The 72,089-nt window shown below is 38.3% G+C and overlaps 1 protein-coding gene and 1 non-coding gene across 3 annotated transcripts; one reads left to right on the top strand and one right to left on the bottom strand.

Annotated features, from left to right (window-relative positions):
* Positions 1-17,971: 17,971 nt before the first annotated feature.
* Positions 17,972-18,078, bottom strand: LOC118349508. Its single transcript, XR_004802465.1, has one exon. It is a non-coding gene; the product is annotated as a small nucleolar RNA R71 (small nucleolar RNA).
* An 18,312-nt stretch (positions 18,079-36,390) lies between these two features.
* On the top strand, positions 36,391-65,006 carry LOC108990751 (protein MICRORCHIDIA 7-like). Of its 2 annotated transcripts, XR_001996045.2 has the most exons (21): positions 36,409-36,816; positions 43,901-43,975; positions 44,169-44,203; positions 44,287-44,365; positions 44,552-44,644; positions 44,736-44,820; positions 45,137-45,212; positions 45,566-45,697; positions 46,430-46,528; positions 46,654-46,755; positions 47,642-47,803; positions 47,889-47,984; positions 49,289-49,340; positions 49,412-49,523; positions 49,607-49,680; positions 49,810-50,231; positions 63,371-63,465; positions 63,570-63,657; positions 63,993-64,115; positions 64,211-64,402; positions 64,853-65,006. XR_001996045.2 is itself a non-coding variant. In XM_018964819.2 (20 exons), the coding sequence occupies exons 1-20, from the start codon at positions 36,444-36,446 to the stop codon at positions 64,277-64,279; spliced, it is 2,442 nt and encodes an 813-aa protein (XP_018820364.2). In that variant the 5' UTR covers positions 36,391-36,443; the 3' UTR covers positions 64,280-64,638. The 2 variants fall into 2 exon arrangements, 1 of the variants encoding a protein (XP_018820364.2); XM_018964819.2 differs by lacking the exon at positions 64,853-65,006 and having other exon boundaries at positions 36,391-36,816; positions 64,211-64,638.
* The last annotated feature ends 7,083 nt before the right edge of the window (positions 65,007-72,089 follow it).

The following is a 72,089-nucleotide window of genomic DNA, read 5'->3' as shown; positions in this document are numbered from 1 at the left end:
ATAGCCTCAACAGATAAAAATTAATGAGAATATTAGTAATTGCATAATTTTAACAATTATTATGTTATATTTATCATGTTAGCAATGATCCTTTAAAATAATGAGATAAAATGATTTACCGTGGTTATGAGATGCTCATGTTTTTGCAATTATAGCAAACAAATTTTTCGTTGTAGTCATATTCGATTGCTTTATTATTTGCATGGGACATATAGACTATATAGTGGAACTTCAAGGTAAATGAGATGTTGCCGATCTGGGCTGTGGGATGCTTCCGGCGTTCCTATAGATTGATTGCGTGCATCAGTGGCTCACTGTGTCTTAAATTTCAAATGCGGGTGGTCCTGTGAGTTCTTTCTTTTATATAAAAACTCTACTCTCTCCTGAATCCTGCGTATTTTATTTATTTATTTACCTACACAAGTAAATTTTTTAATTATCACTATCCTACTTCCTGCTCAAAAAAACTTATCGCTATCACTCGAAAATCAGAGAATTCGATAAAAAAAATGAATTGTTGTTGGTTTTTTGTCCCTCCCTCTCTCTACAATATTTGCGTGCTGAAAATTTGGAAATAACATTTCATTATTTCACAGACTTTAATTGAATATTTTAATATGTCTAATTTATTTTGGGTATTTAATGTATTATTTGGTATGATTTTTTTATTTTTTGCAATAATAATTGTTTAAAGTAGGTGGGATTATGCAATAAGTTAAATTTATTATTTAAAAATAAAAATATATATTTATAAATAATTTGGAAATACTTTCCCTCAGCTTGTTAGGATGTTATTTAAGTTAATTGTTTCGTTACTTGGTGAGATTTTGTACTTCTATTGTATGAAATTATAAATCATCGAATACAATTACAAGATATCTATATTACATTTTTTCTTTTCTATTTTCTTTTATTTTCTTTTTTAAAAAAATGCAAAATCACAATGATTTCTAATATGTGTTGAAATGAATTAAGTGTAGGAAATAATTAATGTGGACATGCATCATTTAGGTTAATTTGGAGTAGATATTTCTTCTGTTTTAAAAAATAAAAAATAAAAAATGAAGATGATTCCAAAAGCTCTAAGAGCATTCGCATTGGCTTCCTCAAAACCATCTTCAAAATTTGATGAAAAAGACATTTTTCATTAAATCCAAAACCTCCATAGTCATAACCTCACATTGGATTAGTCTAAATAATAATATAATATTATTTTTTAATAATAATATTTTTAATTTATTTTTTCATATTTTGTAATTATACTAAGCATATATTAATTAATAATTTAATTTGATACTTAAATTATTATTTCTCAAGTAATTTTTTTCCTCAACCTAATTAATCTTGATTAATACTTAAATCGTGATGACATTAATTGAAAGTTGGAGGAAGTGAATTTGTAATAAAATAATGGGATTAGACCAAGAACAGTGTGTCTTCAAATATGGAGATAAAAGTAAATGCACTGTAACTCAAAGTTGGAGTTTTGATTGTTTACCAAATCCAATGCAATGTTTTTAATAACAAGCCATTCAAAATTTGAAGATTCCTCTATTTTGAAGAGACCGATGCCAATGCTCTAAGCCTTGGACTCACCATTCTATAAAATGGGGAACCAAAAAATAAATCCAATAAAGTAATGGATGGGATGTAGTTAAGCACTCATCTATAATATATATTTTTTTAAAAATATAAATAGATTCATTTAAATGTAACTTTTTTTTTTATATATTTGATTCTTATTTTGCATTTTGTTATAGAAAGTATTTATCATTGTAAATATTTTAAATTAATTTCTCTTTTATTGTTAATTTTTTATTAAAAAATATAATATTTAAATAATACAAAAAATAAATAAAATAATATATAATATATTGTAAAAATTAATATATAAAATAAAAAAGTAATAATATATTTTAAAAAATAGAAAAAAAATCCATGAAAGATATTAATTTGATTATTTTATTTATAAACATATAAGGCATCCATCATGTCCAAAGTGTACAAAGTAAATAAAGTAGGTTGTTGGCATTGGGAGAAGAGAAATTAAAGTAGAGAAAATATCTCTTTACTTTTTATATTTGTCATGGATATAATATATATTCACAATAAATAATATCATGTGATATATCTTAATTTTATTCCCTTATCCTTTTAAATCGAGTAATGTCAGGAAATTATTGTCTTAACTATTATTATTACAATTATTATTGGTCTGTAAATTATTAAAGCAGATCAAGATATAATTAAATAAAAAATTACTTTCTTTATTTATCTTTATTCGATCCAATACTCCGAAATTCACTTCAAAATTAAAGAAAAGTTTTTGGGTAATGGGTCCAGGAGGCGTTTAGTAAGCAAACGTAAATATATTTATCAAGACTTAGTCGACATTTGTCGACTGCTTTAAAATAACCCACCGAAGTCACAAGCATGCATCCCTTTTTTCTCTTCTCCCAATGCTGCAACCGATCAACCTACCTCATTTATTGAAGGATGTCTTAAGCATTGGTATTCGACTTATTAAATAGTTTAATTTTTAAAATTTATGTTTAAAATTATTGTATTAAATTTATTAAATATTAAAATTTTAAATTTTAAACTATAGTGTATTTCAATTCATCGTTAAATTTAAAAATTTATTATTCACACTTTATAACTATTATTTTATTTACTTAAATTATTATTTTTTAATTTTGAACTACAATATATTTAACTTGGAAAACAAAATTTAAGTATAAAATTAAATTATTAATTAAAATATAATTAATATAATTGTAAATTATGAAAAATATTATAATTTAAAAATAATATTATATTATTATTTTGATGAATTCAATAGTTAATCCAACGTGGAGTTATGAATAAAAAGGTTTTAAATTTATAAAAAATATATACTTTCCATTAAATTTTAAAGATAAAAATAATGAATCCTATGTTATGGATGTTTATCTATTTGCAAATAGAATAAAATAATTAGAGTTTATCAAGATGTCGGTTTTTTTTTAATATAAAATCATTGTACTTTAAAATAAGAGTAATTCTACATATAACTGTGAAGTACGTAAACGCCACGTAATCTCTTTGAAAAAGTGTGGAATCTACTATTAAAAAATTAAATTTTTTCATGTGAATCTATATTTTATTCACTTTTTTTCAAAGCGATTACGCGACGGTTGCACAAATCACGATTGCAAATATATATTTTTTTTAAATAATTATTAACAAAACCAATTTCCATAAAAAGTCTTGTTCAGTATCTCTTCCAGGCTAGGCCCTATTTAGAGGCTCTTTTGTTAATTAAAAATACATAGGGAAAATTTTTCTCCACTCTGCAGTACTTGGCAGCAGCAACCGGGTAAAAGCAGTTTTGCACTCTCTTCCTGAGAGGCAATTGAGAGTGATGCATTTTGGTTGGTCCCTTCTAGTCTAGAGAGATATAGCGAACTTTGTGTTTATAATTCATGGGGAACCAAGAAACCAATGGACATAGTTGTTGATCTGAGTTACAGAGACCGAGAATCCCAAAACGATGCCTCGAGTGATCTCGATTTTGGTCTAGCCGCGGTGCCTCCTTGTACTCTTCCTGGTCCTCTTTATTTTCTTCTTCTTCGTGTACTCGAGCCCCAAAAATGTACCTATTTTTCTTCTCTCTCTGTCAATGTGCACGGATCCGACTGTGGGATTGGAATCGTGCAATGCCCTGTCCCAAGGGTCTGAAAAGTTAACTCATGTTACTTGATAATCAACTCCAACACTGTTAATATACTTCCAAAAGCTTTAAATTAAAACGTAAACATTTCAAATTTAATTAACTACAGAAACTCATATATCAAATCCTCAATACAGTAACCCAAAAAAATATCAACTTCTCTATATGTCATTTGAACTCACATTTCAACAATATAATTAACAAAAATCACCAATACCCATTGTAAAATTTCGGTTCTTAATCCATTATCCTTAAGTCATCTCACCCAATGCATCATAGTCTTGATCCTCAGCCGAAAAATCCAAAATCATCTGAAAATATTGTGAAGATAAATGGGGTGAGTTATCAACAACTTAGTAAGTAGATGACATATGCTAGTGTGCGAATATGAGCATTTACAAAGTACAATATGCATAACAAAATATTTTACAGAGTTATTATGCAGAACAAAACACGTTTTTAAAAGTAACAGAGCGATGATTTTAAGATAAGTAAAACCCAAAGTACTTTGGCATAATATAACCTGAGCATCATCATCACATCAAAACAGAGCATCTCATAGAGCAGAGCAGATATATAATCAGATACAAAATCAGTACACCATGCCAAAGGTTTTCAGATGCCATATCAAAATAAAACAGAGTACCAAAATATAGTCAGATCATTCTCACGTACTGAAAACAAACGTCAGAGTATCTTTCTAAATCAATGCACAATTTTTTAAATTCTCAATATCGCTCTTTTTCAAATTTCAGAGACAACATGACAAAATTTAATTCATGTCTACACAATACATGTAAGAAAATATTTTTCATTTTTCGTACAGGTTTCATGATTAGTGAAATAAGCGACCGATGTTGGTTTTTCCCAAGTTCTCCTTTCATCACAAAATATGCAAAGTTTTCATAAAGTCAACCTCATTCTCAATAATTCGTGTAAAGCCTAGTATAAGAATCCCGATTACTTGGACTTCTTATTGGGTAACATAATTATATAAAAAATCTATCAAAGTAGACAAAGCAAAAATACCATTTAATTAAAATAGACTTAATTAGTCTCTCTTTAAAGAGTTCAAAATAAAAGTCTTGCACTATATTGTACTTCTAAAAATATATAAAAATACTAATAATAAAAATACTAATACCATATTACAAATCTTTATTATTATCATTATAAAAATCATGTATTTTCTAAAGTAAAAATTAAACCAAGACCATTTATTAAAAACATAACCCATTTAAACAAAACCAAAAAAAAAAACCTCTCATTCGAAAACATAAATCTGGTAACTACACTAAGGGTAAACTGGTAAGTACCCAACCATTAGGTTAAAACTTTCCATATATAATATATATATATTATGTACGTATATGTAACTTATAAGTATAAACCAGACAAACAAACACACGGGATTACCATGTATGCGGTGAGAGGAGCTTACCCAAGGGAAACCGAGGCACTCGTGGAGGGGTAAGGCGTGACAGGGCTGGCTGGAGGGACCGAGGTAGTGCGATAGAAGAGCAGGAGTGCGGCGGAGACTCCGTCGAGCCAGGCTGAGCACGAGCAAAAGAGAGGGAGTGGTGAGCGAGAGAGAGGGCGGAAAGAAGGAGCAAGTAAACCGAGAGAGATGCTCATCGTGAGGGGTTGCTACGAGCTGAGGTGACCTGTGGGTGTCCGGTGTCCTTTTCCATGCAAGTGGTGACAACTTAGAGCGGCTGGCGAGGTACGGTTGTCTGGAGGTAAGAGCTTTCTATTTTGAGCTACAAAACAGGGGAGTAACGTGCTGAGTTTTCGTGAGATGGGGGTGGCGGCGTACTGGGTTGTGGGTTGGTTGAGCAGATGTTTACGAGGAGGTGCACTGGTGTAGTGACAATACGGACGACGAAGGGCTAGGCTTTGGATTGTGTGAAGTCAAAGAGGAGGTGTGACCGGGTTGCCGTTGGTTGGGTGGACGCTGGTGGCAGCGACTGTTGGTGCGTGCATGCAATGGTTGGGTATGACTAGGGTGGTGAACGTGGGAGGCTTGCATGGTGGTGGTGGTGTGTACGAGGTAGTGGCTCGCTGGTCCATCTGTGGAAGCCACAAGTTGGCGTGATGGTGGCCGTGCGGGATGGTTGGCAATGCCGCAACAGTGAGTGATGGCCCCGGGCTATGGTGTCTGCATGGAGGTTTGTAGTGAACGAGAGAGGTTCTAAGAGATAGAACTGAGAGTATGTGAGACACAGATAGATAGAGTTTGTTGGGAGAGAACTTAAAAGGCGGAAAATAATTATAGAGGCGTGGGGAGGTGGTACACGAGGTGGAGAGGGATTCGGAGGTGTGAAAAAAAAAGAAAAGAGAAAACTGAACAGAAAGAGATAAGAGGAGTAATCGTTGGGTCAAGAAAAATAAAAATAAAAAATTGAAAGGGAGAAGCCTACCCAAAACGGTGTCGGTTTTTCATGAAGGTTAGGCTTCCATCTGGTTTGGGCTTGGGTTTCACGATGGAACCGGTGTTACAAATCGAGTCTTGAGCTGTTTCTAGTTGCGAAATTGTCTTATGGTTGGATAGTTAAGATGCTTTTGATGGGTTTTATGTTTGCTTTTGTGGAGGACGGCGACGACTATGGATAAATGGAAAAGAGAGGGTTGCGGCAAATTGAGAAAGAAACTGAGGGAAGGTTGTCGGTTGAGAGAGAGAGATGAGAGAAATGATAGAGAGATGTTTGCTGGTTTAAAAGTAAAAGGAAACTGCAAAAACATAATAACATATACAAAGCAGGGGTAAAATGGAGAAAAAAAGTGCTAGACGAAAACACTGTTCCTCTTGGATTCGCACTTTATATATAAGTAGATATATATATATTTTTTAAATATATAAAAAAATATTTTAAAAAAGAAAAACAAAATTTAATAACATCAATAAGAATCTCCACATAACTAACACACAATATTAATGAAATGATGTAAGTCATTCTTGAGCAATAAAACCGATTGAAAAAACCACAATATAATATAATAAAACATTCCAAGGAAATTACATAAAAGCCATGTATCGGTTGAATAAAATTTTGTACATAACCACAAATTTAGTACAAAATAATCATCCATTTCTTAATTTTTTCTGTTCAACTATAAAAAAAAAATGATTTTTCTGTTCAAACTTAGGACTTAATTTTTAGTTTTTCTACCATTTTTATAGAATACAATGATAAAAAGGGGGGGGGGGGGTATATAAGTTTAGCTCTATGGTATTTTTGTAGAAATAAATAATAATAATTAGACAGACCTAACTAAAAAATAAATACAATTTTAAATCGATTAGAATTGGTTTAAATTTGACTGAAATTGATTAAAATTGATATGAATTAACCAATTAAAGTGGATCGGTGAACAATTCAAAATAATCATTAAAATCAATTCGATTTTAAATCGATTCAATGAATCAGTCTAAACTCGAACTATCTTTTCGAATCTACGTTAATACATTTATAATATATATTTATGGTTGTCCAAGTAAATGTTTGATAAATACTAAGTTGCACATTTCATATCTATCTCTTTCGTTCACTCTTAAGATTCTATAAAAAAGCCTCTGAGATATCAATTTTTTTTCTCTAAATCTCACGCCTCGGTTTAAAATGTTGCTGAACCTTCTGCTGTTTTGGTGTCTCTCTGTCACTCTATCTCTATTTTTAGTTTCTTCGAAGGGTGAGGCTAGGGGTTTTAGTACATCCAATAAAATTTTGACACGTTTATATTTTAAGGGGAGAATAATAGCATATTACACAAACAAGTAAATTCCATACAAAATTACAAACGCACCTCCCATTGCTCTCTCTCCTTCACCCCACTCTCTTTCTCCCCTCTCTTTGCTTGGTTGTTCTCTCTCTCTGTTTATTCTCTCTCATCGCAATACCGAAACTCTCTAAATGATTATTGGAAGTTTTTGAACTTGAAAATGTTGTTGGAATGCAAAGATTGAAATGTATATCTATATACCTATCCATTGGATAGTAGCAGTTGTTAGGTTACTGTTCTGGGAGTGGATATAACCAGATAGTTGCATGGAAATGGTAACTGGAAATACAAATAAGAAATAACAGAAGGAATGAGAAGTGTTTGTAAAAAGTACTCAATGAGTCACAAGCTTGTATTAATAATAGGGTTCTTCGAGGGAAGCCCTAAACCTCCATACATTCAGACTTTTCAATAAACTTTTCATATTTCTTCACTCAATGTCCTCTTTTCCTCATATCCTCGCAGGGATAATAGACTAGACAAATAACCAAACAACATGTGTAAAGTAAAATAACAGACTCTATGAAAATAGACTACTACAAGGACTCAAACAACAAGTAAATACGGATCCCAAAACGCTGCATTGCATGCCCACACATCCTCCAGCAAACGACATCACATCACGATGGGATCATAACAATCTCCTTCCCTTAAAGAACCTTGTCCTCAAGGTTTAGAGTATTGATAGTTTCTAGATGAGCTTGCATTTGGAGCATCATGTACTGTAAATACCTTGGTCTCGAGTGTTGAGAAGCCAAAAGTGAATCTGGCATCCAATATTTCTACAGTTTCTTTTCCCTTTCCTCTATCAAAGGGCCACAAGATTTGTTTCTTTATCCAATGGTATTCCCAAAGTTTTAGCAATTCCATACCACCCCAGAACATCCCTAAGTGGCAATATCTTAAACAATTGAGGTGCAATATTCCCCCTTCATCCAATTAAACACCACTATTTGAAAGCGACTCCTGCCACTCAACAACTATACGGTCACTTTCAAAATCGGTTACATTCTCTATGGCCTTGCAATAAGGGTTGTCAGAAAAATACGTATTTTCCTTCAGAAGCTAATCTGAAGTATGACCATCAACACTCAAATCGATTATGGACTCATTTCTCACAACACATTTATGATAATGAATGAGCACAAGAAGCACAAGTAGGCGACTGTAACACCCCGCTTAATTAAACGGGATTATCTAAACGGAAGTGATATGTGGCTTGATTTGTGAAGCTTGAAGGTTTTGGTCGCCAGCAGGGATGAATTATCCCACGGGGTAGATGCGGTGTGCACTGAAAATGAACAGGCATGGTGGTCACAAAGGCCACATGACCCTCTTCTCGCCTACCAAATAAAAAGACTCCCGATCGGGATGAAAGACTCCTCTCGCCTACCGAGTGGAAAGACTCCCGACCAGGATGAAAGACTTTTCTCGCCTATTGGGTGGAAACACTCCCAACCAGGATGAAAAACTCCTCTTGCCTTTTCTAGTTGTTGCTCGCGATGTCATTTAGGTTGGACTTTAAGGTTGGAGACTAGTTGCCCAAGTCATCTTGCCCAGAAGGTAAAAATATATATTGCCGCCAAGTCTTCTAGCCGAGAACCTTGTCCCCAAGTCTTCACGCCTAGGTCTTCGCCCTCTAGTCGCAAATCTCCTCGCCTACCAAGAGGTAAGCCTTCTCGCCTTTGGGTAAGAGAAATCTCCTTGTTGTGACGGGAAGAAATCATAGTGGTTTCAGGCCACTATTCCCCTGCTCCAAAGGATGCAAACTGTAGAAGGCAATATGAGATTTCAGCAGGACACCTCCATCCCATCACCTTATTTTGGGCTGCACCTTCATGCTGGTTCAATGGGATTAGACAAAACAATAATCAAAATCTGCCAAAGGAAAAACCAGTTGAACTCGTCAGCCCCCTCGGGTGGTTTTGATGATTTTTCTTCCCTCTCCTCTATCCCACGACTTGGCCAGCCCCCATAAGAGTAATGTAGCAACCATAGGAGTGAAATAATGGTAGTTTAGGGCACTTTTTTGACCTACACAAGATGACACAGGCGATGAAGTGCAAATCTGGAAATTTCATATTCACACACTATCTTCCATCATTTCCCTTGACCAAAGCCAACGTCCCATTCCCTTAACCACCTATAAAAGGCCCCCTCACCCTCTCTTTTCCTTAACACCTCAGCTTCAAGCTTCCTCTTGAGCCTTGAAGAGCACTTCCCCCTCTTAAAAATCACAAGAGTAAAACAGGGTGAGTTCTTGAGTGTTCTTGTGTAAGGTCGTCTAGAGTGCTTGGAAGACCACAAAATTTGTAAGTTTTCTTTATTTTGATCTTAGTTAGTATTTCAAGTTTGTTTCCATGTGTTGGTATGAAATTTGGATAAGTTTTGGGAAGGTTTTCATGCTTAAATCAAAACCGGGTCAATTAAAGGATGGTTTGGATAATTAAATGATTTTAAGTGGAAATTTAACTATGACATGTTTTAAGCATGATTTGATATGATTTATTATTGTCTTATTATAATTATGGAAGGTTTAAATAATGGTAGAAGCATGCCACGGTAGGTTTTGAATCTATCTTGTTTTGATCATCTAGTATGAATCGGTTTTGAATGAAGTAGAGATTAAGGATATCTTAACCATGAATAAGTGTTGGGATGAACTCTATTATCCAACAATTAGTGTTTACTATGTCATAAAAGGTGTTAGTGAATATTTGTGATTAAAGAAAATCTCATATGCATGTAACCATAGGGACCAATAGTTAAAAATACACTTAGGCATCAACTAAAGTACATGCCAGGGGTTGGGACCATTTGGGCAAGTTCTACTTTGATTTTTAAAATCAAAAGGCATAGATGGTTTAGAATGCCAAAACTATGAAGTCTATGAATTTTTATTAAATTTGGAGTTTGTTTGCAATTAGTGAAAATTTAGGGTTTTAATGGCAATTTTTTAGGGTCTAACCCGTCTAGAGGTATTTTTGTAAATAATCATTTTTTAAGCCTTTTATTTTGGACCTCACCCATAGAAGTATTAATTCTAACTTAATACGCACTTTATTTAGTAGTTACGACATTATTTTCAATTACTTCGGAAGTTTGTAAGTTGGTCTCTAACTTACACATTGACAGATTATTTATGATTTATTGATAAATGCTTCATTCATGTTTCAATTATCACTTTGAGCATAAAATATCATGTTATATGATACATTGAGTGTATATTTACATGACATGTTATATTTCTATGATTTTAACATATTGCATCTATAAATGTCATTTCACATAAACAGTTTGCTATATATGCACATGTCATAGAACACATTTTTCTAACTTAGCATAAAAATAATTTTTGTCACGCCTCAAAGGCTAGGATGGAGAATTATCTTAATGGAGCTTCTCTGTCCACTCTGGAGTGAATAAAAATGGAGTGGTGACACCTTGGTTGACAAAGAACAGTCAACGGGCTTCGAATGGGTTCTTTTTAAAGAATGCCGGAGTGAAGTAATATGTTATGACACCTAAGTCTATGCTATGTTGGTATTTTGAACTTGATGATTTCTAATGAAACTGATATGTTTTAGTTATTCTGGCATAAGTTTTGTCTTCACCCTTATATTCGCTACGATAATTGCATGCTGCTAGTCGCATACTAGGACACATTGTATATTAACTGTCACGAATGGGGGTATGTAACCTTGTGTTGCATGTCCCGATGCTCTATGTCTTCGTTCCATCCCAAGCAGAGGTTGGGGGCATCATAGGGTGGTATCAGAGCAATTACTTCTTTGGGTAAGCCAACATGTCCTTAGAAATTTTATGCCAGAATATTGGTTTGAATCATTAGTTTTGCATAGGCTTGAATCCTGGTGGAACTTGGTCTAATATGCATGCATGGCAGGAGTTGGGAGGATTAAGCCAAGATGACACGTGGAAGGCAAGAAAGGAATGTTGAAGGTTCTAACACCTGCAGAGAACAGGATCATTGCGTCAATGGAGGAAGCGATTTGGCAGACGCAATTCTCTAGATGACGGAGACTATGAGGCAGCAGTAGGAAGTAATCCTGAGGCAGATCCAACCACACCCACAGGTTGAGAACCGAGGGTGTTCCTACGAGAAGTCCTGATTTATAGATACCTCAATTTATTGGAAACTGAGGGACCCATGAAAGCCAATAAGTAGCTATTGGATCTCGACAGGACCTTTAAGATCAACAGCTGTATTGAGGAACAAAAAGTACAATACGTGGGGCAACTGCTTAATGGAGAAGCCGAAATTTAGTGGGACACCAAGAGGCAGCTTTTGATTAGAGAATTGAGAAATATCACCATTTTGACCTGGGATAGGTTCAATGAGGAATTTGACAATCGATTCTTCCCATAGTCAATGAAGACTCAGAAGGCCCAAGAATTTGCCACATTGGTACAAGGCAATCTCACCGTTGAGCATTACGCTGCAAAGTTTATGGAGCTAGAGAGGTTTGCTCCACATCTGATTGCCATTGAAAGGATGCATGCTCAGAAATCCTAAGGAGGATTGCAACCCAGGATTCGTAGCTATGTAGCTGGGTTTCACATCAACAATTTCCAGAAGTTGGTTAACGTGGCTGCAATATCTGAAGCAGAGCAACGAAGTGTGGCAGCCCAGTTTAACCTGGATCGAAAACGGCTCATTCCTTCCCCTTCGGAGGGAATAATGCCAAAAGAAGGATAATTCAATGAGCCAACAAGTGCAAAGGAATTATGACAACTCCACCTGCTACCTGCAAAAAGTGTGGAAAGAATTATGGTGGAGAATGTCGAATGGGTTTAGGAGTATGTTTTCGATGCGGTCAGTCGGGACATATGATCCGGTAGTGCCATTAGAATGCACAAGGTGGAAAGAATGCTCATAGCAATCGGCCCAATAAGAGGCCACCTATTCAAGCTCGTGTGTACGCCATCACCCATGGTGAAATCAACGAGGAGGTAACCAAAGAGGAAGAGACGGAAGTCATTACTGGTATTTTTCCTTAAAATACCCCTTTCTTTTTAGAAAATCAATTTTTACAGCAGTTGCTTAGTACTCAGTAGTTGATTACACCTTAGGTAAAATCACGTTATACGAACATACGGCTTGTGCTTTATTCGACTCTAGCGCTGCAAGGTCCTTTGTATCTGCAGCATTTGCACGCACATGTAACCTGCTGACTCAGACCTTATCTCAAGCTATAGTAGTGTCAATTCCTGAAGGAAACATGATCACCTATACCCGTATATTGAAAAACTGCCCTTTAACCCTGAAGGAAAAATTGATGGAAGTTGACTTAATCATCTTCGACCAACTAGAGTTCGACGTTATACTAGGAATGGACTGGCTATCCAAACACAGTGCTAGGATAGACTGTCGGGGCAAGGGAATTATCTTTGATTCACCCTTAGGTGGCCAAATATGTCATACGGGAGGGACTGTGAAGGCTACTCCCTCTCTAATTTCTGCTTTGCAGACAGGAAAGTGCATCGTTAATGGCGCCACAACCTACTTAGCATTATAATGGAGAATTATGGCAGTAATAAGGAGATTCAAGGGATGCCAATAGTTGAGGAGTATCCCGAGGTTTTCATGGACCATTTACCGGGATTACCCCTGATAGAGAAATAGAGTTCATTATAGAGTTAGAGCCCGCTGCAATGCCTATCCATAAAGCCCCTTATTGTATGGCCATTTTAGAACTAAAAGAACTAAAGGAGAAATAGAAGAGCTACTGGAGAAGGGCTTTATTTGACCTTGTAACGACCCGTTCTCGGAGGTCCGGAGAGGTAGCTCCTATCACTTAAGAATATCTCCAATAATCAATAATAAATAAACAGAAACTCCACAAAATACTTAACTTATTTGTTCGATCCAAACATACGTGTCCCTCCACAGAAATACTAAACAAAAACCTCAAGAAAATAAAATAACATCTCCACAAAGACTCAAATGATTCATAATTTAACATACCAAAATAACCGTTAGAGATGAAACTACTAAATATGATCCTCCAAAATACTTGTACCTTTAGCACTCATTCATCTATGATCATCAGACTTTTCCAATATTTTTTACTCTTGATCTCCAGTTGAACCATAAAAATATCTAAAAAATGTTCTGGAGATAAGGGGTGAGTTATCAACAGCTCAGTAAGCAAAGAACATATGCTAGTATGTAAACATGAGCATTTTCACAGAGTTTAGCATACAGAAATAAAACATTTCAGTTTCAGTATGCAAATCTCAAAAATACATATTATCATAAAATCAGAGCGATATTTCAAACATTTCATATTTAGAAAATAACTTTTTACATTCAAAGACTCCTTTGGCATAACATGACTAACATATTCATCTTACCATATCATGTTAGAGTATCATATCAGAACAGAAGCCATGTTTAACCCCCATGGTAGGGTTGTGCATTTTGCGGAAAGCCAAGCAGAACATAAATCACCATGTTATCAAAACGATTGCACTCAGAGCAGAGACCACTATTATATCCCGTGGTAGGGCTAGAGGTTACTATTATATCTCGTGACAGGGCCAGAGGTCACTATTGTATCTCGTGATGAATTATCCCATCGGGTAGATGCGGTGTGCATTGAAAATGAATGGGCGTGGTGGTCACAAAGACCACACGGCCATCTTCTCACCTACATAGTGGAAATACTCTTGATCGGGATGAAAGACTCATCTCGCCTACCGATTGGAAAGACTTTCGACCAGGATGAAAGACTCTTCTCGCCTACCGAGTGGAAAGACTCCCGACCAAGATGAAAACTCTTCTTGCCTTTTCAAGTTGTTGCACTTGATGTCGGTTAGTTTGGACTTTAAGGTTGGTCGGTTAGACTAATCACCCAAGTCTTCTCGTCCAGAACCTTGTTGCCAAGTCATCTCACCCAGAAGGTAAAAATATATATTGCCACCAAGTCTTCTTGCCCAAAACCTTGTCGCCAAGTCTTCGCGCCTAGGTCTTTGCCCTCTAGTCGCGAATCTCCTCGCTTACCGAGAGGTAAGCCTTCTCGCCTTTGGGCAAGAGAAATCTCCTTGCTGCCACGGAATAAGGCTCCTCACCCAAATCTCGTTGGCTCTCTTTAGTTCTGGCTACCTCTCATCATTCAAGACGAAAATTGCATAAAATCACACTTATCACCCCATTACCTGGCCGCCACTATAAGACCATTGTAGCCATAGTAAAGAAGAAATCATGGTGGTTTTAGGCCACTATTCCCCTGCTCAAAAGGACGCAAACTGTATAAGGCAGTCTAGGATTTCAGTAGGACACCTCCATCCCATCACCTTGTTTTGGGCTGCACCTTCATGATGGTTCAATGGGATTAGACAAAATAATAATCAAAATCTGCCAAGGGAAAAACCAGTTGAACTCGTCAGCCCCCTTGGGTGGTTTTGTTGATTTTTCTTCCCTTTCCTCTGCCCCACAACTTGGTCAGCCCCCATTGGAGTAATGTAGCAACCAAAGGATTGAAATCATGGTGGTTTAGGGCACTGTTTTGACCTGTACAAGATGACACAGGCGATGGAGTGCAAATCTGGAAATTTCAGATTCACACACCATCTTTCATCATTTCCCTTGACCAAAGCCAACGTCCCCTTCCCCTTAACCACCTATAAAAGGCACCCTCACCCTCTCTTTTCCTCCACACCTCAGCGCCAAGCTTCCTCTTGAGTCTTGAAGAGCACTTCCCCATCTTAAAAATCAAAAGAGTGAAACCGAGTTCTTAGTGAGTTCTTGAGTGTTCTGGTATAAGGCTGTCTAGAGTGCTTGGAAGGGCACGAAATGTGCAAGGTTTCTTGCTTTTGATCTTAGTTAGCATGTCAAGCTTTGTTTCCATGTGTTGGTATGAAATTTGGATAAGTTTTGGGAAGGTTTTCATGCTTAAATAAAAACCGGATCAATTAAGAGATGGTTTGGATAATTAAATGATTTTAAGTGAAAATTTAGCTATGGCATGTCTTAAGCATGATTTGATATGATTTATTATTGTCTTAGCATAATTATGGAAGGTTTAAATTGTGGTTAGAAGCATGCCATGGTAGGTTTTGAATATATCTTGTTTTGATCATCTTGTATGAATCGGTTTGGAATGAAGAAGAGATTAAGGATATCTTAACCATGATTAAGTGTTGGGATGAACTCTATTCTCCAAGAATTAGTCTTTACTATATCATTAAAGATGTTAGTGATTATTTGTGATTAAATAAAATCTTATATGCATGTAACCATAGGGACCAATAGTTGAAAATACAGTTAGGCATCAACTAATGTGCATGCCATGGGTTGGGACCATTTGGGCAAATTTTGATAAGCGTTATTTTTATGTGATTTTTATCACTCTTTTATTTATAAAAAGTGTCATTTTCCCTCCAATATTATTGATTTTAATTTATTTCTATATATTTTAATTTATTTTCTTGGTTTTGAAGGAATGAGAAGATTTAGCACAAAAGGATAGCATTTTGGTACAAAAGAAGATATTACGCATCCAGACCGATGAGAGGCATCGGTATCTGAAGAGAGCCGATGAGATTGGGGTGAGGAACCTTGTCCCATGGGTAGTAAAAAGGTTTCTCTTGCCCAAAGGCGAGAAGGCTTACCTCTCGGTAGGCGAGGAGACTCGCGACCAAAAGGCGCGATTTGAAGGCACGAAGACTTGGCGACCAAACTCTAGGTGGTTAGATTGGGCAACTAGTATAAACGACCAACTTAAAAGACCAAACTTAACGACATCGTGGGCAACAACTAGAAAATGCGAGATGAGTCTTTCATCCCGGTCGTGAATCTTTGTACTCGGTATGCGAGGAGAGCGCAATGTGGTCTTTGTGACATCCACACAAGTAATATTCAGCGCACACGACATCTACTCGATGGGATAATTCATCCCAACCGAGATTAGTCTATTGCTGACCACCAAATCTGAGTTTCGAAATCAACCTATTAGCGATCAAATCCTCCCGAATCCACAAATCAAGCCGCATATAACTGAATCTTCTATTTTAGATAATCTTGTTATTCTTGGGATATTTCCTTTTATGTTAACATCTATATTTAGAGATTATTTTCCAAATTTTTAAGCGAGATGGTAGCCGTAGTTATCTTGTTTCCATATTTGAATTTCGACATCTATTTAATCTTGTCTTGTGGGATAGAGGTCGGAGTTCTTAATCGGAGAGTTGAGAATTTTGAGTTTTAGAGAGCCTGAGTTTAGGTTTAGAGTTTCGATTTTTAAATTTGAAGTGTTCTTTCGAGAAGGTGGAATTGGAGGGTAGAGACGAGAGCTGAATGCTTCATCAACCGACTTCAACAAAGAACGCCAGTTTTATTCTTTTTGTTTTTAAATTCATTATGAACTAATTCCATTTTTTAGAGTTTTGATGTAACCTAGTACTAAACACACAGTTTATATTCCAAGTTATTTTATTTTCAATATTTTCATGATTGAGTGTTTATTCCTTATTCTTAATGCTTACAATTTTCTAACTAATTATTGTTCGATCTTTTGGATTGCAATGAGACCGAGAGGAGATTTGTGATTAAAGTTCTAGGATTAAATACTATTAGTTGAGCAAAAGTAGAGATACTTTACCGCGACTAGTGTGATTTTCAAGAAAAGTCCAAAAAACTTAATGAGTTTCCAATTAGTTAAATTCACATAGAGATATGGAGTTATTAGTTGGAGATATTTTTGATATTGTTCGAGAAAAAATATTGAATAGTTAAGAGATTTTTATCATCAACTTAAGATAATTGAGATTCTATAATAAGGAAGAATAAACTGTGTAGGATTTGCTAGGTGAAGTCAAATGCTCTAGATCTATTCTCATTATTATTAAAATCTTGATATTAATATTATTTTCTTCAGTTTAATTTAGATAAACCATTCTTCAAATTTTAGTTTTTCAAATAGTAATTAATTTAGTGATTTCAATACTTAATAGTATAATTATTCCATGTGGGTTAGATAACCGTTTTCTTTAAAAAAAATTTATTCCCTATGGGTTTGATATTGATACTAGCTAGATTTTTACTACTTTAGATTTCATTTTATTTTCTTTATTTAAAAAAAAAGATTAAATTTGATCTCAGTTTGATCTTTTTCTTTTAGGAATCAAAAGTGCATGTGCTGATTTAAATCGTTAGAGCATATGCTTTTCGATCCCAAGATCAAGCTGGCCATCATTCAAATGATCCAACAAACCATCCAGTTCGGGAGGCTGTCACAAGAGGATCCTAATGTCTATATTGCGAATTTCTTGAAAATTTGTGATACTTTTAAACACAATGGAGTGACAGATGATGCAATCCGATTAAGACTTTTTCCTTTATCACTTAAGGAAAAAGCAAAAGCTTGGTTGAATTCTTTGCCGCTTGGCATTATTACCACCTGGGAGGAGTTGGCACAAAAATGTTTAGCAAAGTATTTCCCTCAGGGCAAGACAACGAAATTAAGGAATGATATTACTACCTTCGCCCAATTTGAGGGTGAATCATTGTATGAGGTGTGGGAGAGATACAAAGACTTATTGCGCAAGTGTCCACATCACGACCTTCCCACCTAGTTTCAAGTACAAACATTCTACAATGGTTTGGGACTCACAAATCGATCTATGGTTGCTGGAACCGTTGAAAGAGCATTAATGAGTAAGACCCATGAAGCCACCTATGGACTTTTGGAATCCAACAATTATCAATGGTCTCTGGAGAGAGCAATGACAAGAAAGGCGGCTGGAGTTTTTGAACTTGATTCTATTACCACACTAGCGGCGTAGATGGAACATCTTTCACAACAACTAGGTAAGATGAACGTTAATGCTATTCAAACTAATGTTACTTGTGATCATTGCGCAAGAAATCATTCAAGTGTTGATTGTCAAGTGGGGAATCTTTTTGTTCCACCGAGTCAAGAACAAGCCCATTAAGTGACCAATTTCCAACGTCATAACAATCATTATTCAAATACGTTCAATCTCAGATGGAGAAATCACCTTAACTTTTCATGGAGCAATAACCAAGTGTCGATTAGACCACCTCAACAGTTTCCACAACAAGAGAAGAAACCGGCACTTGAGGATATGTTCATGCAGTACATGCAAAAGACTGATATGGTGATCCAAAACAACTCGGCATCCATCTACAATCTTGAGGTGCAAATCGGTCAGCTTTCCAACATGCTTATCGAGAGGACAACAGGGACTTTACCGAGCAACATTGTGACCAAGCCAAAGGAGCATGTCAAAGCCATAACATTGCGAAGTGGGCAGACATATGACTAGCCACAATAAGAAAGTACCGAGCGAGATGCAGAAGCTGAAAATGTGGAGATCGAGAATAAGGAAATCGAGGACGAGGTGAAAGAAACCGATTGGGAGGCGACCAACCAGCAAACTGAAAAGACTAGAGAGAATAAAGGGGCTGCAAAATCCAAGAAATCCAGGGAGTTTACTTCTAAAACTTATTCTCCTTCAATTTATGATCCACCAATTCATTTTCCGCAAAGATTAAAGAAAAATAAAATTGATAATCAGTTCTCTAAATTTCTGAGTATATTTAAGCAATTGCATATTAATATTCCTTTCATTGAAGCCTTAGAGCAAATGCCTAAATATGCAAAATTTTTGAATGATATATTATCAAACAAGTGGAAGTTGGAGGAGCATGAGACTGTGGTGCTGACCAAGGAGAGCAGTGCAATTTTACAAAAGAAGCTACCACCTAAGTTGAAAGATTCGGGGAGTTTCACGATCCCTTACACTATAGGAAATTCCTATTTTAATAAAGTTTTATATGACTTAGGGGCAAGTATTTATCTAATGCCTCTCTCTGTTTTCAAGAAACTGGGTATTGGAGAAGTAAAGCCGACCATCATCTTTCTACAGTTGGCTGACAAATCTATCAAATACCCAAGAGGAGTCATTGAGGTCGTACTGGTGAAAGTTGATAAGTTCATCTACCCTACCAACTTCATTGTACTTGATATAGAGGAGGTCGAGGAGATCCCTTTGATACTAGGCTGACCTTTCCTAGCGATAGGGAGAACTTTAATTGATGTCCAGAAAGTGAAACTCGTTTTGAGGGTCGGCAAGGAGCAAGTCACGTTTGACGTATTTAAATAAATGGAATTCCAGTTCGAGGTACATTCCTGTTTTCAATTAAGTGACCGAGACATGGTCAAGGCCGACGATCAAATAGCCATTGCACCCGAGGATCAAGAGAATACCACTTTCACTTGTCCTTACGGCACTTTTGCATATAGGCGCATGCCTTTTGGTCTTTGCAATGTGCCAGCCACTTTTCAAAGATGCATGATATTCATTTTCTCGGACATGGTGGAAAAATTTTTAGAAGTCTTCATGGATTACTTATCGGTTTTTGGTCATTCTTTTGATAACTGCTTATATAATTTATCTTTAGTTTTGTAGAGATGAAATGAGACAAATCTTGTTTTAAATTGGGAAAATGTCACTTCATGGTCGAGGAGGAAATATTGCTTGGCCACTGCATCTCCTTCAAGAGAATTGAGGTCGACCGAGCAAAGATATAAGTTATTAACAAACTCCCACCACCGACCAATGTGAAAGGCGTGAGGAGCTTCTTGGGTAATGCCTGGTTCAATCATCGGTTTATCAAGGATTTCTCCCAAGTTACTAAACCTCTCTGCACTCTGTTGATTAAGGATAATTGGTTTAAATTTTCTATTGAATGCTTGCATGCTTTAGAAACATTGAAAAAGAAATTAATTTCAGCACCTATCATTGTATCACCGGATTGGAATTTACATTTTGAATTAATGTGTGGCGAGTGATTATGCTATAGGGGCTGTTTTGGGGCAGAGAAAAGATAAAAAATTTCATGTTATTTATTATGCAAGTCGGACCTTAACAGGAGCTCAACTGAATTATGCTACTTCTGAAAAAGAATTGTAGGCAGTTGTGTTTGCCTTTGACAAATTTCATTCTTATTTGATAGGTTCAAAGGTGGTCTTCTATATCAATCACTCGCCTCTTAAATACCTGTTGTCGAAGGGAGCTGCCAAACCAAGAATGTTACGATGGATTCTGCTACTACAAGAGTTTGATTTGGAAATAAGTGATAAGAAAGGTACCTAGAATGTAGTGGCCGACCACTTATCTCGCCTTGAGCTTAAAGATGCGGTTGGTAAGGAGAATTTTCCAATTAATGAGACCTTCTCGGACGAGCAATTAATGGCTATACAAGTTGTTCCATGGTATGCCGACATAGTAAATTATTTGGTGTCCAAAATTCTCCCAACAGAGATGACATATCAACAAAAGAATAAGTTATTCTCTGACTTGAAATACTATTTTTGGGAGCAACCTTTTCTATACCAGCATTGCGCGAATCAGATAATCAAAAGATGTGTGCTTGAGGAAGAGATGAAGAGCATACTCAGACACTGCCACTCTTTGGAAGCGGGAGGCAACTTTAGTGGAGCAAAAACAATAGCAAAAGTTTTACAATGCGGCTTTTATTGGCCAATTATTTTTAAAAACTCTTTTAATTTTATTACTTTATGTGATCATTGTCAAAGGGTTGGCAACATTTCTAAGAAACATGAGATTCTTTTAAACAATATTTTAGTGATTTAATTATTTGATGTTTGGGGTATAGATTTCATGAGTCCTTTTCCATCCTCATATTTTAATAAATTTATTCTGGTGGCTGTAGATTATGTCTCCAAATGGGTGGAAGCGGTCGCCTTGCCAACCAATGATGCGAGGGTCATGCTGAATTTCTTGCGGAAGAACATATTTTCCCGATTTGGTACTCCAAGGGCCATAATTAGTGATGGCGGAAAGCATTTTTACAATCGCCAATTTGAAGCACTACTGACTAAGTATGGAGTTACCAATCACGTGGCGACACCATACCAGCCTTAAACGAGCAGCCAGGTCAAGGTATCTAATCGGGAGCTAAAGTGCATTCAGGAGAAGACCGTGAGTGTCTCTTGGACAGACTGAGCGAGAAGGTTAGATGATGCGCTATGGGCCTAGCGGACATCATTTAAAACACCGATTGGGAGGTCACCTTATCTGCTCGTTTATGGAAAAGCTTTCCATCTACCTGTGGAGCTAGAACACAGAGCCTATTGGGTGACGAGGACACTGAACTTTGATTTACAAGCGGCTGGCGAGAAGAGAATACTGCTGATCAACGAGATGGATGAGTTCCGCAATGATGCTTATGAGAATGCTCGGATTTACAAAGATAAAACTAAAAGATGGCATGATAAGCATATTCTAATAAAGGAATTCGAAGTCGGGCAGAAAGTTCTATTATTTAACTCAAGACTTAAACTCTTCTCGGGAAAGTTGCGCTCTCGGTGGTCGAGATCGTTTGTGGTAACTCATCTCTTCCCCTACGGGGCGGTTGAAGTCCATCACGAGACAAAATGTACATTTCAAGTAAATGAACAGAGATTAAAACCCTATATGGATGGAGACTTTAACTCAGAAAAGTGCTCCACAGATCTCGCCAGTAATAAATGCTGAGCGGACAATGTCTAGCTACAGACTTTAAATAAAACTCTTTTGGGAGGCAACCCAAGTTTTATTTATTTATTTATTTCATTAATTTTTATTTTTACTTATTATTATTCCTTTTCTTTTATTTTGCAGGAACAAAGAGGCGAGGAAATCTCCAAGGAGTACACGGCTGCACCTTCAAGGAAAATATTCAAATGACAGAACTGGACAAAATCAGGGGAGCATCTCTTACCTTATCTCATTCTTTGCTTTAGTTTCTCTTTTTTTCCCCCCATTGAGGACAATGTGATATTTAAGTTTGGGGAAAAGATATTATTTTCTAAAAAAAAAAAAAATTAATAACAACAACAACAACAACAACAACAACAACAACAATAATAATAATAATAATAATAATAATAATAATAATAATAATGATGATAAAAACAATATGGTTTGATGAATAAAAAGCCTATGATTAGAATATGATTAAAATTGATTATCATTTTTAGGAAAAATTCTCATTAATTAAGTCTAGTTATTAATTCTTTACTTGATCTTACTTGTTTGATATTTTCTATGTTCAATGAATGCTTCTTATGATCATTAATTATTTTAAGTACCTAGAGAAATTTTACGTGAATTTTATGAATTTATATGGTCTCAACTTACTCTAGAACTTCTTTGATTACACTCGAGGCAAAATTCTAGATAAAATATTTCTGGAGAAATTATTAAGGCATTCTTTGGACTGATTGAGCATTTCAAGCTTACCAATTTATTCTCTTTATTTCTAGTCGCCCCTTTGAGCTTTATTGAAATATATTTTGGCCTTATATTTTTTTTTCTTGTAAACCTCATATTTCCTACCTTATTTGAGCTTAAACACTGATTTCCTTATCTTTCAATAGAACTAAGTTTACACAAAGTCACAGATTCACAATAGCATGAAAGACGAGAGATGTAGAAGGTCTACAAGTAAAGTACTTATAGCAATATTATCTGATGAGAACTAAGGTGAGCCTAGTCTTAAAGATATGTTGCAAGTTCCAGATGGGCCAAATACAAGTTCAAGGGCTTAAATGATGAAGATTCAGCTTTGATTCATTTGATAAACTATGGAAAGAGTAACAAGATGACTTAAAGGCTTTGGGTACTTGAAGGCTTTCGACTTGTTTAATTCATTTAAATGACTTATTTTACTAGTTTAGAATATTTGGGACTATTATGAAAGGCACTTAAGGGGGCCTATACTAGGGCATATTGGAAAAGTTATTATTTTATTGAACTAGGGTTTTAAGAGGTTACTGTAGCGTTACTGTAGCCAAGACACTGTAGCCGCGGTACTGTTCATCCAGGGGCGTTTTGGGTAAAAGGGGCTTTATTTTAACTAGAGTTTTAATTGGGTTTTTATTTAAATACTCTTTGTAGCCTCATTTTCAGCAGTTTATGAAATTTCATGAATTTATTCATTGTGAGTTGAGTTTTACTTCTCTTGTTCTTAATTGAACTTTTGAACTTATCAAAGGTAAATCACAACCTTTGTGGCGTTCCTCATTTGTAATCTAGGTTCTTGAGACGGGTTCTTCAACGGGTTTAGATTTTGATATAATCTAGGTTCTTGAAACGAGTTCTCATCGGGTCTAGGTTCTCCATCCATTGACTTGATTTTAGCTTTCTTGGGTTGTTTTCAAATTGACTGTGGGTTCAAGGGATTTCATTCCCGCGGGTTCATATCATTTGGTATTCAGAGCAAGGTTTCCAATCAGGTCTGATTCTATCTTTTAATTCTAGCATCCTTTAATTTAATTCTAGGGCTTCATTGTTCTAGGGTTGCCAAAAAAAAAAAAAATAGAAACAAAAAGTAAGCTGCAGAAATTCTTAGGATTTTGGTTTTGGCTGAAATTTGCATCACCTTGGGTTTCAAAATTCTAGGGTTTCCCTGCATCTCTAAGTTTATCTGTTGCTTGGAGTGCCGTTCCATTAATTCTCTTCTACTTCGTTGTCGTGCTTGAATTCAATTGCTTGATTTTCACAATTAAATATTGTTATTTGTAATTGAATTAGAGAAAAGAAAAGAAAAGAAAAGAAAGGAAAAAAAAAATTTCGAAAAAAAAAAAAAGGAAAGAGGGAAGAAAAAGAAGAAAAGAAATTTAGAAAAGAAAAGGTAGCATATTCAAAGATTGCTACATAGTTATAATAAAGAGATGGAAAGTATTTGTTGATTGAGCTTTTATCATCATAGGAGCTGAATACATCTTTCTAGTTGGTATCTTGTTTTATAATTACACTTTTCCTCGTATAAATTTCTTGAGTCTCGTGTCATTTTATTCATTCCTGGTTTCTTGGATCTATATTACTGGTTGGAATAAAACAAGGTTATATTGTCTTGATTTAGTTCAATTAGTTCTTAAAGAACTCGAGCGGGAAAACTATTGAGGTAAAATGCAAGAGAGTGTGAGACTGCTATCGGGAAAAAGTTAATTAAGAGTGAAACACGAGTAGAGTGCCATTATTTGAGTGTAAACACGTAAGGGAGTGTGTGAGGTTTTCCACTAACATTCTTTTGGACAGTACATTATAATGTCTCATCGGAGTAGCTCATCACCAAGGGGGAGAGAAGATAACTCATCCTTTGTGTTGCAAGCCATGCAACAACAGTTTGAGCTGTTGAACTTGGTGTTAGGTGAAGTGAGGGATAGTATGGATAATCAAGAAGCAATGATTAGAAATCTGCAAGGAGAGAAAGATAGGAGGCGACGTGAGCCTAGTATTGAGAATGGGTATGAGAATAGAGAGTATGGTGAGGATGAGGAAGTCCTAACATCTGAAGTTGGATTGGGTAGACATTGAGGAGTTAGGCGTGGAAGAGGATTTAGGGCTAACTCAGGGGGTTGAGATGGAGTAGATAAGAACCTTGGGAGCATGAAAATGAAAATACCATCATTCCAAGGTAAAACTGACCCTAAAGTTTATTTAGAGTGGAAGAAAAGAATAGAGTTGGTATTTGATTGTCATAATTACTCTGAGCAGAAGAAGGTGAAGTTGGTTGTAATTAAGTTCACTGATTATGCAATTATTTGGTGGGATCAATTAATATCCAATAGGAGGAGGAATCTTGAGAGGCCTGTAGAAACATGGAGAGAGTTGAAAGCTATCATGAGGCGGAGATCTGTACCTACCCACTACTATAGAGACTTCTACCAAAAATGACAAAATCTTACACAGGGGTCTACGAGTGTAGAAGATTACCATAAGGAGATGGAGGTGGCTATGATTCGGGCTAATGTAGTGGAGGATCGGGAGGCCACGATGACAAGATTTTTGAGTGGGTTGAATAGGGAGATAGCCAATATAGTTGAGTTGCAACATTTTGAGGAGGTAGAGGACATGGTGCACATGGCTATGAAAGTGGAGAGACGGCTAAAAGGAAAGGGTACATTAAGGTATACTTCTGTTTCTAGTACTCCTTGAAAATCGAAGTGGGACAAAAATGATCAAGCTGTAACAATGGGGAAGACCGAACCACCTAAGGGAAAATATTTGGGTGAGGCTGAAACCTCAAGAAAAAAAAAATGAGTTGAAAAACAATTGTGAGGCTGAGAATTCAAAACAAGAGAAGAGTGAAAGAAAAAAAGATAGTGAAAAGAACAAAGAGAGTGAGAGGAAAAAAGAGAATGAGGTCAAAACATCAAAAGAAATAAAGAGTGAAAAAGAAAATAGAGAGGTGGTTGAGAGTCAAGAAAAAAGAGTGGAACCACAAGAGGAAAAAGAAAGAGAGATTGCAGAGAGAAACAAAAAGGCAAAAGTGAGTTTTTATGCTAAGGCAAGCTTTTATACTAATGAATTTAATGACTCTTTGCCTAGTGTTGTTGTTTCTTTGTTGCAGGGATATGAGGTCATGATTCCTAGCGGTGTGTTTAGTGGATTGCCACCTATTAGGGAGATAGAGCACTACATTAATTTTGTGTTAGGTGCGACAATCCCTACCCGATCTTTCTTTGAAGAACATGAGTCCTTAACACACTTAAAGGGACAAGGTAAGTTGTTGACTAGAATGCGTGCTAAGCGGAAGGATTGCATTGAGACTTTTCCTCATGTATTCAAGTACATACAAGGTATGAAAAATTTTGTGGTTGATGTTTTAGCAAGAAGGTATGTCCTTGTCTTCATTTTAGATGCAAAACTGTTGAGATTTGAGTGTGATAAGGAATTGTACGCTAATGATGATGACTTCGTTAGTGTGTATGGAACATATGAGAAAGCATCATTTGGTAAGTTCCATAAATTAGATTGGTACTTGTTTAGGGAGAATAGATTTTGTGTGCCTACTAGTTTTATGTGTAAGCTGCTTGTGTGTGATAGACATGGTGGTTTGTTGGGTAACTTTGGTGTAAGTAAGACTTTTGATGTGTTGCATAAACGTTTGTGCGAGTGTCATTTACCATTCATTGTTATGTTGCATGAACGTTTGTGGAAGTATCATTTATCATTCATTGATGTGTTGTCTGAACGTTTGTGGGAGTATCATTTGCCATTCATTAACATGTTGCATGAACGTTTGCGGGAGTATCATTTGCCTTTCATTGAGTTTGCATATAATTGAAGTTGTTATTTTGGTATAAAGAAGATTTTAAATAAGTTGCATGAATGTTTGTGGGAGTATCATTTGTCATACATTGACTTGTTGCATGAACATTTGCGGAACTATCATTTACCTTTCATTGAGTTTGCATATAATTGGAGTAATCATTCTGGTGTCAAGAAAACATTAGACATTTTGCATGAACATTTATGTTCGTCTAAGATGAAGAGAGATGTCAATCGTATTTGTAGCAGGTGCATTACATGCAGAAAGGCCAAATTTAAACTTTTGCTACAATGGTTGTATACAACATTACCTGTTCCTAGTGAGTCATGTGTAGACATATATCTATGGACTTTGTTTTGGAGTTGCCTAGGAAAGAATGGAGTAGAGATTCTATTTTTGTGGTTATGGATGGATTTATAGAGTTTGCATATAATAGGGTCATGCATACTACAACTTTATATTCTCCTTTTAAAATTGTTTATAAACTTAATGCATTTACTCCTTTAGATTTAATGCGTTTATCTATTGACAATAGGAGTAGCTTGGATGGATTTTTTGAAATTCTTGAACAAATTAATGATAATGCATACGAAATTAATAATAATGTTACTAACGTTTTTCCCTTTGATCCAGGTGGAGATTCAAGGTCGAATCCTTTTGAGGAGAGGGGGAATGATGGAAACCAAGGTGGGCCTAGTCTTAAAGATATGTTACAAGTTCCAGATGGGCCAAATACAAGTTCAAGGGCTTAAATGATGAAGATTCAGTTTTGATTCATTTGATAAGCTATGGAAAGGGCAACAAGATGACTTAAAGGCTTTGGACACTTGCTTTCGACTTGTTTAATTCATTTAAAGGACTTATTTTACTAGTTTAGAATATTTGAAATTATTATGAGAAACACTTAAGGGGGCCTATGCTAGGACATGTTGGGAAAGTTATTATTTTATTGAACTAGGGTTTCAAGAGGTTACTGTAGCGTTACTATAACCAAGACATTGTAGCTGTGGCACTATTCATCTAGGGGTGTTTTGGGTAAAAGGGGCTTTATTTTAACTAGGGTTTTAATTAGGTTTTTGTTTAAATACTTTTTGTAGCCTCATTTTCAGCAGTTTATAAAATTTCATGAATTTATTCATTGTGAGTTGAGTTTTACTTCTCTTGTTCTTAATTGAACTTTTGAACTTATCAAAAGTAAATCACAACCTTTGGGGCGTTCCTCCTTTGTAATCTGGGTTCTTGAGACGGGTTCTTCAACGAGTCTAGATTTTAATATAATCTAGGTTCTTGAAACGAGTTGTCATCGGGTCTATGTTCTCCATCCATTGACTATATTTTGGCTTTCTTAGGGTGTTTTCACATTGACTGTGGGTTCAAGGGATTCCATTCCCGCGGGTTCATATCATTATCAAAATCATAAGTTTGGGGGTGTGAAGAGTCAACTCGTCTACCGTGTGGCCAATAAGAAAAGGCCGACGAGAGTCATTCATAAATGCAGTAAAAAAAGTATGGAATATTTCCAGAAAAAGAATGAAAGAAAAAAAGTTTGACCTACTGAATAGAGGGGTAAATAGAGAGATACTTGAAAGTGAAATAAATAGATGTATGTTGAGAGATTTACAAAGATTAAGAAAGTGAAATAAATAGACGTATGTTGAGAGATTTACAAAGATTAAGAAGAGATGTTTGTGTTAGAAGTGAGAATGCTCTATTTATTCAGTTAGTATTTAAATTTAAATTCTCTTGCTTTATTTGAATCCTACCTCTTCTTTGTAGCTCTTACCCTAGCCTTACATTACAAGCTTAATAAAGACCTATTGATTCTTGTTAATAGTTTTTGTTCTACATTAGTGGAGAGTGATTTGAAAAGCAAGCGTATGAAGCTTTTAGAGATCCATTATTTATTTATTTGTTTGCATAAAACTATCCGGTGAGCTAATGATGAAGTGAGAATGATGGGTATGCATGAATGTGAGGATGAATAATGCGGTGGAATTGAGTTTTGAATTAACTTTTAGACTTGATTGATCTTGAATGATTTATTTGAATTATAGACTTTAGACAATCTTTGAGGAAATAAAATTTGTGAATCAAACCAATGATTGTTCTAATTATCTTTTCTTTTCTACTTTGCTTGAGGGCGAGCAAAGCTTAGGTTTATGGGTATTTGATAAATGCTAATTTTATGAGATTTTTATCACTATTTTATTTATGAAAAGTGTCATTTTCCCTCCAATATAATTTATTTTATTTTATTTCTACATATTTTTATTTATTTTTTTGGTTTTGAAAGAATGAAAAGATTTAGTACAAAATGATAACATTTTGGTACAAAAGAAAAGACTACGAATCTAGATTGATGAGAGGCGTGATATCTGAAAAGAGCCGATGAGATTGGGGCAATGAACATTGTCCCATGGGCCGCAAATATGTTTCTCTCGCCCAAAGGTAAGAAGGCTTACCTCTCGGTAGGCGAGGAGACTTACGACTTGAAGGCGCGAAGACTTGGCAACCAAGTTCTAGGCAGTTAGATTGGGCAACTAGTATAAACGACCAACTTAAAAGATCAACCTAAACAACAACTATAAAAGGCGAGATGAGTCTTTCATCCCGGTGAGGAGTCTTTCTACTCGGTAGGCGAGGAGAGGGCAGTGTGGTCTTTGTGACCTTCACGCCCGTTCATTTGTGACCTTGCACACCCATTCATTTATGACCTCCATGCCAATTATATTCAACGCACACGGAATCTACTCGATGAGATAATTCATTCCAATCAGGATCAATATGCTGCTGACCACCAAATCCGAGTTTCGAAATCAATCTATTGGGGAGCAAATCCTCCTGAATCCGCAAATCAAATTGCATATCATTGAATCTCCCATTTTAGATAATCTCGTTATTCTTGAGATATTTCCTTTTATGTTAACATCTATCTTTAGAGGTTATTTTCTAGATTTCTAGGCGAGATGGTAGTCGCAGTTATCTTGTTTCCAGATTTGAATTTCAACATCTATTTAATCTTGTCTTGTGGGATGGAGGTCGGAGTTCTGAATTGAAGAGTTGAGAATTTTGAGTTTTAGAGAGTCTGAGTTTAGGTTTAGAGTTTCAGTTTTTAAATTTGAAATGTTCTTTCGAGAAGGTGAAACTGGAGGGCAGAGGCGAGAGCCCAATGCGTCATCAATCGACTTCAACAAAGAACTTCAATTTTATTCTTTTTCTTTTTAATTTCATTATGAACTAATTTTATTTTTTAGAACTTTGATGTATCCCTAGTACTGAATACATAATTTATATTCCACGTTATTTTGTTTTCAATTTTTCCATGATTGAGTATTTATTCCTTGATTTTAATTAATACTTACAATTTTCTACCTAACTATTGTTCAATCAGTTGGATTGCAATTAGACCAAGAGGTGATTTGTGATTAAAGTTTTAGGATTAAACACTATTAGTTAATCGAAAGTTGAGATGCTTTACCACGACTACTGTGATTTTCAAGAAAAATCTAAAAAACTTAATGAGTTTCTAATTAGTTAAATTCATATAGAGATATGAAGTTATTAGTTAGAGATATTTTTGATATTTTTCGAGAGAAAATATTGAATAGTTAAGGGATTTTTATCAACAATGTGGGATAATTGGGATTCTATAATAAGGAAGAATAAAATGTGTGGGATTTGATAAGTGAAGTCAAACGATCTAGATTTATTCTCATTTTATTAAAATCTTAATTTTAATGTTCTTTTCTTCAGTTTAATTTAGATAAACCATTATTCAAATTTTAGTTTTCCAAATAGTAATTAATTTAATCAATTTCAATTCTTAATAGTATAATTATTCCATGTGGGTTCGATAACCGTTTTTTTTAAAACACTTTACTAATTGTTACGATTTTGTGCACTTGCAGATATAGTTTTATGCGAACAAGTTTCACTTTAATTTTTGAAAATTCAAGGGCATAGATGGTTTTAAAATGCCAAAAATATGAAGTCTATGAGTTTTTATTAAATTTGGAGTTCGTTTGCAATTAGTGAAAATTTAGGGCCTTAACGATAAATTTTTAGGGTCTAGGGTTATTTTTGTAAATATCCATTTTTGAAACCTTTGATTTTGGATCTCACCCATAGAAGTATTAATCCTAACTTAGTACGCACTTGATTTACGCAGCTACGACATTATTTTCAATTACTCTGAAAGTTTGTAAGTTGACCTCTAACTTACACCTTAACATATTATTTATAATTTATTGATAAAAGCCTCATTCATATTTCAATTATCACTTAGAGCATAAAAGTATCATGTTATATGATATATTGAGTATATATTTACATGACATGTGATATTTCTACCGTTTTAGCATATTGCATATATAAATGTCATTTCACATAAAAAGCTTACTATATATGCACATGTCATAGAACACATTTTTCTAACTTAGCATGAAAATAATTTGTCACGACCCCAAAGGCTAGTATGGGGAATTATCCTAGTGGAACTCCTCTGTCCACTCTGGAGTGAGGAAAAATGGAGTGGTGACCCCTGGGTTAACAAAGCGTAGTCAATGAGTTTCGAATGAGTTCTTTTTAAAGAACGCCGGAGCAAAGTCATATGTTATAACACCTAATGCTGGTGGGTGTATATATTATGATGTTACGATGATATTATGTTATATAACTAATGCATTGAGAATGCTATCTGCAGACAATGACGTAGTGCCAACATGAGTTGTGCTACGGTCACCGGCAGGTGCTCATGGTGCATATGGGGAGCCATGTTGCTACCAAACGTTTGTTAATGATGTCTTTAATAAATGATGAAATGTTATGATTTTTTAAAGCGATGACGTATGAAATGTGCTCTTTCGAAATGTCATGGTTTTGGAATGAGAAAGTGAAAATGTTCTCTAAAAGTGAAAGCGCATCAAGATTTTTCTAAAAATGTTGAGGAATCTGGATGGTAGACACATGCCCATTTTTCTACATTTCATACACTTCATATTTATCATCCTTATGCATAATTTATTTTTGTGCAAGTTGGTTATTAACTTATTGAAATTTCATGTAAATCTCACTCCTTGTAGATCCACTATCATTCCACTCATAATGATAGAAGTTGTCTCAGGATACGAAGAGGATGTACTAGATGGAGCACTGGGTCTGATTGATTGATGAGGAGCCTGACCTTGAGAAGAGACTAGATTTGATTATCATGTTTATAGACTTAGTCCTTCATGCCTTAGATCGTATGAAAAGAACGATTTAACTTTGTACCAAAGTCTATGCTATGTTGGTATTTTGAACTTGATGATTTTTAATGAAATTGAGATGTTTTAGTTATTCTAGCATAAATTATGTCTTCACCCTTCTATCCGTTGTGATTATTGCATATTGCTAGTTGTATATTAAGATGCATTGCATATTAACTGTCATGAATGTGGGTATGTAACCATGTGTTGCACGTCCCGACGCTCTAAGTCTTTGTTCCATCCCAAGCGAAGGTTGGGAGTGTCACAACGATCGTCTACCAATGGACTTCTTAAGGCTTCACCTCTTGAACCGCCAGAATAACTCAATGGTAACAAGACAAAATCTGCAGTTGCAAAACCAACTCTTTGTAAAACAATAGGCTAACTTCCTTCATAAAATATGGAATAAGATGAACTTTTGAAGGTGAGTTGTGAGAGGTAAATCAGTAGTAATTCATGCACAACCAAACTAACCAAGGAGCTATCCTAAACAATTTCCTTGTACCTTGCTTTTGAGTGTTTTGGAGTTGTTCCATCAATCTGGATCACTAATATTTTTTAGTATGGCCCTTTAAATCTTGTTGCATTAACAAGATAAAGTCGTCCCTGAGGAACAAAAAGGACTGATTTTGGATTAAAGCAGGCAATGTCCCATGCTTTTAAGAAAGCCTGGGTATCATCAGAAACTCCATCACCAACAACACCAAAGCTATCCATATTCACAAGAACCTTGCTCCCATGTTCACTGGTCCATGTCGGGATGGGGGAAGGTTCCATCTCATTTTCTTCTTCTATCGCCAAGCTTTCTTGTTCTTCGAGCATGCCAATATCATCATATACCATGTTTTCCTCAAATTTCTCATAAGAAATGTACTTAACAGCATATATCTTTCTAAGTCCAGAATATGTCCTCTTTATTGCTCCTTAAGTTTCATTCCATTCAACTAGGAAAGAGTCACCATCTTTACTTGTTCCACAAGAGAATAGTCTGTTTCCATTAGCACTATAGAGCATTTTAGTGCACCTTTATCCAGGTGCATCATGGTCAACCCTGGAGCCCATATGATCGTACAACCAAGCCTTAATTTTCCCATCAACAACAGTTGAAATTATAAACTGAATATTTTCTTTTTGGTGAGGAAAAATGGAATAAACAGGTGCCTCATGGCCTTCAAAGTTAAAGTCTTCTTCTAGGAAAATCTCAAACCTTTATTAATTTATCAACTCCACAAGTTACCACACACGGTTGGTTGTTTGGGTGTGAGAATGCTAAGTCATTCACACCACCAACATGAGCATCACTCTCTGAAACTGCCGTTGATCATTTGACCCATTGTAAGAATGCAAGTGTATCAAATGTTTGCTAAATGCAACGCCCTTAAAATTCTCAGCAAACTCAACCGTGAGATTTTTCGATGGTCCTCCACCAAGGGTGATAAGAGAAAAATGAAGGGCTTCAAATATCTCAAAAATGTCCACTCAAATCTCGATAGGAAGTGAAAATAGAGAGGGAAAATGTGCTCACCACTAAGAGTACTGCCCAACTCTTCAGCTTCATTTCCCCACTTCTAGTACTCAGAATTTATTGAGTCCCTGCCATCAAGGATTTCTTCAGGCATTTTATCAAACTACTCCCTTGCATGCTGGTTACCATCGTTTTAAAATGCTTCAACTTCTTGAGAAGTAAACTTCGCCATGGAGACAAACTTCATGCGATGTGTAAATTCACGAGGTCTCCCATTGCAAGTCATACAAATGAAACTCCAAAAATCTGTAAAAACATATAGAGGACCCAAGTTGTTGTAGTTGATGCATCTCTGATTAGGCATCATGCGGTCTGGGTGTTCCATTCTGATCTTGGAAATCAAAAGGATGTGGGCCTTCCAGGGAAGGTGCCATATGAGACGTGCAAGGAGTAGTTCAAAGATTGGATCCGTGAGCCTATTGAGGAGAGGAGCCTCTGTTTTGGGTTCAGATTTAAAGAGTACAACCCTTTGAGTACTGTTGGGGATCTTCCCTTTTGCCACGACTAGGTTTACATAGGTGGAAACGAGAATGATGGAGCCATTGCTGTTGAGCTTCAATGCAGCATAAAGAGTGAGACCGAGCTCTGAATCGACCTTGAGTAGAGACTGAGGAGGAGCTTCCTCTACGTTGTTCCATACTCTATGATTTTGAGAGAAAGTGTGACTGCCTAGGTAAAAAATCCACAACCCAGAATAAGAAACTTGATTAGTTTCAGCAAAAATTCCCATATATAGAACTCGAAGGTAATCGCCATCTTGATGAACATCACCCCTAGATTTGTAAAGGCCAATTTTGAGACGGGATTGGACAATGTTGGCTTCGCACTTAATAATTTCTCCATCAGGAATCAGACGAGATTGGACAATGTTGGACTGGACAACTCGTTTTTCTGAGAGGTTAGGAATTAATTTCAGAGTTGGATTTCTTAGAATAGATGAAGTAGTGATTTCTTTGGGGATCTCTTTGAGAACAACTTCTATGGGTACTGCCACAAACTCCTCCACCTCCGCTGCCCTTTCTAAGCCCTCCTCCGTAGCTTGGTCTTCCGAGACCAAGAAAATTTCCTATACTTGTTGTGTGAAAACCTTATGATTTTCATGCAATCGGTCGAATAAATCTGTGATATGTAGCATCTTGTCGAAAATCTTTTCCATCAACAACAAAATTGCTTGTTGTTTGTCGAAGCTTACCCTGTTCATGAAGAATCGGTGGCTCTATATACCAGTTATTAGGTTACTTCTCTGGGAGTGGATGTAATCAGATGGTTGCGTGGAAATGGTAACTGGAAATACAAATGAGAAATAACAGAGGGAATGAGAAGTGTTTGTAAAATGGACTCAATGAGTCACAAGCTTGTATTGATAATAGGGTTCTTCAAGGGAATCTCTACACCTCCAAACATTCAGACTTTTCAAAAAACTTTTCAGATTCATTCACTCAGTGTCCTCTTTTCCTCATATCCTCGCAGGGATAACAGACTAGACAAATCACCAAACAACACGTGTGTAAAAAATAGATTCTATGAAAATAGACTACTACAAGGACTCAAACGACAAGTAAATAAAAGACTCAAACAACAAGTAAATACGGACCCCAAAATGCTGCGTTGCATGTCCACACATCCTCTAGCAAACGACATCACATCACGACGGGATCATAAGATCAACGCAACAAATTTGGTTGTATGACAAGTTGGATATAAAGTCCAATGGCTTTTCGTTCATTTTTCCAATTTGGGTATTTTCTCTTTTCTCTAAATGAAATGTTTATGATATTATGGCTCTATTTTACTCTCCCCAGGTTAGGTTATGTATAAAATAAGAGTCTTTTTACTCTCCCAAATTTTGGTGCATTAATTTTGAAGGCTATGAGAAATTGGGAAGGGAGTTGTCAAATGCTTACTAAAGAGTTGAACCTTTGTGGTTCTCTTAACGTGGGTTTTTGCTTGTTTTGCAAGGTAGTGTTTTGATTGTGAAAAAAACAAACCTTGGACAAGGTTGTGTTTTTTGTTCACGTACTTTGATGTGATGTCATCTCATTTCATTTGGTCAAGTTTAAAGGTTGTCCAGTAAAGAGAGAGAGCACAACAAAGCAAAGAGAGAGGGAGAGAGGGGAGAGAAGAGAGGAGAGAGAGGAAAAAGAGTGAGATTTGCTTGTCTAGGTGTAAGGTTCATTATTCTTCTTATAGAATCCATACGTGTTAAACTTTCATCGAATGATGTAAAAGTCACTTATTCACTCAATCACTCAATCCTATTTGTACAAAAAAGAAAGAAAGAAAGAAAGAAAGAGTTATTAGACATAACTAAAAAATAAATACAATTTTAAATCAATCAGAATTGATTTGAATTTTTCTGAAATTAATTAAAATCAGTTTGAATTAATCAATTAAATTGGTTCAGTGACTAATTTAAAAAATTCATTAAAATCAATTATTTTAAATTGATTCAATGAATCAATCTAAAATTGAACTGTTTTTCGAATCTAAGTTAATGCAGTTATAATATATATAGTTGTTGGAATAAATGTTCGATGAATACTATGCACATTCTATATTTATCTCTTTCGTTTACTCTTAAGCCTAGTTTGATTATCAAGATAAGATGAAACTCATTTCATTTCATATTATATAATTATTATAATTTATTTTAAAATTTCATATAAAATATAATAAATAATTTAATTTTTTAAAACTTTAAAATAAAAAAATATTAAAAATTATATTCTAATAATATTTTATTTAACTTTTAATTTTAATCTTTAAAAATTTTATAAAAACTCTAAGATATCTATTGTTTTTTTTACATAGTTTTGGACAGTGAGACAAGAATTTTTGATATTAAATAAAAGTTTAAAATATAATTTTTAATAATAATATTATTTTAAAATTTAAAAAAATTAAATTAAGATTTAAAAAAATTAAATTATTTATTATATTTTATATAAAAATTTTAAAAAATTATAATAATAAAAAGAGATAAACTCAAGCCTCGGTTTACAAAGTTGGTAACCTGCTGCTATTTTGCTGTCTCTCTGTCACTCTGTTTTTGGTTTCTTCGGAAAGGCTATGGAGACTGGTGTAAAGAAAGAGTTACAGGAGGCTTCCAGTGCAAGAAACGGCGCCGAGCCGAGCGGACCTGTCCCGGTCATCGAACTCAGTAGCAGCGGCTCCGACTCCGATTCAGACGCCGTTCCGAGGAAGAAAGTTAAGGTTTCAGAGAAGACGACGAAGATGATGGGACTAGACGGATTGGGGTTGGTTGTGCAGCCCGGGTTTCTCCGAGTGCTTCCTCCGTCGGAAGCGGCCTCGGCGCTTGCGAGTCCGACATTGGACGTATGTTTTGGAGTGCGCGCTGCGAGTGGGCAGAGCTCATGCAAGCAGTTCTGGAAAGCTGGAGACTATGAGGGCGCTCCGTCTAGTGACTGGGGTTCGTCCACGGGTAATCTCTCCGTCACTCTGCCCATAGTAACATTCTTTCTGTTTACGGAGTTCCCTTTTTGGTTGCAGAGAATGTTAATGAAAAGATACATAAAAGTATTTCTTTGAAATGTCTGCTGGCGTTGTTATGTTGTAAGGAAGTAGGCTTCATTTGGTAATTTCTTGTTGGTTTGGGAGACCGCATTGATTTCTTTTTATAGATAGCGGGAGAGCGCAAATGGGAAAATCATCTGGATTTAACAAGTGCTTCCGTCACGCCACTGGCTTTTCTTTTCTTGTCGAATTTCCATCTTGCCTTTGCCTTCTGCGTTCTGCTTACCCCAATTGGAATTAATTGTTAACCCGCATTTTTGTGGTGTATTCGATTTAATTTAAAACATTTGTGACTTAAACGATGTTATAACACATTTTTAAAGTTATTTGGACTTTGATATGGGAAGCTAATTGGTGTTGTGGTTGAGGCTTAAAGAGATAAAGGAGTAATGAATGATTTTATTTGTGAAAATAATAGATATAGCCCATTTACACGGGGCGCATACAAGTGATTCACCTAAGAATGGTTGACAACTGATTCAAGAAAATCGTGGACACTTGGTCCATTATATGCTTTGTATATGCTTCCACAATCTCACTTCATGCAATCCTCACACTTCATCAGAGCACCATCCATCTCAAGCCCCACCAACCTATTGAGTCAATTACAGCCTTCCACAAAGCCTCTCTTTCTTGGTGGTGTCGCCACAACCATTTCCTCAATAGGGTTTGGTTGAAAACAAGCAAGTTGCAAGCTCTCAACCCTCTCCCTGAGATTGGAGTACATATCTTTATTAATTCACTAAGTGAAATTTGAACTCATCATCCATCCCTGCTCATAACAAATCGCATTGTAATTTTCACCTTAGTGGGGATTGGAAATATAAGGACAAGAAATTTGCTGGTAAGTTGAATACAGTACTTTTGATCAAGGTGGTCTACCGGCTTTGGATAAGTACATATTCTTCCAACTAGCCAATCTGTGCTCTATATGTTTGATTACACCATCCCAACTAGCATTGTCTTAAACCTCTAGAGCTATTTCGGTGTACCATTCATCGATATAGAGAAGCACACTATTGAGATACAATGTGCTATCCAAGAACACCATTTCTCCTCTAACCCACATCTCACAAGTAATTTGCAACTAGCAAAATCATAGGCCTTTTCTTTCTTTTTTTTTTTTTTTTTCCTTTTTTCTATTGGCATCGGGTGTTTGGAAACAGCGTCCTGAATAATCCCGGGGATGCACAAGCCCTCGGCAAGGAGTTTCCTGCAAGTGCACTTAGGGTAATTCTAGAGAAAAATCTCCCAATTCGATGGTCTCTAGAGATTGTTTGCACCTAAGGGGATTTGAACCTTAGACCTGGGGGAAGCATACCCCCAAGCCTAAGGCCTTTACAACTTGAGCCAACCACTTGAGTGTCTATCTCTTACGAATTCATTTTTTCTCTTGCATATGATATTATCCATTACCGTGGTCAATCTATTCACCAAGAATTTAGATAGAATTTTACGCCCTATTTACAAGACTAACAAGATGATAATTTTTTTACCTTCCCTACGCCAGGTATTTTAGGAATGAGTGCTATAAAGCTTGCGTTGAGGCTTTTTGAATCCTTGAGCTTGATTAAAGCTCTTGAAAACTCCTATAATATCATCTTTAACAACGTTCCAACAGGTTTGAAAGAAAGCCACGGTAACCCCTAGGGTTTGGCTCAAATGGTAAAGGCCTTGGTCTTGGTGGTATGCTTCCTCCAAAGTTCAAGGTTCGAATATCACTAGGTGCAAACAATCTCTATGAGCCATCGGACTAGGAGATTTTTCCCTTAAATTACCCGAGGTGCACTTGTGGGAAACTCCTTGTCAAGGGCCTGTGCACCCCTAGGATTAGTTGGGACACTGTTCCGGAACACCCGGTGCCAATAAAAAAGAAAGCCATGGTAAAACTTTCGGTCAGTTATATTCTTTCATACTAATAAAAGAAAATTTCAATGGTTCAAGTTAGAAAGTAACATATAATGCGGGGATGAAAAGAAAGGGTGGGGAAGGGGAGAGCATCCGTTGTGCTAAAAAAATGGTGCTGGGTGTTCCGATGGGAGGGGCTGGAGGATGTTGAGATTGCGTCGGAGCCAGTCGCGGTGGAGACCTTGAGTAAGGTTGTACCGTTGCCGTCTCTTGAGGTGGGGCTGGGGAGTGGCCAAACTGAATCGTGTGTGGAGGTTGTAGCCCCAGATGCCGTGCCGGTGCAGCCTGCTTTGTCAGATTTTGGGTCATTGAGTTTGGAGGTTCCGATATATGTGGGGGGAGCTCGGAAATGGAAATGGATGTTTGTCATGGACATAAATCAAGAGAAGATATTTTCTTTGGAATTTGGTTACAAGTAATGAACCAATTTTTGTGGGGGGCTCGGAATTGTCGTTGCTTCCCAAGGACAATGTAGGTGACAAGGGGGCAGCTACTCCTCTTTGTACACTCCCTCCCAGTTCTAATTATGTGAGTTGCTCGTCTAATTGGATTTTTAAGAAGGTAGAGGAGCTTCAATATATTTTTGGGGTTTCTTTTGGAGGTTATGAAGAGCAATTTATGGCTCTGGTAGTGGCTATTGAAGCTAGCCGTTTGAAATCAGCCACAAAACAGTATAGAGAACTTAAACGTTTAATGTGTTCCATCAATTATGATGTTAAGGAAGGAAGTAGTGGAAGGGATAGACCGAAAGGGAGGGCCAAGTTAAGTTTTTTATGAAGCCTAAGATTTTATCTTGGAACATACGGGGACTCAATGATAGTAATAAACGTCTTCGTATCAAAATCTTATTGAGGATGTGGAAGGGTGATGTGGTATGTCTACAAGAAACAAAGTTGCATATATTAGATAGAAATATTGTGCGTAGCCTATGGGGATGCTCGCATGTGGGTTGGTCTTATTTGGCCTCATTGGGAGCCTCAGGTGGTGTTTTATTAATGTGGGATATGCCTACAAGAAACAAAGTTGTGTATATTAGATAGAAATATTGTGCGTAGCCTATGGGGATGTTCGCATGTGGGTTGGTCTTATTTGGCCTCATTGGGAGCCTCAGGTGATGTTTTATTAATGTGAGATAAAAGAGTGGTTGAGGCGATCGAGGAGTGTGTTGGTGAGTTCTCTGTTTCGATTTTATTCAAAAATGTGTGATGGATGGGAATGGGCTTTTGTAAGGTGTTATGGTCCAAACAGGGATTGCGTTGTGGGAGGAATGGCGGGTATATACTCATTACGGGAAGTGCCGTGGTGTATGAGAGGTGATTTCAACATTACTCGCTTTCCTAGTGAACGTTCAGGGCATCATCGGCATTCTAGGGCCATGGAGGAATTTTCTGAGTTCATTTTTTATCTGGACCTTATGGACCTTCCCTTGGTGGTTGGGGGGGGGGGGGTGAGTACACATGGTCTAATGGCCGAGCTTGGTCGAAGTTGGATAGATTCATTGTCTCTCCGTCATGGGAAGCTCACTATCCAGAAGTAAGTAAAAAAAGATTAGCTTGAGTTAGTTCATATCATTTTCCCATTCTTCTAGATTGTGGGAGCATTCATAGGGGCAGCTGGTATTTCAAGTTTGAGAACATGTGGCTAACAGCGAATGAGTTTGTAGACACGGTGCGTGCCTGGTGGGCATCATATCAGTTTAGTGGCACGCCAAGTTTCATTTTAGCAGATAAGCTTAAAGCTCTAAAACAAGATCTGAAAAAATGGAATTTGGAAGTTTTTGGTCACACAAACAATCAGAAGTCTACTTTGTTGGAGGAATTGTAGGAGATAGAGGGTAGAGAATTATTGGGAGATGCCTCGGATGAGGTATTAGTGAGGAAGGGCACGGTTGTGGCAGAGTTGGAGAGGGTTTTGTTGTCAGAGGAGATATCATGGCGTCAAAAATCCAGGGCTCTTTGGTTGAAAGAGGGGGATAGGTGTACAAAGTTCTTTCACAAAGTGGCTAATGCACATCGTCGAAACAATGCTATTGAGTCGCTTCATTCTGGTACTTGGGTGTTATCCTCTCCACCAGAATTAGAAAATCATATTGTACATTATTATGAGACTCTCCTCATCGAATCGGCAAATTGGAGGCTGAAGCTTGATGCTTTGTCTTTTGAAGCAATTGATCCGCAATATGGGAGTGTTTTGGAGAGACCGTTCGATGAAGAAGAGATTTTCAAGGTCATCACTGGTATGGCTAAGGATAAAGCGCCAGGCCCGAATGGTTTCTCAATAGGTTTCTTCCAAACTTGTTGGGATGTTGTGAAAGGTGATGTTCTGCAGGTGTTCAGTGAATTCCATGCTTTTCAGAAGTTTGAAAAATCCCTTAATGCGACATTTATTGCCCTCATTCCCAAGAAACACGGGGCTTTAATTATTGAGGATTTTCATCCAATAAGTTTGGTTAGTAGTGTTTATAAGATTATTTTGAAGGTTTTTGCTAACCGGCTTAGTCCAGTGTTGGAAAATATTATATCCAAGCCTTAGAATGCTTTTATTCATGGGAGACATATTCTTGATTTGGTGCTCATAGCTAATGAGAGCCTCGATGCTAGATTGTGGGAGGGAAGCCCAGGTATTCTCTACAAGCTGGACATGGATAAGGTTTATGATCATGTGAATTGAGAATTCCTCTTGTACCTGCTTGAGAGGTGTGGCTTTGGAAATAGGTGGATTTCTTGGATGAGGCATTGTATTTCAACTGCCCAATTCTCAGTTTTAGTTAATGGCACTCCTGCTGATTTTTTTGATAGCTCGAGGGGTTTGTGACAGGGAGATCCGTTATCCCCTCTTCTATTTGTTATCGTTATGGAGGCATTGAGTAGGATGGTGCAAGCTACTGTTGATGGAGGTTTTTTATCGGGTTTTAAGGTGGGAAATGGCTTTGGTGGCCCATTTATCATCTCACATCTTCTTTTTGTAGATGACACTTTGGTATTTTGTGAAGCGGATAGCAGTCAGGTCCAAACTTTACGAGCATTGTTACTTTGTTTCGAATCAGTGTCAAGGCTTAAGGTGAACCTTAGCAAATCTGAGATGGTACCGATGGGTGAGGTTCCTAATATCCGTAGTCTAGCAAGTTTTTTGGATTGCAGGGTGTCCTATTTTCCAATGAAATATTTGGGCCTTCCGTTAGGAGCATCTTTCAAGAGTAGAGTTATTTGGGATGGGGTGGTGGATAAGATAAAGAAAAGACTGGCGGGATGGAAAAATGGTGTACTTATCAAAAGGGGGGCGTCTTACTCTTATCAAGAGCACACTCACTAACTTACCCACATATTTCTTATCTCTTTTTCCTATGCCTGCAGGGGGTGGTGAATAAGATTGAGAAACTTTTTAGGGCATTCTTATGGGGAGGCCTAGGGGAGGAGAAGAAATTCCACCTAGTTAGTTGGAAGACAGTATGTTCCCCAATTGTGAATGGTGGGTTGGGTGTTTGTAACCTGAGAACATTTAATAAAGCACTATTGGGGAAATGGCTTTGGAGATATCATCGGGAGGGGGGAGCATTGTGGAAGGAAACTATAGACGCGAGATATGGTGTTGCATGGGGCGGATGGTGTTCCAACGAAGTGAGAGGGGGGGTATGGAGTGAGGTTATGGAAGTATATAAGGAAGGGGTAGTTATATTTTGAAAATCATATTCGCTTTGTAGTCGGTGAGGGTAACCGAATCCGTTTTTGGCGGGACGTGTGGTGTGAAGATTAGACTTTGGAAAAGGGTTTTTCCAGCTTTATATCGTATTGCAACTAATAGGGAGGTTTCAGTGGCTGAAGTGCGGTTATCTTCTCATGGTTCACATCAGTGGAATATTCTGTTTAATAGGGATTTTCACGATTGGGAACTAGATATGGTTACTGACTTTTTCAGCCTATTACGTTCCTCGGGGACTACTAGGGCACAACATGATAGCTTGAAGTGGAGGTCTAAGGATCATAAGTCATGTACTGTTAAGGTGTGTTATAACCTTTTGATAACACAGCACCATACTCCATTCCCTTGGAAGAACATTTGGAGATCTTGTGTGCCTTCCAAAGTTGCTTTCTTTGTTTGGAATGCCGCCCTTGGGAAGATCTTGACTATAGACAATTTGAGGAAGAGAGGATGTGTTGTGATGGATTGATGCTACATGTGCAAAAAGAATGGAGAATCGGTGGATCATCTCTTACTACATTGTGACGTAACAAGGGTGTTGTGGGATGAGATCTTTTTTGAGGGTTGGTGTCGCTTGGGTAATGCCTATAAGGGTGGTGGATTTGATGGGCTGTTGGAGAAAATTGTAGGGCTGTCGTCAAGTGGCAGCAGTATGGAAGATGATCCCGTTGTGTATCATGTGGTGCATTTGGATGGAAAGGAATGCACGCTGTTTTGAAGACAAGGAATGCACAGTGGTGGAGCTGAAGAATTTCTTTCTAAATACCTTATTGCTTTGGTTTTCTGCTATTGTTTTAGTTGGGAATAATATTCATGACTTCTTGTCTTTAGTTCATCACTCTTAGAATGTATTTAGGTGTTCTGTGGTATACTTCCTGTGTACATGGCTTAGGCCTTTTTCATTCTTATTAATAAAATTTATCTCTTACGTATCAAAAAATAGATTTTGAGGAGGTATATAGTGTTCTTAAAGATTGGAAAGTACCTATATTTTCTGGCAGTGGATGACAAAATGCTGAGCTTCCAGTTAGAACTAATTATTGGTCAGCCGTTAGTGCTTTTGTTTTTATTTATTTTTGGGCCTTGGTTATGGATGATTGAGGCTACTTTTGACTTCTCAAAAGTTAATTTTTATTATTTTATTCATTACTCATGAATGCATGCATCCTCTTGAGCAAACCCCTTGCTCCATCCCCTGGCACTGCCACCAGAAAAGGAAAAAACGAAGAGTTTATGTAATTGAAACATTTGATTTTGAGTTCATTTATTCTGTCTGTCACCAATATGTACCCTGAATGAATGGCTGCCAAATTCGGAGGTTATTAGTTTATCTGTCATACTTGGCAATGCAAATCCCTATCTAATGTTTCTGTTGAAATCTTCAGTTGGCATGGATCATGTCAGGGTTCATCCTAAATTTCTACATTCTAATGCGACAAGTCATAAGTGGGCTCTTGGAGGTAAAGTTATTCAACCAGTTTTTTAGATACAGTTGTGCTTCTTTCTTTTTATTTATCGGTTTATTTTTTTTGTTTATTGATTGATAGATACGATTGTGTTTCTTCACAATAATGCATGGTAGTATGAATCTTTTTCTTTGTTTCACACAGAGTTTCTAGTTCGTTAAGTTGCTTAATGAATTCCTGTCTGCAGCTTTTGCAGAGCTTCTGGACAATTCATTGGATGAGGTATCTTGCATGTAATATATTCTAAATTATACAACACATGCATGCATTTCTCGCTTCTCCTAACTTCTTCATTTTGATGTCAGGTCGGCAATGGTGCTACATCTGTTAATGTGGATATGCTTGTAAATAAGAAAGATGGGAGCAGGATGTTGTTGATTGAAGGTATGTTGTTTTCATCTCAAGTGTGATTTTTTGCTGCTGGATTTAGGTCTCTCTCTCTCTCTCTCTCTCCCCCCTTCTCTCCCCCCCGACCCCCAAAACAAAATCTTGTATGAGGAGATCTGGCCTTTGTATTGCCATAACACGATAATTATGTCCAGAATGTCAATCTATTAGACTATGTTGCAGATAATGGTGGTGGGATGGATCCAGATAAAATGCGACAATGCATGTCATTGGGGTATTCTGCCAAAAGCAAAGTAGCAAATTCTATTGGACAATGTAAACCTCTGGTTCTGGAAGTACACACAAATATGATTTTGATTGCATGTTTCTCCTTTGAAGAAGGATAACTTTATGTTTGTTTTCTCAGATGGAAATGGTTTTAAGACGAGTACCATGAGGCTTGGGGCAGATGTAATTGTTTTCTCACGCTGTTGTGGGAAAGATGGAAAAAGGTGTACTCTTTATTTTACTTTCTTGTTACCTTTCCAAATATGGATGTAAATGGACTTATAAAAAAAATGTATAGATGTGAATTATAGGTTTATTTAGCTTGTTTAGAAAGCAAATACAACATACTTTGTCTATGGCTTTTTGGGGAGTGGAAAGTTGATGAAATTGCGTTTTCCTTTGCTATTTTATCCTCTTTTTCTTGTGCATGATTTACATGGTACTCTTTATTTTTACATTTGCTGCACTTGTTTTCTTTATACTCACACAAACACATGTACGCACAAGTAGCTAATCTAGTTTTCTTGGTGTTGCTTCTAGGCCTACGCAGAGCATTGGGTTACTGTCTTATACTTTCTTGAGGAGCACAAGGAAGGAAGATATTGTAGTTCCCATGGTAATTGTCTTTATTTTCTTTTTATTATTTTATGGACTTTGCAGATGTCAATTGTCTTGTAACTGCTGTTGACAATATATCAACATGGACCTACTTGAAAAAACATTATATCAACTTGGAACTATAGGTGGATTGATATAGCTATATAATGGGATTTTTACAAACACCATGTACTGCCATTAAGGAATATGTCACTGGTCACCATAGGAACCATGTGACACTGATAATCACTGTTCTGTAAACTTATTGATAATGTGTTGATATATATAAATATATATATATTGTGCATATGGTTTTATTACCATTACTTATTTGCACTTCTGATCAAATTGTTTTGTGGACTGAATATGAAGCTTGACTATGCAAGAGGGGGGGGACAAGATTGGAACAAAATTATTCGGTCTTCTCCTTGTGATTGGAGTACAAATGTGGAAACAATAGTTCAATGGTCCCCATTTTCCAGTGAAACTGATCTTCTGCGTCAGGTGACTCTTATACTTCTTGTGTAGGAATGGAAAGGCTTGGCATTATATCCATTATTCTGCTGTGTTTTCCCCCCGCATGTATCATCAGTATTTTCCTGCTGAATATGAAATCTCTTTAGTCAGCAGCAAGAGAATTCAATGTGGTGTTTTGAAGCCTTAAAAGTGTAAACGGTCGAGATCTACATTGAAGTGGCCATTGATAGCTTTATTCTAAGGTTCCTATTTCGAAAAATCAGGATTTCTTTTGCCAAAGTTTTGAAGTCTCCATGACTGAGGCAAAGCATATGTCACAATTAAATCCTGTCAACCACTAGTTGGGACATGACACATGCCTTTTAAGTTTGTTTAGCCCGATGCATGCACATTGACCTTATCTGTGGGCACATAATCTAGTTGGGGAATTTTCTTGCTGGAGAGAAATCATATGCAAGTTGTGGCTAGGCTATATATTTCAAATTTTCTTGTATTTTACAGTAATTTTCCAGTTTTCTTTCACCCAAGTTATCATGGCATAGGCCATCAGCTGCAGTCTTATGGTTATATTGTGGTAACACTGTTGATTTGAATTCAGTTGATTCAGACTAAACGTTTCCATTTTATCTTATCTGTTCTCTCAAATTTCTTTTATGTTTTTTTTTTTTTTTTTGTAATCTTACTTATCAAAAGAAAATTTCTTTATGGGAACTTAAGTTATAAATTGACACTGCGATTAACTGTAATTTTTCTTAATAGTTTAACCTGATGAGAGATTGTGGTACACGGATAATTATCTACAATCTTTGGGAGGATGACCAAGGACTGTTGGAACTTGATTTTGATGCTGATCCTGATGTACGTGCTTTATGTCCTGCATCTATTTTTGGCAATCTTTTCTTTCTTTCTTTCTTATGGTGCTATTTGAGCATGATTTTCCTTCTAAGATTCATAACTTTTTGTGGTATATCAATTGTTTGCAGGACATTCAGATCAGAGGCGTCAACCGAGATGAGAAGAAGATACAAATGGCAGAGCTTTTTCCCAACTCTAGACATTTTCTGACGTATCGACATTCATTAAGAGTAATGCTAGACTTTTTAATGATATAATTGCTTTAGATTTTATCTTATTTTTATGTCTTATTGGCCTTGATGAAGATCTCACAAGAACTATTCACTATGGTTTCATTATTCGAAAATTGTAGTTGTAAGCCTTCAGGTCTACTTTAAGCATATCCCTACAAAATTTTTCACATGGAATACTATGTGCTATGCTAGAATAAGGAAAGTGGTGTTTAAAGAGGTTGAAAAATGTACATGGAAAGGTGAAAAGTATGGATAACTCTAATTTTCTCTAGATTGTCGGATAAAGTTTAGTGCATTGTTACAGATAAGTCGTACTGACAAAGTTTCTAACTAAAGGCTCAATTTTTGTGTATTAAATAAATGTGTATTCTGATGCTTACTAAATTGTAATTCATTGCTTACGTAATAAATTTCACTTGTGCTATTTCTATTGGAATGTGGATTATTACCAGAAGATTGATGTGGAAAAAAGAGAAAAAAATGTTAAGAAAAAGGTCAATTCTTCAAAATCTGGTATATCGAGGAGAAATCTGGTTAGTACAAAAGTCAAAATTCCTGAATCTGTTATAGAGGAGGTTTATAAGGAACTTGAACATCTTAAGGTGTGGAAATCCTTAAGTGGGATGAGATTGATTTGTTACTTGAAGATATTATGGGTCTTGTTTCTTCTTCAAAGGAAAAAGTAAGACTTGCCGTACTTATCCCAAGAATCTGAAAGAAAATATGACAATGGGAAATATGACAATGGGACATGTGAAAAAGGATTTTAAGGAGATATCATGGCTTGCTTGAAGACCCAGAATGTCTTTAATCTCTCATGCTCTCTTTATTTCTTCTTTTCCAGTTCTATTTTTAACTATATTACTCAAATTTAATTTTCCAGAGTTATGCTTCAATACTCTATCTAAGGATTCCTCCAGGCTTTCGAATTATTCTTCGTGGGAAAGATGTGGAGCACCACAATATAGTTAATGACATGATGCTGTCTCAGGAGGTTACGTACCGACCAAATCCTGGTGCTGATGTGGGCTCAAACAATTTGAATGTAACACTCAAAAAATGGTTTCTTTTGTTATATATTCTTGTCTGCTGCAGTATGTATTCTGATTCTATGCAACTATTGTCATCAGATGATTGCTGTCGTAACCATTGGATTCGTCAAGGACGCAAAACATCATATTGATGTTCAAGGATTCAATGTTTATCACAAAAATCGGCTTATTAAGGTATGATTTGCTTTTACGATTTTAATTTTGCAATCCTGTTATTGTCATATTGAATTGTTCTCTGGCTCTACCCACGCCCACCCCCTTCTTGTCATCTCAACTTTTAGAATGCTCATACTGATGCATCAAGCAAAATGATCTTGGAAAGAGAAGATCAAAATGAGAATATGTCAAAAATATGGGGTAGATATGAAGATAGTAGCGTCTGGATTGTTTTTTTATAAGTAATTGAAGAATTTATTAGAAAATGAAAAAAGTTATAGCCTAGTACATTGGAAGTATACAAGATGAATGCCTAACAAGAAATAAAAAGAGACGATAAAATCATTAAAACTTGCCCTTTTTTTTTACATGTAATTTTATTAGGAATGAATGTATAGGCAAAGCCCGTGTACACAAGAAGCATTCAAAAGAAAACACCTAAATACAGAAACAAAAAGCAACAACAGACAATCATGAGCAAAAGATCCGTTAATCACTAAAGCAGAAAATGAAAGCAATAAAGAGGGCACAAAAAAGTTCTGGAGTTGCTCCACAGCATGCTCCTTATCATTAAAACACTGCTAATTCCTTTCCATCCAAATGCACTACATAAGACACAAAGGAACCATCATTCAAGCCTTATCCACTTGAGAACAATCATGAAGCCTGTTCCAACACGCAAGAAGATCAACCACTCTCAAAGGCATCACCCAAGCCAAGCCAATTCTACAAAAAATTCCATCCCACAAAGCCCTTGCCACCTCACAATGCAAAAGTAAATGATCCACAATTTCCCCATACTTCTTACGCATGAAACACCAATTCATAACTATAATACCACCTCACAATGCAAAAGTAAATGATCCACGGTTTCCCCTACACATGAAACACCAATCCATAATTATAATACTACACTTCAATAAAGTGTTCAACGGCAAAATTTTCCCTAGAGAAGCAGTCCATATGAAAAAAAAAAAACAACTCTGGAAGGCAGATGAGACCTCCAAATGTACTTCCAAAGGAAAGGAAGACTATTTAAGAAAGGTCAACAGCTTATAATAAGAATGAACAGTGAACTTTTTACGCCTCTTGGACTTCCACAACATCCTATCCCATCATTACCATCAAGCCTCAAAGAGTATCAAAGGCTGAAGAAAGCTCAAACTTCATCAATTCCCAATCCTGAACAGCTCTATATATATTCTGTCTTTTTTTGTTTTTCTGTCTTTATATGTTCTGAGAGTTGCTATTTCTTAGATGAGTCTGTTTGGCACGTGATCTTCTTTGAATTCCTTCTGAAATAAGTGCTTGTTGTTTGTCAGCCATTCTGGAGGCTTTGGAATACTCCAGGAAGTCAGGGTCGTGGAGTAATAGGTATCATCTTTGTGTTGAAGTTTTTGTATTTACTTGAGCTCACTTCGGATGAACTTCATTTCTGCTTGCAGGTGTATTGGAAGCTAATTTTGTTGAACCGGCTCATGATAAGCAGGGATTTGAGCGTACAACAGTCCTCGCAAGACTTGAGGCACGATTGATACAAGTGCAAAAGAATTACTGGTTTGTTATTATTGCCTCTTGAAGTTTTACTGGGAAAGCTGATTTACTATAGTCGTGACTATTGGCTATTCTGTTCTATTTAGGTTGTCTAACTGTCACAGAATTGGTTATCAATCACATCGTGGTAATAAACTTGGAGATGAAGCTGCAAAGGGAGGTATTATGGGAATTCTCATTCTATTGGTTTTCTTTTTTATTGATTTATGCACCAAACAGGCTGCTTGCTTTAGTTCTTATCTCACTGTGAAATAATTATCTTAAGACAACCAAATGTCTGGTTTTGTAGAAACTTCACATTCAAAAAAGTCTAGCAAGACCCCACATTCAGTATCAGAGAAGAACTCTTCAAAGCTAAATCAGAAGCATGGAGGAAAAGAATTGGCAAGATTTCAGGGATACGGAAATGGACATTGGTCAGATAAAGATAGAAATAGAACAAAGACCCGTACAAAGTCTGGAAAAAGGCGGATTTCTTCTGAGCCTTCATACGCATCTTCTGCAGAAGATCTGAGTGATGAGGACATGCATATACTACTTGAGAAACAAGCAAATGGCAGTGGCCATAAGACATTCAATGCCATGAGATCTTTTAGCAAAGATGGTTTGTGTACGACTAGGTCATCTTCATGCATGAAGGATACTGAATCTCAGCTTGATTCTGCATCAGGTGGAAGAAAATCTTCTCCCTCTACACAATCCCCCTTAAAGGTGATTTTCTAGCCCTTCTCGTTGTTGTTTTTGTTTTGAGTTAGTTGGTTAAAGAAATTTCAATGATGCTTGAACAAATAGCAATTTGTTGGATTTCTGGAGCTTTCTCTAAGGCAGAAATATCTATTTTTGCCTTTGCCAGTTCCCTTCTATTATGATCACTTTTTGTTAAGATTTATTTTAAGCAAGAGCAGAATCATGAAGTGATCTTCAACACTGAAGCTTTGCAGCATATGAATACCATCTTAATATAAGTGGTGGGACATTGTTTCTATCATATAGCATTATAGCTTTGGGGTTTGAGTAATAATTGGTCATCCTCTGTATAGGTTAGTTAATATACCTAATTTCTGCAAGTGTTAACCCCTCAGGGTTGGCTCAAGCGGTAAGAGCTTTGATCTTGCTGGTATGCTTCCTCTAGGTCTAAAATTTGAACCTTTGGGTGCAAATAATTTCTGTGGGGAGGCCTAGAAGTTGAGAAAAAATTCCACTTAATAAAGTGGGAGTAAATCTGCACCCCTCTATCGTATGGTGGCTTGGGGATTAGAAAGTTGGGAATCTTCAATTCTACTCTTTAAGGGAAATGGCTATGGCGGTACCATCGGGAAGGAGACGCTCTTTGGAGAAATGTCATAAGCAAAATACGGGAGCATTTGGGGAGGATGGTGCTCTCATGAAGTAAGAGGAGCATACGGAGTGGGAGTTTGGAAATGTATCAGGAACGGATGGTAGATTTCTCCAACAATTTCAGAATTGAGGTGGGAAGGGGAACATGAACCAGATTCTGGTTTGACATATGATGTGGCGATATAGCCTTGAAGAATGCTTTCCCTTCGCTCTATAGGATCACGTTGGAAAAGGCTTCAGTGGCTGATAACATGGTCACTTCTGCTGGTTCCTTTCAATGGTTGGTGAGATTTACTTGAGCTGCCCAGGATTGGGAGGTGGGAGACATTTGAGAACTTTACAGGACACTATACGCGCTGAATCTAAAAGCTGAAGGGGAAGACAGGCTGCGTTGGAAGCACAACGGGAACAACAAATTCTCGGTCAGATCCTTCTACAATGTTCTGTCGCCACATTCCTCTATTGACTTCCCTTAGAAAAGTATTTAGAGGAGTCATGCTCCACTTAAGGTTGCTTTTTTCAGTTGGCTGGCCTCACATGGGAAAATGTTGACTATTTATAACATAAGAGAGCGAGGATTCCTTTTTTTTTTTTATAAGTAATAAGTTATTTTATTGATATAAAGGTAGGCATAGCCTAGGTACACTAGAAGTATACATGTGATTACACCTAGTTAGAAACTAGAAAAAGTTACAAGGAAATCATGAAAGCTATGACCATTCAAATCAATAGCAATGGCCCACACAAACAAAGTCTTCCAGAAAAAACTCCTAAACTCTTCCAAGGAGCGTTCATGATCCTCAAAAAGTCTCTCATTACGTTCGTTCCAAATACACCAGAGAATACAAATAGGGACCATCTTCCACATTGTTGTAATCTGTGGTGTCCCTGTGATCCCTTTCCAGCTTGCTAACAATTCGACCACCCTATCCTGCATCACCCATGCTATACCCATTCTACTGAGAAAAGAAGTCCAGATATCTCGAGCAAACTCACAATGTAGAAGCAGATGGTCCACCGTTTCACCACTTTTTCTGCACAAACAGCACCAGTCCACTGTGCAATTCTGAAAATCATGGGATAAACATCCTTCAAGGCCGTGTCTCCCAACCACACATCTTGCCAAAAGCTTATTCTACTACCATCCCCCAAACGCAGCCGAATATTACTAGCAAAAGAGCACCAACCTTTTCGTATATACTTCCATAGCCCCACTCCATATGTCCCCCTACCCTCTTTAGGACACCAACCCTCCCTTTCACTTCCATACTTCATATCAACCACCCCTTTCCATAAAGCTCCCATCTCATGGTTATAACGCCACAACCATTTTCCTAATAATGTCTTATTGAACGCCTTCACATTCCGGACCCCAATCCACCGTCTCTCAAAGGAGAACATACCTTTTCCCACCCTACGAAATGAAATTTAAACTCCTCTCCTAACCCATTCCACAAAAAATCACGTTGAAGCTTCTATATTCTAGAAGCAATACTAGCGGGGAGGGGAAATAAAGATAAGTAATAGGTGGGGAGATTGGATAAGGTACTCTTAATAAGTGTGATTCACCCCCATTTAGAAAATACAACCTTTTTCCACCCTGCCAACCTACTCTAAAATTTTCCAACACCCCCTCCCAAATTGTCTAGCTTTGAAAGAAGCCCCCAACGGGAGACCAAGGTATTTCAATGGCAACAAAGAAATCCCACATCCCAAAATATTCGCCAACCCTCCAATATTACTAACATCGCCAACTGCAACCATCTCCGTCTTTGCAAGATTAACCTTTAACCCGGATATCGCTTTAAAACAGAGTAAAATGGCCTTCAAAGATTGGATATGCCCTGCATTTGCCTCACAAAAAAGCAAAGTGTCATCTGCAAACAAAATGTGAGAAATAATGGTGGAGTCGTGGATATCTCCTACCGAGAAACCTGAAAAAAAATCCTCCTTCTACTGCCGCCAACACCATTCAACTTAGAGTCTCCATTATTAGGAAAAATAAAAGGGGTGATAGTGGGTCACTTTGTCGTAGACCCCGCGAGCTATTAAAGAAGCCCATGGGATCACCATTTACCAAAACTGAGAAGCGGACCGTTGACACACAATGCCTCATCCACTTCATCCATTTTTTTCCAAACCCACATCTCCTCAACATATACATCAGAAAATCCCAGTTAACATGATCATATGCCTTCTCCATATCGAGTTTGCATAAAATACCTGGAGCTCCTGACTTGAACCTGCTATCCAAACATTCATTAGCTATAAGAACTTGCCTCCCCCTCACAAAGACATTTTGAGACTTAGAGATAATCTTCTCCATGACCGTGCTTATCCTATTAGCAAGAACTTTGGCAAGTATTTTATACACACTGCCCACAAGACTAATCGGCCTGAAATCTTGTACCTCTCTTGCACTGACCTTTTTAGAGACTAGTGCAATAAAAGTAGCATTTAAGCTTTTCTCAAATCTGCCATAAGTGAAGAATTCTTGAAAATACAGCATTACTTCCCCTTGCACCACCTCCCAACAAGTCTTAAAAAAGGCCATAGTGAATCCATCCGGGCCTGGAGTTTTATCTTTATTCATTTTCCTGATTATTTCTTGTACCTCTTCCTCTTCAAATGGTCTCTCCGCCCAAGCCATACTATTTCAAAAGCTAGGCCATCTACCGTAGGCCTCCATGCATGAGGTTCCGATAACAAATTGATGAGGATATCTCCTATTAATGTTTTATTTATTTTATTAATGTCTTGTCTATTTTATTTAGGGTTTGTATTGCCCTACTACTTAAAGACATTTTCTATTTTGTTATTTTATTAATGTCTTGTCTATTTTATTTAGAGTTTGTATTGCCCTACTACTTAAAGACATCTGAAGGAATATTGGGAAGTAGTTATTTTTGAATGCAGAGTTGAGCGCTAGCCGCCTCCTTCTAGTCCCTCTTCGCTTTCTTCTTCTTCTTCTTCCTCTCTTCTCTTCTAGTTCATTTCTCTTCTCTATTTCCTATTACTCTGTTTCTACTCCTCCTCCTCACTTCTATCCTACATCATATTGGTATCAAGAGCCGGTTCTATTGTTTTCTCAAACAATACCGAACCACGCTGACAAAACATCCAGCACTATTCGTTTCATCTCCTTCCTCCGAAAACCAGAGCCGAAAACCAACCCACCCACCTGAGTTCCCTTCGTTCCAAGCCAAAACACAACCAAGTAAAATCGCCGCACCTCCTGAGCAGACTATCCCAATAAAACAATACAGACTTTGCCGAAACCACTAGACTTGAGGTAGACGACGCCGGAAACACGACATCTCAGCTCCGATTCTTCTCCCTCCACCAGACGTCTATCTCTCCCTCAGTTTCTCCTCTCGCGCGACTTCCAGCGCAGAAATAGCCGAAATAAAAAGAAAGAAAGAAAGGGAGCGGGGTGGCTTGTCCTTTCGCATGACTTTTCAACGATTGTGCACAGTTCTCAACGAGCAAAGGGAGTTTTACTATCTCTTTCTTTGGTTTTACACTATCGGTTTGTTTTGAAAATATATTAATTGTTTCTCTGTGTTGCTATTACCATAGTGAATTTAGCCAAACCCGCATTTGCTACGGCCAGATTTATTCAACACTTGGATTTTGTTTTACTTCCTACTTCTTATGTTCCCATTCTCACTTCCATAGCCTGAAGCTTTATTCTCATTTTTGCATTGATTGTCTTTCCAAAAAAAAAAAAAAAATTTCTTAAAACAAAAATATCAGCATTGCTATGTGATTGGATTTGTTTGATTGGCATTTGACCATTGCTTTGTTATTTTAAACATTAGCATTATTTGTTTGCCGTATTTTGGATTTACTTAATCCCAAAAAAAAAAAAAAAAAAGAGAAAAAAAAAAGACATTATTATTTGGCTTAGTTGATATTTTTCATTGCTTGCATTTATTGTTTATTGATCTCTCCATTGCACTTCATTTAGCGGGTGTTGCATTGCATGCAGTTGCGTAGTGGTCGTCTTGTCACCTTTAGTTCCAGTACCTTTACCATGGATCCTTCCCAATTTGATGCCCTCACTCGACAATTAGCTTAGCTAGCCAATAACCAGCAACATGTACAAACTCAATTAGTGGCTGTCCAAACTGAGATGACTGCTACTCGTGAGGAGAACAGGGACCTAGCTGCTAGGTTGAACAATTTTGAGGAACTCCCTCATTCGTCTGACAACTCTGAAGTGTCCCAAAATAGACGCTATCGTTGTCGACGAGGTGATCAACAACATGTCAGACATGATCGTGGGGGTAGGGATTATGATCGTGAGCGAGAACGAGACCATTACCGCCAAGGTACTCAGTTCCTTACTCGCCATGAAGAGCGTTTATTCAGAAACATTAAGCTAGAGGCCCCTACTTTTGATGGTTGCCTAGATCCTCGATTTTTTACTCAATGGATTAGGGATATGGATCGTTTCTTTACCTGGTATAGAGTCCCTAAGGATCGAAGAGTTCAATTTGCTAGCCTGAAACTAACTGGCACTGCCCAACTCTTTTGGGAAAGTGTAGAGGATCTCCTTGAGAGGCGCGCCTCCTGTTGGGAGTTGGGAAGAAATGAAACGTCGTCTTCAAGAGAAATACCTACCCCAATCTTACAGGAGTAATTTGCTGGACCAATGGAATGCCTTTACACAGGGCAATCGGCCAGTGACTGAGTATCACTCAATTTGATGAATTCCGAATGAGATGTCATATTGTTGAGGATGAGGCCATGACTTTGAGTAGGTTTAGACAAGGCTTAAAAGATGATCTTAGGCGAGAGCTCGTCCTTCGGGGTGTCGCTACACTTGACCATGCTTACTCTTTAGTTCGAGACTATGAGTCGGTTATGAGGACTCCGTATGGAAGGCGTGGTGACAACCGCCCTTCCATCACCCCAGCGCCCACCCTTTCCCCTAAGTCTCTCTTAGGACCTCCACCATCTAATGTTTCTCTCGCATGGGAAAATAAGGGTAAAGGTCCTGAAATTCCAAGGACTTCCTCCCGCTTGCAGTGCTTCAAATGTAAGGGTTTTGGCCACATTTCTTCCAATTGTCCTAGTCGAACCTTAGTCATTGAGGAACATGAGGGTATAGTTGATGAACCGTTAGAAGATCAAGTCTATGAGCCTAAGCTTGAGGAGTTTGGTGATTTAGGTGATGATGAGGATACCTTCTTAGGTTGTATCCGAACCTTTCCTGTGGATTTAAGTTCTATACCTCATGCTCCCGACACACCCAGATTAAGTGTTGTACGTTGCACCCTTACCCAACCAAAAGGTGCTGATGATTGGCGCCGTCATGCCATCTTTCATACTTATATCAAAATCAATGGTAAGGATTGTAAAATCATTGTGGATAGTGGGCGTTGCATTAATGCGGTTTCTGTGGCTACTGTGTCCCGTCTTGGATTACAACCAGTGCCTCACCCTCAGCCGTATAGTGTTTCTTGGGTTGATACCTCTTCCATAGCTGTGAAAGAGCGTTGTCTGGTGCCTATCCAGTTCTTAGAATATAAGGATCGTATATGGTGTCACGTCATTCCTATGGATGTCGGTCATGTCATTCTTGGCAGGCCTTGGTTATTCGACTTAGATGTGACCATCCATGGTCGATCCAATTCATGTTCCTTTGTGTTTAATGGAAAGAAGATTCATCTTAACTCTTTACCTCCAAAGCCTGTTGGTTCACAACAAACAAAGAAAATTGTGGAACGAAAAGGGTTAAATATCATTAACTCTACAGAGTTTGAGCGTGCACTCGTGAGTGCTTCTGTTGTGTTTGCTGTGGTTGTTATGGAGGTTCCATTGGCATATCCAATAGTGGCCCCTGATGAGGCCCAATCATTTTTTTAGGAGTTTCGGGATGTCTTCCCTAAAGACCTCCCTGACCACCTACCTCCTCTACGAGATATTCAACATGCCATAGATCTTGTCCTAGGAGCGTCCCTTCCAAACTTGCCTCATTATAGGATGAATCCCATTGAGCATGCTGAGCTCCAAAGACAAGTGGGTAAACTTCTTTACAAAGGTTTTATCCGTGAGAGTTTAAGTCCTTGTGCAGTTCCTGCCCTTTTGACTTCTAAGAAAGATGGTTCTTGGAGGATGTGCATAGATAGTCGTGCCATTAATAGGATCACAGTGAAATATCGATTTCCCATCCCTAGGCTTGATGATATGTTGGATATGATGGTTGGTGCCACAATATTTTCGAAGATTGATTTAAAGAGTGGGTATCACCAAATTAGGATTCGCCAGGGTGATGAGTGGAAGACTGCCTTCAAGACGAAGGACGACCTTTATGAGTGGTTGGTCATGCCTTTTGGACTAACCAATGCCCTAAGTACTTTTATGAGAGTGATGACACAAGCTCTTCGGCCTTTCATGGGTAAGTTCCTCGTCGTCTACTTTGATGACATTCTCGTTTACAGTAGGACTAAGGAACAACATCTAGATCATCTCACACAGGTTTGTTCCACTCTTCGTGAAACAAATCTGTATGCTAATGTGAAGAAATGCTCTTTCTTCACCGATCGGGTTGTCTTCCTAGGATTCATTGTGTCTTCTACTGGAGTATCTGCTGACTCCACAAAGATTTAGGCCATTGTTGGTTGGCCTGAGCCCAAGACTATACATGATGTCAGGAGTTTTCATGGTCTGGCTACATTTTATCGTCGTTTTATTAAGGGGTTTAGCACACTCATGGCTCCTATCACGGAGTGCATGAAGAGGGGAGAATTTCAGTGGACATCGGAAGCGGCTAAGGCTTTTAAGTTAGTCAAGAAACGAATGACGGAAGCTCCTGTCATGTGACTTCCTGATTTCTCCAAAGTTTTTGAGGTCGAGTGTGATGCTTCAAGGGTAGGAATAGGTGGAGTTCTTAGCCAGGAACGCCACCCTGTTGCTTATTTCAGTGAGAAGTTAAATGATGCCAAACAACGGTACTCTACCTATGATAAGGAACTGTACGCGGTTGTGCAAGCTTTGCGCTATTGGCGCCATTATTTGCTACCTCAGGAGTTTGTTCTTTATTCAGACCATGAGGCCCTCCGCTACCTCAATTTCCAGAAAAAATTGAATTCTAGGCATGGCCGATGGGTTGAATATTTGCAAGCTTATTCTTTTGCTTTAAAACATAGGAAGGGCGTTGAGAACCAAGCAGCTGATGCCTTGAGCTGCTGTATCTCCCTTTTGTCTATCATGAATGTCAAGGTCATAGGTTTTGAAAGACTTAAGGAAGAGTATGAGTCTTGTCCTATTTTAGGGATACTTTTCTCGCTTTGCAAAGCGGGCAGTCGGATACCACTGATGGTTTCCATTTGGAGGATGGTTATCTTTTTAAAACCAATAAGTTGTGCATCCCTCGGACTTCAGTTAGAGATTTTATAGTTTGGGAAGTTCATGCCGGAGGCTTGGTTGGACATTTTGGACGTGATAAGACCATAGAAGAGATTGAACGTCAATTCTATTGGCCTAGCTTGAAGAGAGATGTGGCTAAGATAGTTAGCACCTGTAACACTTGTCAATTAGCCAAACAAAAGAGACAAAATACTAGTCTCTACACACCCCTTCCTGTCCCTAATTGTCCTTGGCAAGACGTTAGTATGGATTTTGTGTTGGGACTTCCATGCACTCTGAAGAAGTATGATTCTATTTTTGTTGTAGTGGACCGTTTCTAGAAAATGGCTCACTTTATCCCTTGTAGCAAAACTTCAGATGCGTCTAAGGTCGCTAGGTTGTACTTAACGAGATTGTCAAATTGTATGGTCTTTCTAAGACTATTGTTTCAGATAGGGATGTTCGTTTCACAAGTCATTTTTGGAGAACCCTATGGCATATGGTTGGCACTAAATTGAAATTCTCCACTGCTTACCACCCCCAGACAAATGGTCAAACTGAAGTTGTTAACCGCAGTCTTGGCAACTTATTAAGATGTCTGGTCCAGGAGAATCTTAGGAATTGGGATTTGATCCTCCCTACAGCTCAGATTGCATATAACAGTTCGGTGAATTGGTCTATAGGTATGAGTCCCTTTGAAGTTGTTCATGGCTACAAACCTAGGAAGCCTTTAGACCTTATTCCCATGTCTCCTCATGCTCATGTATCTGTGTCAGCTGAGGCTTTTGTTCAACATCTTCATGACTTGCATATTGAGATCAATAAACAACTTGAGGCCAGTAATGCATCATATAAACTGCGAGCTGATTTGCATAAACGACATGTTGAATTTAAAGTTGGGGATTATGTTGAATTAGACCGGAACGGCGTCCACCTGGATCCACTTCCAAATTGCAAGCACGTAGTGCTGGTCCTTTTAAAATTTTAAAGCGTGTTGGTCCAAATGCATATATTATTGATCTTCAATCACATTTTGGTTACCACTCTACTTTCAATGTTGAGGACTTAGTTGCTTACAAAGGCCATTTCAATCCCTCCAGTGATCCTTTTCTGCCTCCATCTGTGAACCCTGACCCTGAACCTTTTGTCACTCCTAATCGACTACCATCTATCACAGCACACAAAGATAAAATTGATACTATTCTAGATGAACAGATTGTGTTGACCAATGATGGAGAGGTTCAGTGTTTCCTTGTTCGTTGGGTCGATCGACCAGATTCTGATTGTACATGGATTCCCAGAGAGACACTCCAGCAGCTTGATCCAGATTTGTTGGAGCTTTATCGGAGCCAGCATGATCTTCCTTTGCCCGGGTCACCAGCCACCTGTTCTAGAGAAGTGGGTAGGGACACCAGATTCAGACCTCCACTCACACGTGCTTATGGCCGTCAGAAGAAGCGTGCTCAACCACTTAGCTTATGGTTGGGTGATTGATTGAAGCCTTAGTGTGACGCTTCAACTCAACAGAGTCAAGCTTTTCCACCCCGGGAGAGTTGATGAGGACATCTCCTATTAATGTTTTATTTATTTTATTAATGTCTTGTCTATTTTATTTAGGGTTTGTATTGCCCTACTACTTAAAAACATCTGAAGGAATATTGGGAAGTAGTTATTTTTTAATGCAGAGTTGAGCGCTAGCCTCCTCCTTCCAGTCCCTCTTCGCTTTCTTCTTCTTCCTCTCTTCTCTTCTAGTTCATTTCTCTTCTCTATTTCCTATTACTCTGTTTCTACTCCTCCTTCTCACTTCTATCCTACATCACAAATGTTCAAAATGCCCTACCACATGCTCCTTTATCTCAACCTGATTTGAAATACATCTCCATCTATGTTCAAGGACTCAATGGAGTTAAACCTCCTATGTGCATTGGCAATGCGATGAAAAAACTTTGTGCTTTTATCCCCCTCCTGAAGCCACAAAGCCCTTGACTTTTATCTCCACGAAATCTCCTCCATTAGGGTTAATCTTTCTAATTCAGAAACTACTTGACATTTTCTATTATTTTCTTCCCCTACACCCTTCAAGCCTTGTAACTCTTGAAACAAACTCTTCTTCTGTAAGGTTACGTCACCAACTACCTGTTCATTCCAAGTCTTCAAGTCCTTCTTCAAGGCTTTCAACTTTTCAGCCAATACATAACTCGGATTGCGCTCAAGAAGGTATGAATTCCACCATTGCTTGACCAAATCCACAAAGTCATTCAACTTTAACCACATATTCTCAAACTTGAACGGCCTTCTACCCCCTTGAATACCACCGCAGTCTAACATAACAGGGAAGTGATAAGAGCATATCCTTGGAAGCCTAGTCTGACTTACATCTGGGTATTGTGTCTCCCACGAGGTAGAAATGAGAAATTTGTCCAGTCTTGACCAGGTTTGATTATTAGACCAAGTGTAATCACCTCCCATTAACAGTAAGTCCATAAGACCTACCTCAAAAATGAAATCCGCAAAATCCACCATAGCTTGATTTTGTCGTCCCTCCCCTGATCTTTCCCTAGAAAATCTTGTCACATTAAAATTCCCACCTATACACCATGGGACCTCCCACCAAGAACATAGGCCAGCAAGCTCATCCTAAAGCAACCTCCTCTCACTGTCCAAATTAGGACCATATACCCCAATAAACGCCCATAAAAAATCATCTTCAACATTTTTAAAAGAACACTCCACCGAGTATTCTCCCACAAACTCATCACTATTCTCCACCACCCTCTTATTCCACATAATCAAAATTCCACCCGAGGCCCCTTTCGAAGGTAAATATGTCTAGCCTACATATTGACAACTCCATAAGCTCCTAATAATTCTTCTAGTAATAAGCTTCAACTTTGTTTCCTGCAGGCAAATGATGTCCACTTTCCATTGCCTTAATAAAGCTCTTATTCACAGATGTTTATTAAACTCGTTCAGCCCCCTAACATTCCAACACAAAATTTTGGGCTTCATTTATCAACTGTTCCAACCCTCCCCTTGTTTATTCCACGACTTGCACTCCCCTCCTTTCCATCATAATTAATGGACCACGTCAACCTCTTCAGCTCCCTATCTCTTTTTGACCCTGCACCATGTTGTCTTGCTTTAATGGCTATAATCAATGCCTTAAACTGATCTTCATAGCCCTTGCATGAAATTCCCGTGCAACTTTGAAGTTCCTCTACCTTTTCAATACCCAATCATCTGAAAGAGTAGGAAGAATCATCCTTATTGGGATAGGATCCACTCCTGCAGACTCCTCCCCCTCTGTAGAGCATTTACGTGTATCAAGCATCATCAACTGACCTTCCCCTACTATCTCTGATGTGCTCCCACACTCCACAGCAACAATAAGATCTGATCAAACTCCCTCAAAAAGCTTACTGTGGGCCAAAACCAAAGGCATATCCAGATGGACCTGTCCCGAGAACAACAGATCCAAAGGCATCCCATGACTCACCGAAAGGTTCTGTGGCAGCCCAGATGAGGTCGAAGACCCATCATCGAAAATGCTTAGTTCCAAACCTTCCCCTTCAATGATTTCCCCCACCTCCACCACCGACGGTTGTATTGCCACTGTCGAGCCACCATTTGAGTCGCCATATGCCGTCGCACTATTCTGTGCCAGCCCCTGCCCAAGACTTGATCTTGGTGTATGTGTTTCGGGCCCCTCCAGAGAACCCGAAACAACTAAAACTATGGGGAGACTTCTTGGAAACTACGTCACTGTCGACGACGATGCTTCCGCCGAAGCCACTATGTCCTTCGGTGCCGTCGACTGAGGTTTCCCCGGCATCGTTGTTGCTGACCCAGCCCTTGATGGGCCTGCTGTGTGAAGTGGTTTCTTCCTCCAGAAGGAGGACGCCTGTGGAGTGGGCTCGGGCCTTTGAGCTAGCCCAACTCCTGCGCAATTATCCTGGGCCTTCCCTTCGGGCCCACCATCCTGGCCCACTCCCTTCAGTTTCTTATTCCCTGTTTCGAGCCCACTCCCCAAGCCCAGCCCCAATACTTCTTTTCCCAAAACGCACCGTATAAGCCCCTTTACTTTAATATTCATCTCCTCCAACGATGCCTCCATATCCCATAACTCCTTCAATATGGTTACCTCTACTTGCCCAGACCACCTGCCACTTCCGTCTTGTCTCTGATTTTCTCCCAAAACAGAAAGATCACCTGCCCGTAATAGGCCTGCCATATCTGACTTTCGCACGTCTCGAGTTGACATTGAAGTGGTGCTTTATGTGTAAAAGCATTGGAGAAACAGTGGATCATTTTCTTTTACACTGTAAAGTGGGTCAAGGATTTATGGGAGTATATCTTCTCTAGGCTTGGCATTGCTTGGGTCATGCCCAGGAAGGTGGCTGATTTATTGTTATGTTGGAGAGGAATTCAGGGTAATTGTCGAATAGCGGCTGTTTGGAAGATGGTGCCTCTATGTTTAATGTGGTGTACTTGGAACAAACGGAATGGATGCTGCTTTGACAACAGGGAACAGTTGATGGAAGGGCTTAGGGGCTTTTTCTACCATACATTGTTACTCTGGGCTTCAGCCATTGTATTGAATGGGACTAGCCTTATGACTTTATACTGATTTTCACAGCACTTAGCTTGTTTAAGTTCATCTCTTGTATACTTCTGGTGTAGCTGGGCTATGCCTAGTTATGTGATTAATAAAATTTCTTACTTATAAAAAGAAAAAAAAAACAATTTCTAGGGCTAATCAGAGTGGGAGAATTTCTCAAATTATCTTGAGGTGCACTTGCAGAAAACTCATTACTGAGGGCTAGGTAACCTTGAGGTTAGTTAGGACTTTTTTTGGGTCACCCGGTGCCAACAAAAAGAAAAGAAGTTCTCCCACCATAAGTAAATATATCTAGAACATAAAAAATGCAGTTAATGCTGCTCAAGAAAAGCTATGAATGTCCATCTTGTTTTAGATAAGCCAAATTAACAGAATCTCTGCATGTTTAATGTTCAGTATTGCTCCTATAGTTTGTGCAGCACCATAATAGTTTCTCATCTTCTCATTGTATGAATTGCTACTAGTATTCAGCGTTGATGCTCACATGATCCTAAGCTTTGCCAGTATTGCATTACTAATGGATTTATTGAACTGGCAGGGAGGGGATGGTAATTGTAGTGCACATTCACTTTCAGACTCTGATTTGCGCACTCTAGAGCTGTTGAAAGAGGAGAATCATGAGTTGAGGAAAAGGTACCCGTTTTGTCTCTCTAAAACAGTACATATTTACTGCTCTATCTGCGGCATTCTTGCAAATTACATTTATTACTTTCCCCCTTTTTCCCCTTGCGGTGTAGATTAGAGAAAAAGGAGGGAGAGGTTTTGGGCGAATTGCTAAGTGATTTGCAGCATGAAAGAGACAAGTGTAAATCTCTTGAAACTCAGGTACGCACATTTACCTGCCTCTCTGGTTCCTATGCTGGATGATGGAAAACCAACTTTTTTTAAGTGATGATGATTCTGTTTTTTTCAGATACTCATTAATATATTTTCTTGTACACTTTTGTTTAATTAGGATCAGTTCTTCATAACTGCCTGTTGTTAAATGAATGGAAGATAGAACTAGAAGTGAGATTCTAAATAGCGTGAAATAATTGTGGGAGGTTATGTGAGATCTATAGATTATGTTACCCCAACAGCAGTTAATTGCTCAAAGCTGTTATGTAATAATCGGTTATCTTATTACTTCTAATCTAAATAACTCCATGCTCTTTGATTAGCTCCGAACTGTGCTTGGAAAGATCGAGGAATTGAACAATGAACAAGAAAGTCTAATTGACATATTTGCAGAGGAGAGGGATCGAAGAGAGAACGAGGAGAAAGGTCTGAAAAAGAAGCTACAGGTTCAATACTTTCACCACCCTGCTTCTGTCCTTATTTTCTTTCTTGTATGCCTGTACTTCTAAGTGTCTGAGATTCCTTTACCTCTCCCTTGTAGGATGCAAATCATACCATCCAAGAATTGCGAGACAGGATAAGGCAGCTAGAAAAAAATGTAGCCTTCTAACAGCAAACCAGAATGTTGAGAACCCAAAGCTACACTTCCTCTTTGCTTTCACCAGAAGGTTGTTTGACTGTATAGAACGTGATCAGCAGGCCCAGTGTTTTATGATGACTTGGCTAATCAGAGGTTAAGTTTGCAAAGCTTTCTTAGATATAGGGTTTTTCTTTTGTAAAGTTGGCCGATGCTGGCCTTTGGTAGTCTAGAAAGGTAATGGAAACAGAGACATGAGCTATGTAGAGCTGCGGGCACCAATGATGGTGTCAAATTTTGAGTTATAAAAGGTATAAAATGTGCATGTAATTCATGAAGTTTTTCATCACTCCATCATAATCCATTGCCTGTATAATTTTCAAAGCATTTTCTTTGATTTCTATTAATTCACATCACCATTGTACTTCTAAAACAAAAATTAACACAACCATAATTCCTCTAATTAGTTTTATCATTTAATATTGTCATAAAACCATTATTTTCTTTAATTGCAAACATTTAATTACTTCGTGCTTTTATTGACAAAAGATCTTTGGTTTTCTATTCCTTTCAATTTTAAAACTATCAATCTCTTGCTTTCTGTAGGGTTGAGCAAAAATCCGGAAATCCAACTCCAAATTTGGTTCCGATCTGATTTCGACAAAATGGACTCAAAGTCGGATTTCTTTTTAAGTTTTTCAATCAGAGGTGTCGCTAAACTGACTTCGACTCCGACGGAGACTTTATGATTCGATTTTGACTTTGCACTCCTACTTCGATTTCAACTCTGAATCCGATTATGATATTGTATATATGTTATAAAAATATGTATTTATCTATATATTTATCATATAACTAGTATAGTTATATAGTTATATAACTAGAACTTGTATAGTTAAATTCAATAATATACTAGTATGAGTTAATTATTATAAAATAACATACTTATGTCATAATATAAATAGATTAACGATGGTTTAGCATATGTAAACATCATAGTATTACTACCATACATAATCAAGTATAGAAATAAGTTAGATACTAGTATTTAAATAAGTCTAGTAATAATAAGTTGATAACATAACTAATTTCTTAAAGTATAATAACATGTAATTAGACACTATAGTACAAATCTTGTATAGAAATAAATTCAACATTAGTATAGAAATAACTAATAAGTCGAATATAATAAGTTAATAACAAAATGTAATACTATAGTATAATAACATATAATTAGACACTAAAAATAACATCATGTAATATTATAGTATGATAACACGTAATTCGACACTATAGTATAAGTCTAGCATAAAAATATATTAGATATTAATATAGAAGTAAATTAGCAGTGAATGATTTAGTTTTCAGTTTTAATTTTTTTCGAAAAATTGATACTTGAAAACCTATAAAAAAAATCCTTTTTAAATGGGCAAAATATGAAACAAAAAAAAAAAAAAAGAAGAAGAAACCAAAGTTGAAAGCCCAAATTTGATTCTGCTCTAACAAGTTGGAGTCGGAGTCGGAGTCGGAGTCAGATCGAAACCTACACAAATCAGAGTCGGTAGATTCTCTTTAGAGTCAGATTTAAGAGAATTTGCCGACTCCAACTAAGTCTGTACTCACCCCTAACTTTCTCCTCTAATGCCATCTCATATTAGTCCACGCCTTAACTCTTCTCTTACATTTAGGTTTCTATTTGTCACCGATATAATTTTTGAAGTATTTTCTTTGCTCTTTATTTTAATATTATTATTAGTTTATTGTGTGAAGGGGTAAAATACACAAGGCCTAGAATGATTATCAAGGTTCAGCTTTTCAAGGGGTCATCACTGGAAGACAAATGAAGAGAGAGGGAAAGGGGACAAGAAGGGACAAGGGGGTGAGGTTGTCAAGAGGCAACGAGGAGTCAGGAAAAAGTAGAAAATGGAGAGACGGTCAGACACGCTAAACAGACATTCCTCAACCCTACCGAGGTGCACACAAGTAGAGGGTTAGATAAAAGGGACAATGAGCCTATGGTCTCGAGGACTTTTCTTTTGACTTCGACTTCTTCTACAACTTGAGAGCTACAGAGAGAACCTCTTCTCCAGCCAGTAGATCTACATCTCCCATTGTGCAGTGATAATGAGAGGCTATGAGAGACTGTAAACACACATATTATAGTGGAATATTCTCTCCCCAAACCCTCGTGGACGTAGGCTTAGCGCCGAACCACATCAATCCATATGTTAATCTCTTCTTATTTTCTCTACATTTAAATATTGTTTCTGACACCGTACAACCTCACCAGACCATTGCCGGGGGCTCCAAACAACACTGATTGAGACCCATCCAACCTCAGCGCGTCCCGAGAATGGATCTTTCTTCCCTTTCGGGTTGCGCCGTTTTTAGGCGTTAACAGTGGCGCCGTCTGTGGGATCGAGATTTTTTTTGTATCGGAAGAGCTAAATAATCTCCGAAGGAGTAGATGAAAGTTTCCAGATAAGTATCTTTAGTCTTTCCACTTTTATTTTTATGGAAAACACTACTGCAGTAAAGGGGCGATTAAAAGTGTACTGCACTTTTTATACATCCAGCATGTAGGGTCGAGGTCCCGAACGCCCCAGGCACTTGAGCTTAAATAGCGCCCACCACTCCCTGTGCTTTTAAGTACATATTAGATTTAAATGAGCAGTGTAAAGACCGCTCAAGAATATACACTGGGCTCATGCATGTACACAGAGAACGGGCACTGTGCCCATGCACGTTCGAACTGTGCATGGCACGCATAGTGCCATGCACAGTGCGCAACGGGTGCAAGTCGCCATGCACACAGGAGCCTCGTGGCACCTCGCTGCGAGACCCACTAACTCGCCGGCTATCACCACATGGACCGCCGGCGGTTTCTGTCTCCACATGTCCTCGTGCGCTCGAGGAGCCTACGACCCACTGTCCGTGGGCCCAGCTGTGGAGACTGGTGGCTACTGTGAGAGCCGCTGACATGTTTTGTTGAGGCCACGGAGTTCACCTGCTAGGAAGATTGCGCACGCCGTGCACAGTGGACCAGGGGTGCACATTCCCCGAGCGCCCTGAAGGGAGCCCCACCTCTCGTGGCTCCAACAAGTCGGCAGGCAGCTATCTGCCATTGCCAGGAGTACCGCCTGCAAAGTCTATCCCGGCCTAAGTGCCTTCGGCATGCCCTTATGTACGGCGGGCAACAATGGCCTTCAGCCATGTACTCCGTGCACGTAGCAGGCTCACGGCAAACTGTCGTGAGCCTCTTGATCCCGCCGGCGGTCACCACTTAGACCACTGGCATCCTCTGCCGTCTAAGGGGTGGTCCCCGACCACCACGGTTGACCCCGGTGGCCCCTCGGCCATGCACCCAGTGCACCGGACTCCTCAGCCAACTCACGGCTGAGTTCTCCTTGCCCCTTCATGGCCACCGCATGTCGACCATGCTCAACAAGCAGGACTCCACAACCACTACACGTCAGCAATGCTCAGCGGGTAGGACTCCATGACCACTACACGTCAGCCATGCTTAGTGGGCAGGACTACATGATCACTACACGTTGGTCATGCATCGCAGACAGGGCTCCACGGTCTCCCCTCCATGGCCATGGGCTCGTTGCTCAACCTCCTTGGCCATCCAATGGCCACAGCTAGTCTCCTCAGCAAGTGCCCCCGACCAGAGATCTCCTCGATTAGCGATGACTTATCATCCAGACTCCACGGCCATGCATGCACCTCGGTCAAAAATACTCATCACCCGCCTACTCCACATCTGCTTGGACTCGCCTCATCTGTACGAGTTGTAAAAAATAAAACAAATGGAAATAAAAATGAGGATTGAGGAAAATAAGAAATGGCAAACAGCAGCAAGCAATTTCGGTTTAGCAGCGGGCAAACAACAACATGCAAAAAAAAATGGAAATGAGAATAAAAATAAGGAGCAAGGAAGAGAAGAAATGACAAACAGCAGGGGGCAAAAATAAGTCCTAGCAGCTAAGCACTCTAGTTTCTCCCCCTCAAAACTTATGTGAATTCTGTTTTACTAACATAGCAATTTCCTGTGGTGAGAAACACTAGCTGTACGGCCCGACATAGAATCTCCATCAACTACTTACCTTCCTCGTGAGCGTCAACAGGCGGGAGTAAGTCCAATGATAGACTGCCCAAGCAACGTACCTCGCACGGGAATGAAGGATTTAATGCCTAAGGCTGCTCTACCCCTCCCGCGATGGAGTGCGGGTCCAGTCCCAAAGGCCCGAAGGCTTACCTCGACCTCAGCTGCGACGAAGTGTGGGTTTAGCGCCAGTCTGATCCAAACTTACCATTCATTGCGATGTCAACAGGTGGGAGCGGGTCTAGTCCCAAACTGTCCGAATAGCCTACCTCTCATGAAGGTTGATAGGAGAGTAGGCGGCTCAACCTCTTCGTTCGAGAGAGCGGGACTTGCCCTCTCGGGGGCCTGAAAAATTATCCCGACCCCCATCACGGCGAAGGAGTGGACTAGCAACATCGTTGTGTGAATTACCTCCCCTACAGGGTACTAGAGGGAAATGTAGGCCTAAAGGTTGCCTTATCTCTCTTGCAGCAAAGTGTAGGTCAGCCCTCGACTACCCGAAGATGAATACTTACCTTCCTCGTGAGCGTCAACAGGTGGTAGTGGGTCCAGTGACAGACTGACCGAACAACATACCTCTAGCAGGACCAAAGGGATAAGTGTAATGCCTAAGGTTGCTCTACCCCTCCTGCGATGGAGAGTGAGTCCAGCCTCCCCACCCCTCAACGGAATCTCCATCAACAACTTACCTCCATGCAAGACGAAAGGGATGAGTGTAATACCTAAGGCTGCTCTATCCCTCTAGTGGAGGAGTGCAGTTAAACCTTCAGCTACCTGAAGATAGAATCTCCACCAACAGAATCTCCATCAGCAACTTACCTCCCTGCGAGGCGAGAGTGTAATGCCTAAGGTTGCTCAATCCCTCTCGCGAAGAAGTGCGGGTTAGCCTTAGACTACCCGAAGATGGAATCTCCATCAACGGAATCTCCATCAATGGAATCTCCACCAACGGAAACTCCATCAATGAAATCTCCACCAATGGAGTCTCTTGCAATGGAACTTCATCTCCAGCAACAGAATGCCAAACTGATAGAGCCACAAACCTACACTTCACCCTAGAAAGACAGCTCAGGTTCGTAAATTTCACACTTGTGATTGTAAAATATTTGCATTAACAAGTTTGAATTTTGTAGTATCTTCTACTTACCTTCCAGTGAGGGTCAATAGGCGAGTCCAGTCTTAAGGCAACCCAGCCTGCCTCACGGGAAAGTGCGGATTCAGTCTTTCGACTACCCGACATTACTTTTGAGACATCATAGTGCGGTCGGACGTCTTCTACTTACCTTCCCATGAGGGTCAACAGGCAGGTCCAGCCTTAGGGTGGCTCAGCCTGCCTCACGATGAAGTGCGGGTTCAATCTCTCGACTGCCCGACATTACTTTCGAGACAACATAGCGTGGTCGGACATCTTCTACTTGCCTTCCTGTGAGGGTCAATAGGCAGGTCCAGCCTTAAGGTGACTCGACCTGCCTCACGACGAAGTACAGGCTCAGTCTTTCGACTGCTCGACATTACTTTCGAGACAGCATAGCGCGGTCGAACATCTTTTATTTACCTTCCTTCTGCTTTAAGGCAGCCCGGCTTGCCTCACAAAGAAGTGTGGGTTCAGTCTTTTGACTGCTCGACATTACTTTTAAGACAGCATATCCACCAGCAAACACCAAGTGTTCGCACTCGTGCCATAATCGCTGCCAACGGGTTACCTTCGAGAACAAGCCTCCGGGATTAACATGCCTCCGAGCTCCACAATTGGCTGTAGTGGACCCAGAAGGTCGACGGGCTCCCTGGCCACTTCGTGCGGGTCACAACAAACATAATCTTACATTAATTGTAATTTACATCGAAAAAGGAAAATTCACCAGCATCATCAAAAATAAAAATGCCAGGAAAACTTATGCTTTTCGACAAGACTTAGGGTGAGTCCAGTCTTATAAACTGCTTGACTCGTTTTACCATTTTTATAAAAATTCAATAGGTGGGAAAGGTCAAGGACCGCTCGGCCTCCTAGGTGTCTGAATAGGCAAGCAAGTCACTTGACAATTTGGCCAACTTTCGTAGCATCTTACGCGGTCGAGCCCATCTCCCGCCATAGCCAAGCTACGTGCTCACACCCTACATGTCCATGTGGTCGAGCCTATCTCCCAGTTACCTTGCCAGGACGGGTTTCGTGCTCGCACTCCATGCAATTGAGCCTACCTCCCACTTACCTCGCCTGCCAGGCTTTGCGCTCATGCTCCATGTGGTCGAGATTACCTCCCACTTACCTCGCCAGCCATGCTTCGCGCTCGTGCTCCATGCGGTCGAACCTATCTCCCGCTTATCTCATCAAGACATGTTCGCTCCCTACGTATCTCTATGAGGTCTAGCCCATCTCCCGCGCTTGAAAATCTTTACTTTTAACGTGAGAAGAATAGATGACTAGGGCTAGCTCCCGAAATTTATTTCTCCGTGTATGGAGGCGGATCAGTTCAATTGCGTATTTTACTTCTGAAGATTCTCAAGGTCTTCTTTGAGATAAATTGCCCTTAAGAATCGCGACAACTATGATGGGGTAAAATACACCAAGCCCATAATGATTCTCAAGGTTCAGCCCATCAAGAGGCAATCACTAGAAGACAAAGGAAGAAGGGACAAGGAGGTAAGGGTGTTAGGAAGCAGGGAGGTGTCAGGAGAAAGTAGGAGAGGGAGAGACAGATAGACGCGCCAAATAGACATCCCTCACCACTACCGATGCGCATGCAACCAGAGGGTCAGATGCTGTAGTAGATAAAGCTCACGCCAGAATTGGCATAGGGGTTGTTGTTCAAGGTTATGAAGGAAAGCTTATTGCAACCATAAGAAAGAACAAGGGTCGTTTCCCATATCCATTGTTGGTTGAAGCTTATAGGATGCTTCAAGCAACAATTTTTGGCTTGGAATTGGGACTAGGAAAGGTTATAATTGAAGGTGACTTCCTTTAGATCATTAAGGCTTTGAAGAATGAAGATAGTGCTTGGACTAGTGCAGGGATGTTTGTGACTGAAGCAACAAAAATCTAAGGAATTTTGCCTAGTGGGAGTTTCTTCATGTTGGAAGAAATATCAATGTAATAGCACATATCTTGGCAAAAGAAGCATTAACCATCTCTGATGTAATTGTTACTATGAAGGAATCTCCTCTATGTATTTCAAATTTGTTATAATGGAAATGATCACTAAAGTTTCCTTTCAAAACAAAAATAAGTATAGGGCTGCCCTAAGGATCAGGAGCCACGTTGCTGGTGGTTCATGGCATTGTATGACTTAGTGCCATCATGGCGTGACATGCAAGGTAGCAGCGGCTTGGCACCATACGGTGGTGCCCTAGTGTGGTGCTGGTGTGGCTGGAAATGATGGTTGGACGTGAAACTTGTGGTTGGGTTTGCTTCATGGCGTGCATGGTGGCTTATGGTGGTCTTCGGCACGAGAGGAGCTGGTTCATGGGGCTGAGCTCACGATTACTACGCGGGTTTATTTTGCTCTATTTTATGTTGCTGTAATAGGGGACAATCATTGTGGTTGCTCTATAAAAGAAAAACTTGTAGACTGAGAATTATGTAAATAAGAGATGCAAGATGAAACAAAAAGGTGATGGAGAAGAATTGTGTATTTATTCTCATTTCTTCTCTGAATATATATATATATTGTACAATTGTCCTTGACAGTAAAGCATTTACAAAAGAATATTCTAATCCTACATCAGTGGCAAAACTGATTC

This window comes from Juglans regia, chromosome 9 (genome assembly GCF_001411555.2).
Source record: "Juglans regia cultivar Chandler chromosome 9, Walnut 2.0, whole genome shotgun sequence".
Classification (NCBI taxonomy): domain Eukaryota; kingdom Viridiplantae; phylum Streptophyta; class Magnoliopsida; order Fagales; family Juglandaceae; genus Juglans; species Juglans regia.
The sequence above is the reverse complement of the archived record's forward strand: the minus strand, read 5'-3'. Positions and strand labels throughout refer to the sequence as shown.

Coding starts and splice junctions, on each gene's coding strand:
- LOC108990751 (XM_018964819.2), top strand. CDS start 36,444: ATGGAGACTGGTGTAAAGAAAGAGTTACAGGAGGCTTCCAGTGCAAGA. Junction 45,213..45,565: donor AAGATATTGTAGTTCCCATG/GTAATTGTCTTT, acceptor CTGAATATGAAG/CTTGACTATGCAAGAGGGGG. Junction 46,756..47,641: donor CGTATCGACATTCATTAAGA/GTAATGCTAGAC, acceptor TTAATTTTCCAG/AGTTATGCTTCAATACTCTA.